General features: G+C 50.0%; 2 protein-coding genes across 3 annotated transcripts; both read left to right on the forward strand.

Moving 5' to 3' along the window:
- Positions 1-28580: 28580 nt before the first annotated feature.
- IFNLR1 (interferon lambda receptor 1) lies at positions 28581-38636 on the forward strand. Its single transcript, XM_024203636.1, has 7 exons — positions 28581-28657; positions 29700-29844; positions 32374-32552; positions 33868-34016; positions 34844-35003; positions 35799-35929; positions 37522-38636. The coding sequence occupies exons 1-7, from the start codon at positions 28600-28602 to the stop codon at positions 38449-38451; spliced, it is 1752 nt and encodes a 583-aa protein (XP_024059404.1). The 5' UTR covers positions 28581-28599; the 3' UTR covers positions 38452-38636.
- A 2489-nt stretch (positions 38637-41125) lies between these two features.
- Positions 41126-60316, forward strand: IL22RA1 (interleukin 22 receptor subunit alpha 1). 2 transcript variants are annotated; one of them, XM_024203635.1, is made up of 8 exons: positions 41126-41205; positions 44788-44977; positions 48106-48238; positions 50804-50985; positions 52224-52408; positions 53256-53391; positions 54311-54432; positions 58217-60316. In XM_024203635.1, exons 2-8 carry the CDS (start codon positions 44935-44937, stop codon positions 59243-59245), a joined length of 1830 nt encoding a protein of 609 aa, XP_024059403.1. In that variant the 5' UTR covers positions 41126-41205; positions 44788-44934; the 3' UTR covers positions 59246-60316. The 2 variants fall into 2 exon arrangements, with proteins under 2 accessions (XP_024059403.1, XP_024059401.1); XM_024203633.2 differs by lacking the exons at positions 41126-41205; positions 44788-44977 and having other exon boundaries at positions 47481-48238.
- The last annotated feature ends 9913 nt before the right edge of the window (positions 60317-70229 follow it).

Raw genomic sequence — 70229 nt, forward strand, 5'->3', positions numbered from 1 at the left:
AAGCATTAAATAAACCAAACCATGAATCAGTCCATAGACCTGTTTCTAACACACATGCCGACAGGCACAATGGCTTTCCTAGCATCATCAGTCTGAGCCCCGTTGGCTCTCATTCAATTCAGCAGCTGCTCTCAGAACACATTGTTGCAGGATTCCCAAGATAGCTAAAGTTACCCTCCACTCCAGTAAACACAAGCATCTTCCAATCCTCCTTGTCTTAAATGCTGAACCTCTCTTCCCCCCGCCGCCACGGTCTTGCAAATTCAGTGTCCTGCGTCGCTATTACAGTGGGATCTCACGTCCTTAGGACTCATCTCTTTGTCACAGTCCCGGAAGCAGCAATAATCAGGGACCAATGCAGCCAGCTCCACTCCTCAGCTTCAGTTCTTAACTCCAGCCACACAAATGCAGGGAGGCCAGGAGGCAGCTGGGAGTCAAATCACTAGATACCTTAATGTTTCGTTACATCTCACAATATCACCTTCCTTTAGGGGCAAGTTACTCCAGAAAAGCGCCCACTATGGGGTATCTTGCATCTCCCTGTTTAGCACCTGGGAACAGGAGACATGATACTTGCCTAGATGGATGGCAATTCCCATCTTCTTGAGAGAGCACCCACCTCATGGTACTTGCTGGAGCGTGGCATATTGGTGTGTGTATGGGGGAGTTTTTAGCCCTCGTGGCTGCAGGGAAAACTTGCAGACGTGACCCAAGGGCACCCAAAAGACTCAGGAACCATAAAGGCAAAACATAAAATAAAATAAAATTAGAGAACCCATATATTTTTGTTGTTGCTGTATTTTTCGTTTGTTTGTTTGTTTTTTCGAAGGATATGGATGGGAGGAGGATGGACGTTTCTAGCCCTTGTGGTTGGAGGGAAAAAACTTGAGAATCTCGTGGCTTTTAAGCCAATCTCGTGAGTTTTGGGGGCCTGACTCCTGATTTTTGCTCACTTGGGGCTGGCCACACTGGAGTGGGATTGAGGCTCAAATACAACAAAGCTGGTCAGAGAGCCAGCAAGATTTCCCCGGCGCGTGGCCAGAGTTCAGAAGTCGGGGTGGACTCGAGGGAGGTCAGCAGGGTTATGAAGGGCATGGTGAAAACGGAGGGGCTGCTCTCTTTTCCCGGGACGGCCTTGGACACAAGCCAAGCAAGCGGCTGCTTTGGGCTGCACTCTTCAGGGGAGGCCCTTTATTCCACCCCAGCAGTGTCTGGTGGGAAGCAGTTCAGTAGTAGACACAGCCACCCTTTTCGATGCGGGGATTGCAATGGGCCGATTCAATCCCCCTTCTCCCTTTTCCTGGCAGCATGGGGCCCCCTCTCCTGCTTAGAACCCCTGCAAATTCTAAGGCCACCCCTAAAACGCAAGCTTGATCCTGACTCCCAGTGAGTCAGCGGGAGCAGAGGGGGTCTCTGCGCCTTGCAGAGCCAGGCCTGATGAGAACAAGGGGGCCCGGAGTGACATTAAAGAGCAGCGCATGCACCACTCATAGAAGGAAACTCCGGCATGCCCAGCACATAACCAAGCTGGGGAATTCACAGCCGCGGGAGTGTCACAAAGGCAAACAACGTGGCTGGGTTTTTAAACGGGCTGGAAATTTTTATGACCACAAACAACATTTGCAGCTATATATGCTGAGAAAATAGGGGTAATGAAAGCTCTTGCTTCAGGGCATGAGCTTATGGGCCCCCGGGGACGAGGAAGGAATTCTTCTCCCGCGCACAGCGTTGCTCAAGAGGCTGTGTGCATGCTGAAGGGGTTTCACCTTCCCCAGAAATGCCAAGTATTGGCCACTGATGGAAGATAGATATTGGACCAGATGAGTCATCAGCCTGACCTGGTGGGTAAATCCGGGAATAACTCAACTGGAGTCAGTGTAGTTGCAGTGGGGGGGGTATAGAAGGGGCAGGAGAGGAAAAGCGGGTCCTTTGTTTCTCTAAGGGATCTGCAGTGAAGTCTTGCAAGAATTGAAGATAAATGAGAAGCTCAGGTCAGAAGCAACAAGAGGCTAAGCCACAGAATTTTGACCCTGAATTGGATCAGTGTTCAAGGGCCATTTCATACAGAGGCAGAGACCAGCTGACTGATTCAGCTCTGGGCCTGGCTTTAGAGTCCAAACCCCACCCAAGTGCAGGGAACAGTAGCTGGGGATTTGGGTTTGGCTTTGACCCATCTCCGACCAGGCTATCCAAGCAGAAGCCCTGTGGAAACCACTAAGGCATTGGGCAAATCTTTGAAGTTTGCTGGAAGTAGGCCAAAAAAAAGGTCACGGTGCAAAATTCTCGGTGGCTTTCGCGCTCTTTCATCATCTCAGTGATGCCGCTGTCACAAAGAGTCTGGAAATGTCACCGGGGGGTTTCAAAGAAGTCTAGCGGAGTCAGGAACCCAGCCTAGCCGACGGATCACTAGACTGGAACTCAGGCAATTCGTGACTCTGACGCTGGTTTGCTGGGTGATCTTGGGCAAGTCATGACATCGCTCTGGTCCTCTGTTTCCCCATCTATAAAATGGGAATGATACTGACCTCCCTTTGTAAAGTGCTTTGAAATCTATGGCCAAAAAGTGCTAGACAAGAGCTCGGGATTATTATTAGTACAAATCCCACTAAATCCCTAGCTCCCTTCGGGCTCTTTAAAAAATCCCGGACTTCAGTCCTACCTGCTGGTGAATGAGCAGCTGCTCTTCAAACTAACTGGATGGACTAGAAATAAGGTCAAGGAAGAGCAAATACATCACACTCATCCCAGCCTTTCATTAATCAGCAATCATCAGTAGCTGAGTGTGGGGAACCCTCAGGACGTCCCCTTATTGCCTAGCTGGGCAGATGCAACCAAAGAGAGTTTTATGATTTGAAAGAAACAGGGTGACTCACAAATGACTTCACCCAGCCCAGTGGCTGAGGCTGTGGAACGTAACCATTTGTTTTCATTTGCTGCTAATTTTTTTGAGATGGGGATTTGTAGTAATAATAATAATTCCCAGCTCTTTTCATCCATAGACTTCAAAGCACTTTGCCAAGGAGGTCAGTGTCATTATCCCCATTTTACAGATGGGAAAATTGAGGCAGGCGACACAAGTTGATTGCACAATGAGAAGATGGTGCTGTCATGTTAACGCGAGCAGTGATGTCCTTTAATGGGGATCATAACACTGAGCCAGGGTGACATGAGGCTGAATTCAGTAACGTTCTGGAGATAAGTTGAGCTCCTAGGGTGTAAAGGTGCCACAGAGGGGCAAAGCCTTCTCTTATTTATTTCTTTCCCCAGGCACAGTAACATTTGGTGCATTATTGTTTTGCAATGGCAGCATTGCTACAATTAACCCGCACCACCACTGTGCTGCTCTGAATAGCACATGGAAGAAAATACTAGGAGAATGAATGGAGTTTAGAAGTTAGAGCACAGGATTGAGAATCAGGACTCCTGGCTTCTATTCCCAGCCCAGGGAGGAAGTGGGGACTATAAGTCAAGGCAGTGGGACTGTGTCAGAACTCTCAGCTCTGCTACTGACTCACTGGGTGTCCTTGGGCAAGTCACTTTGCCTCACCCTGCCTCAGTTTCCCCTTCTGCCTCATGAGAATGAGTGTGTCCCGACAGAACCTCACTTTTATAAGGTCTCAGAAGACCCCAACACACACAGTATACCTGCAGGGAAGTCACTTTCCTTACCTTGGAAGGATGAAGGGCTGAGCCAGCCCTGCTGGGATCGAACGTGAGCTTCCAAGCTAGCTGGTTACAGGCCCAGGTGTAATCTCCCCACCAGCACCCTGCAACAACTAGCTTAAAAATTCAGATGGCAGGACTCAAGTGCTAGCAAATGGGCATGAAAGGATCTCCTCTCCTGTAACACTTTCAACAGCTCAGACGGTGCTCAGATACAAAGGGATTAGTGCCTTTATAGGAGCAAAGCTTGGCAGACTTCCCTCAGGCTGCCCCCCTTTCCCTTTCCCCCCCCCCCCCCCACCCCCGTCTCTGCTCTGTCGGTCACCATTCCTGTCGGGCTAGTTCAGACGGTCTCGGCCTTTACTCTCAGCGGATTAGGAGGTGCGGGGGTTCTCCTGCTTTGTCGCTGTGAGTAGGGCTTGCAGACGGGAACGGATTACATCAGATAAACACATTAAACTGTCATTGTGAGAGTCAGTTGGAAACCCTCCTCCGCCAGGAAAATAACCCAAAGAGCAAGAATGGGAGAAACGGACACAAAAGAAGTCCCCGGCATTGTTCATATTTAGGGCTCAACCTGGATTTTGTTTGGCTTTAAATCAGGGCCGGGCCATAATAACCAGCTCTCTCTAACACACCCAGAGGATGCCATTGCAATCATGGTAAATTCACCAAGCAAAGGGACTGGGCTAGTCCCTGATCCTTGCAAGGTGCGGGGCACCCTTACTTTCCAGGGACTTCCTTGGGAGAGCTGATGCACCACAGGTAGCAGAGAGGAAGGATGGTGCAGTGGTTAGGCTACCACTTTGGGACTCTGGAGATGCAGGTTCAAGCCCCTGCCCTGTAACAGGTTTCCTGGGGCAAGTCATGTAGGCCTGGTCTACACCTAAGGCTAAGATCAACCTAGCTAGGTTGCTCAGGGCTGTGAAAAATCCATACCCCCCTGCAAGATGTAGTTAAACCAACCTAAGCCCTGGTATAGACACCACTAGGTCTATGGCAGAATTCTTCCATTGACCTATCTACTGCCTCTTGGGGGAGCAAGAGTCAGCAAAACCCCTCCCCATTGCTGTAGCAAGCGTCTGCACTATGGTGCTGTAGTGTAGAAAAATAGATCAACTCAGCGACATTGCTACAAGGGGTCTGGGTGAGTGATGTAGTTAAGCAGACTTAAGGCCCCATGTAGATAGCACTATCTTGACAGAAGAATTCTTCTGTTGATTTAGAGACCACCCACAAAGTGCCAGGGAGTGCTCGACCCCAAGGCCCCACCCATACCCTGCCTCTTCCCACCCAGCTCCTGCATGTCACAGAAGGTGCAGGGAGGGGGAGGTGCTGATCAGGAGGCACTGGGGGGGTGGTGGGGGGCTGCTGGTGGCTGCTCTGCACCCCCCATTTTTTCCCCATGGGTGCTCCATTCCTGGAGCACCCAAGGAGTCGTCGCCTATGATACCACCACTCGGGGAGGTGGATTTACCATACCAACAGGAGAACTCCTCCTATCACTGTAGTAAGGGTCTACACAGAAGCACAGCAGCTGTGCTACTGTGATGTTTTAAGTGTAGACACAGCCTCGGTCTCTGTGTGACTCAGTTCCCCATCTGTACAGTGGGGATAATAGGGAAGTGCTACTTCAAAGGGGTGTTGAAGAATAAGGTTAATACATTACAAATGATGAGATGTTCAGATACGATGTTAAAGGGGATCAGATAAATACCATAGCATGAGACCCCAGGTGTGACATATGCAGCTGCATAACTGCTATTGTTTGTGTCTTGTCTACTGCAAGCTGAGAGTCTTAGGAGTCTGGCAACTGCTGGAGGGAGCGGCCATTGTGTTCAATTCAGCTGCAGCCTGTTCAAGAAGAGATGCACACTCCATGCTCTCCCTTGGCATGTAGCTTTTGTTCTCACTCTTAATCTAAAATTTATCTTAATGTAAACTTAATCTAAACTAAACTGAACCCTCCACCTGAGCCATTTAGCAAATTCCATTGAAACAAACCTTATTAAAAACGCATCGGGAACTAGGTTCTCAGACAAATGGAGACTATGTAACTGCTCGGAGTACGGAAAAATGTTACACTAAGAATGGGGAATAGACTAAACATCATTCAAAGGCTCATTTTTATGCCCCTTGTAATTGACAACATTAAAAAGGTTATGAGAATAGCTCAGTGGTTTGAGCATTAGCCTGCTAAACCCAGGGTTGTGAGTTCAGTCCTTGAGGGGGGCATTTAGGGATCTGGGGCAAAAATCTGTCTGGGGATTGGTCCTGCTTTGAGCAGGGGGTTGGACTAGATACCTCCTGAGGTCCCTTCCAACCCAGATATTCTATGATTTGACATTTTGGGGGTAAGTGTCAATGACAACTACTGCAGAACATTTTGTGGACATTTTGAGATTTGCATGACTCGTTTATGTTAACAATCTGGTGACCCAGCTCCGTCCATCCCATTTATTTAAAAATGTTAAAACTACGTCTTCATTTATCTGCACAAAATAAAGCATATCCGATACTGAAATAACCTAGCAAGTTACAAAATTCCATTTAAAAAACCTTATTAAAAACACATCCTGGATGAGGTTCTCAGCTAATATTAATCAGCATAGCTCCACTGACTTAAATGGAGCTAAGACAAATTACACTAGCAGAGGATCTGCTTCACAGTTGCATACTGACAGCCATGTCAGTATCTGTCCTATCATTTACAAATCGCAAAACGCTTCTAAGCAAGGAAATGAATTACTAACTACATCATTAACCTTACACTGTTCACATCACAAACACATTCTTCTTATCAAGTAATAGCTATTTCATCACAACACAACCAACTTACAGTCACTTACAGGAAAAAAAATAACCCTATTCTTTTATTTGTAATGTCAAAATATAAATGCAAAGCCCTTCTAGATGAGAAATATAAAAATATATATAATATAAAACATACAAATTAGAATACCTCGCTAGCTTTTATCTAGCGCTTTTCATCAGTAGATCTCAAAACACTTTACAGAGGAGGTCACATTCATTAACACCATACTACAGATGGGGAAACTGAGGCACGAAACACTGACATGACTTGCCCAAAGTCACCCAGCAGGCCCGCAGCAGAGCCAGGAATAGAACCTCGGTCTCTAGTTTAGTGCTCTATCCACAACCTTACTGACACACGTTACTTAGGGCTTGTCTACACTTAAAACACTGCAGCACGTTTCAGTGAAGACACTGCCTATGCTGATGGGAGTGGTTCTCCTGTTGGCATAGGTCATCTACCTCTCCGAGAGGCAGTAGCAAGGTCAAAGGGAGCATTCGCCCATCGACCGAGGACTGTCTACACCGGGGATTGGTCAGTTTAACTGTGTCGCTCAGGGGTGTGGATTTTTCACACCCAAGCGACACAGTTATACTGACCTAATTTCCTAGTGTAGACCAAGCCTTAAATTGTAAGCTCTTTGGTGCAGGAGTTGTCTTTTTGTTCTGTGTTTGTACAACACCTAGCACCATGGGGTCTTGGGCCATGACGGGGGCTCCTTCGTTCTACCACAGAACAAATAATATTAATAATAAATATTATTATTACTATACCAATAGCCACAAGTCTCAAATGCAAGTCTACATGCCATCCAGAAGTTTGCCATAAACCAATAACATTATATATGTTTTCCTATTAAACTACAGAAGTGATATTATTTTCAAGAGACAACAGTTATCAAAACTCCACCAAAATATTTAAGTGTGAGTTGGTAAATGTAATGATTCATCATTTTTCCTCCATTTAGCAGTAGCCCTTAAAAGAAAAAAAAATTATATATAGATACTGAAATCAAGAGTACAAAAATAATTGATAAGATGACCAGTAACGCATGGGTCAGAGTTAAGGTTACTGTGTTGCATTAAAATATGCACTTTTTATATTGTAGAAAAAAATGGGTGAAAATCTTGGCCTCATTAGGTCAGTCTACACAGCGAAGAAAAACCCACAGCACCACGTTTCAGGGGCCGGGTGAATTGACTCGGGCTCACAAACTTGGGTTGTGGGGCTAAAAATAGCAGTGTAGACGCTTGGGCTAGGACTGTAACCTGGGCTCCTAGACACTCCCCCGCTTGTTGGGTTTTAGAGCCCGGGTTCCAGCCCGAGCAGGAATGTCTACACTGCAATTTGTAGCCCTGCAGCCTGAGTCCCGTGAACCCGAGTCAATTGATTCAGGCTCTGAGATTTGGTGCCACGGGTTTTTCTGGACAATGTAGACAGATCCATTGAAACCAATCACAAAATTCCCACGGTCTTCAATGGGGCCAGGATTTCGCCCAGCGAGTGTAAGATGTGGTCAGTGAAGATATCCTTAACCAGTCATTTCCTTGCTGTGAAGCGCTCGAGAGCTGTAGATGATCTATGTGGGTACATTGTTGTGACTTAGCAAACTTCACTGGGTTTTTTTTAATGAAGATTTTGGAAGATGAGCCAACAAAGTGCGTGTGTAGAGCAATAAACAAACCTCATGATCTCCTGCTGTTGTAATCCTCCTCCTTCCCTGCCCTCCCTTTTGTTTACTGCCATTCTTGTGTCACTTCACATTTAGATTGTCAGATCCACAGGGCAAGGACAGGTAAACATCCATAGTTAATTCAATGGGAGTTTTGCCCCAGTCAAGACTGAGTCAGAATGGCGGGATCGGGCTCAAATATTTATATAGGTGTGTAAATCTTGCTCTCCCCCACCCCCCCTTGCAAAAAAGCCTGTCACTGAGATATGGGAAAACTTGGCTACAACTCAGAACAGATGCTATCTTCCCAGCTGAGATCAGAGTCTACTGTTGTGCAATCCCAGCTTAACTCACAGTATCAGTCGCTAGGCGAAAGACCGTGTTTCGTAGAGAGGCGCGGTCTTGCAAGGGATTGCAACAAATACAGACCCTGCTTTTCCTCCCATGAAGATCCAACAGACCCAGCTAAAGGGGCGCCCAGTTGTTCAGGCTTCAAAGGCCTGATTCTGCAGATGCTGGGGATGTCCTAAAAGGTGCTGATCTTAATTCTTAAATCCCAGTCAAATGAATGGGAACTGAAGGATTTCAGCAAGGTGGTCAGAACTAGGTGACGTTCTGGCCTTAAAACCTATGAAGCTTCCCAAGGATCAGGCCCTAAAACAGAAACCAAAAAAAAGTTAAAGCATTTTTTTTTTAAAGTTCTTTCCCACAGGAAATTTCCATTATTGTTGTCTTTTGCCTAAGGTGAATTCTGTTATCTGTCATTAAAAATTACTGCTGTCAGCCGTAATGCATCAGAGAAAACCAGAGGGGTTGGGCCGTGGTGGTCTGAAAGGGGATTTAAGCCGTAGGTTGTTTTTATCCATCACCTCACCCTCAACTCAAGCGAAAACGCTTATTGTGCAACAAGACCAATTTAGTGTGGAACAGAGATGATGTCAGGGAGAAATTTTCTCTACGCTGTTTTCACGAGCAGATGCCTTGATGCTGATTCCTAATCATAATAGCCAAAGGCTGGAAGATACATATTTCATTCACAGATACTTTAGGACTGAGCTAGTGTGCCAAGGTGTAGGTGGTGTGGCTAACTGGAGGAATCTAATTAGAAGGGTAATGTAGCTTAATATGAACAGGGCACTCGAATGAGAGTCAGGACTGCCGGGTTTAAAGCCTACCTCTGCCACCGACTTACTGTATGACTTTGGTCAAGCCACTTTGCCTCTTTGTGCCTCGGTTTCCCCACATGCAATAAGGGGATAATAATGTTCACCCATCTTCGAAAGCTACAGATGAAGGTGCTAGGCATCATTCCATCTCACGTAGCAAAGCTGTCTGCTTTGTATGCCTCTGTGAATCTGACCTGTTAAGTCAGTCAGTGTTTTATCTAAATTTTATGATACGTCCATAATGTTTTAACTAGACACAGAGCAATGGCTGAAAATTCTGGCGCAGGGTAAAAAATTTTAAAGCACCCAAGAAACTTAGGCACCTGAGTCCTATTTTCAAAACTGACTTAGGGGGTTTAGGACCTAAAATACCATTAATGTTCAATAAGACTTAGGCCAGGTCTACACTACCGCGGTAGTTCGACGGCTGGCAATCGAACTTCCGGGTTCGATTTATCGCATCTGGTCTGGACGCGATAAGTCGAACCAGAAAGTGCTCGCCGTCGACTGCAGTACTCCACCTCAGCGAGAGGAGTACCGCGGAGTCGACGGGGGAGCCTGCCTGCCGCGTGTGGACCGCGTCTGAACCGCGGTAAATTCGAACTAAGGTATGTCGACTTCAGCTACGTTATTCACGTAGCTGAAGTTGCGTACCTTAGATCGAATTGGGGTGTTAGTGTAGACCAGGCCTTAGACTCCCAAGTGCCTATGAAAATGGGTCTTGGACTCCTATGGCTTTTAAGCAGTTTTGACAATTTGACCCAATATTCTTTGCTCGAATTGCAACATCCCCTTCTATCCTAGGCCCTGATTCAGCAAAGCACGTGCTTTATGCCTCAGCGAGCACAAGAGCCAGCCCTGGGAAAGGCCTCCCCTGCAGGGGACAATAAAGCCTTGCAAAATTACATCAGCAAAAGGAAGACTGTTGAAAAGCCAAAATGTGCAGTTTTGCGCTTCATGATCCTCTCAGCTAGTCCACCTATTTACAGCTTGCAAGACTTTTCAACCCGGGCAGCGAGAAAGACGTTATTCATGACTCCTTGTTCGCACAGAGCTTGGAAGAGATTTATATGGCGCTAATACACTGGTAAGGGTTGTGCTATTAACTCTCATGAGGAGTAGTTATAGAAACCGCTCCCCACATGCCTCCTCTGTTATATGTAAAGATCACAGGGACAGACACCATTGCTTCACTGTGTGTTTACAACCTAAAGCCTCTTTCACATTAAAGAGCCACTACAAGCCAATGGCTATTTTCCCACCCAGTCCTGCCTCTCTCGCTCTGCCAAGCTTCCCTTTCCCAGCTGCATCTGAGGCATGTGTCCAAAGCGCAGGTGCTCTCTGGAGAAGTGACTGTAAAAACGCCGCCATTACAGGGGGGTTTCATGGGTATTGACGCCGCGATTTCTGTATCTCGCTTTACACAGGGAAAAAAGATGATTTTTTTTTTTAGTTCCCAGCCCTGCAAACATATGTTGGAACCTTAAAGACAGGTGACTCTTTCTCCAGCTTGTGCGTCATCATTGTAATAAAGGCTCTGGGGGCCTCCCCAGATGCACTGCCCCTGTGGTGGCCTCCTCCATGACATCTCTGCAACCTCGCTGGCTTTCATAATCTTCCCTCGGTGGCACCTGTGCAACCACATGGCTGCCAAGGCATAAGCATGCCGCAGATGATTCTGCTGATACACCAGAAGGAATGGACTCTGGCTCTCACGCTCTTTGCCTTGATGCCTCTGCAGGGCTAGGTGGAGCGGGGTCGCTGGCATGAGAAGGTGCACTCATTACACCGTTTTCTGGAGCAGACAGTTGCCGCACTAAATAGAGCCTGGTCCCTTTCCAGCCATGTGTTTGTAAAGAGTCTTTCACTGAGCATTTGAAAACCAGAGATTTGCTGGTTGTCAGCATCCACGAAAGTGCTGAAGGAACCGAGCACAGCTGAAGGCCCCGTCCTGCACTCCTTACGCAGGCAAAATTCCCCCTGGCTTCAGGCTAGCACCAAGAAGGGGAGCAGCGACACTGGCGGGTGCATCTCTGATGATGGGCAACAGGAGGAATGTTGGTGTGAGCTGGAGACGGGCAAACGGATCCATAACTATGCAGGATTCAATGACCCTGACCCCTGTTTACATGGGACCGAGGGGCTTCAGCCCCTACTGCAGGCCATAGACCAGTGGTTCTCAAACTTTTGTACTGGTGACCCCTTTCACACAGCAAGCCTCTGAGTGCCACCCCCTTATACATTAAAAACACTTTGTATATATTTAACACCATTATAAATGCTGGAGGCAAAGCGGGGTTTGGGGTGGAGGCTGACAGCTCGCGACCCCCCCATGTAATAACCTCGCGACCCCCAGTTTGAGAACTCCTGCCATAGACGGTAGCAGCAGCTTGGCAGGCCATAAACTGCAGACGTAGCAACCGCTTGGCAGGGTGCACCACGCATCTCCACTCTCCAGCTTGAGAGCTGGGATCTTCCACTCTCCCTTCCGTGCCCTTGGAAAGGCAGAGTAACTGGATTTACGCAGGTGAAGTGAATTTCACCCCCAGTGAGAAATGCAATGGAGAGAGCTCTCTCCCTAGCAGGCATTCGTCGCAGAGCCTGGGTGCAGCTCCTGGGCAGGTCTGTTTGTCTATTCAGAGCCGTTGCAACAAACAAGAACAGAAATTTAACTATTGTATCATTAAGCACGCCCACGCTTCCCCAAAACGCTAGTGTGGCCTCCTTTCTGCTTAACGAACTGGGATTAATTAGGAGCAGGTAATGGGCTTCTGAAAGCTGCATCGTCATGGCTGTTTGTTGATTCAGCCAGGCATTGTGTAATCCCTAGCTGTGTTTTGCAGTAACTATAAGAAGCAGGTACAAATAACACCTAGTGCACACATAATACCGTACAAGTTCAAAGCGCTGCACAGACTCCTTGGAAGAGACTGTCTGTGTTTCTGCGTCTTGTACAGAGACACGCACATCATCAGCACACAACAGGTAATTCTGGACTGGGAGTCAGGAGACATGGGTACTATTCCTGGCTCTGCCACTGGCCTGCCGAGTGACCCTGGGCAAGTCACATCACTTATCCGTGCCTCAGTTTCCCCATGATACTGATCTCCTTTGTAAAGTACTTTGAGATGTCCGCATGAGCATACCACAGAGTGGAGGCTGCCTCTGCCCTGCCCAAAGCCAAGTTTGGGAAGAGGGTTGGGCTTCGGTTAAGGCCCTGCACCGTGGCCTCATGAGATCTGGGCTGATTCCTGGCTCTGCCACAGATTTCCTGCGTGACCGTGGCAAACCACTTACTATGCAGAAAATGGGAATGATACTTCCTTTCTCCTAGTCTGTGTATGTCTTGTCTAGCTAGACTGTAAGTTCTTTGGGGAAGGGACCATCTTTTGGTTCTGTGTTAGTACAGCATCTAGCGCAGTGGGCGCGTGGCCTGTGACTGGCGCTCCCTGGTGCTACTACAGTAATACAAACAACAATAATAATAATTAATTTGGCCCTCTAGCTGCTATTGCAATAATAATTAACCACAACAAACAGTGCTGGCTTGATGAGACTGAAGTCCTTATCCATAGAATAGGGATCTGCAGCTCCCAAGCCAGCGCGGTTCATCCAGGTTAAAGAAAACGTTGTAAATTCTCTTTCTCGGAGGTCACACCTCGTCCCCCTGCTCTGACCGCACCCCCTGCCCCCGGGAGCCAGGGGCTGGTGCAGTTTGAGGCATGTGGTGCAACCCCTCCACAGGGGCTGCTACCAGTGGCTTGGCCTGCCATTTCAGACACTGAACAGGCTGCCTGGATCAGCTGATGCACAGAGGTCCTTCCTGAACTAGCCTAAAAGATATAAGGACTCTCCCTGCTTTGTCAAACCTGCTGGCACCAGACCCCTCTCTGCCGTGGCGCCGCAGACTTCAATGTAGCTTCAGTGAGGAGAAACCGGCCCCTTTCCTAACAGACACGAACCGACGCTTTATTATTGTGAAATTAGCTTCCCACAAAGCCTCAAATAGCACCAGAGAAGCCCCCTCCTCTCCTCTCCTCTCTGCTCTTCTCCAGAAAAGCTGGAGGCTATGGGCCAGATCTCACATGAATCCAGAGCACCCTGGTGGAGTCACTCCGGATTCATACTGCTGTAACACTCTGTAACAGAGCCTCAATGTAACTCAACTCCAGTTCTGCCCCCAACCCACCAAAGCTTATTGCAGAGTAACGTAAGGAGCAAGTGCTGCACTAACTCCCCTGCAGCGTGCAACCCGCTGTTGTGTTTATGGCAAAACAAACCACCCCTTAGGCACAAACACAGGGCTAAACTCTCCTGTCCTTCCCCCGCCCCCCCAGCACTGGGTCCCCCGTTCAGCTCCATTCATTGTGCTTCCATTGTTGTCAATGGGAGCATGCTTAGGGAGCATGGGAAAATGAAGCTTTGCCTCCCTCTAGAAGCTTTCACCCGAGGGGTGTAACATGCTTTACAAACATTAATTCACTGTGCCCCACTAAGAGAATGGCGGAACACCACTGGACAGATGGGGAAACTGAGGCACCGAGCGATGACATGACTTGCCCTACACACACAAGCAGTCAGTAGCAGAGCCAGGGACAGATCACAGATCTGACTCCCAGCTTCGTGCGCTACCCACTCTCTCTCGCTTTAAAACAGTGTTCTGAGCTGCTCATCATTTAACCAGCTGCGATAGAGGCAGTTATTAAGGAGCTCCTAATTTCTGTGTCATTTCAAAAAAGGAAGTTTCTAGCCCTCCTGGTTTCAGAGAAAAGCTTGAAAGCAGGACCAAGGTGCCCCCTGAAGGTGCGAAAGCAGAAAGCAAAGAGAAAGAATCCAGAATGTAATATTTTTTTAAATCTCATAATTTTTAGGCTGGTCTCTTGATTTTTGATATCTGGGGTTAGCAATAGATTGCATATATATCATCTGTCTCTATCGCCTGTATTATAGGCTTTGAATACCAACCGCTACAACCAAGATGTTCTTCAGTGCTGTGCACAGTCCATCTAATGATCAGGGCAAAAAAACTGGGAATCAGGACTCCTGGGTTCTACGCCTGGGCCTGTTGCTAACTCACTGTGTGGCCTCAGGAAAGTCACTTCCACTCTTTCCCGTCTGTAAAATGGTGCTAATGCAGCTGCCCCATCTCACAGGAGGATTCTGAGGGTGAGCTAATATTGTAAATTGCTGTCTGTTATGAAAACCCAAAGCGGTACATGAAGGATACCCTCAACAAGGCAACCCATGGGCCTGGCAGATCTCAAAGGGGAGGGGTGCGTAGTTCACCCACGCAGAGCCAAGCCCTCCATGGGTGGGGCTTCTATTGATATGTCTAGCTAGACATTAAAGTGGATCCTATAAAATCTGGGAGCTGGATTTGCTACGTGACTGCTGTGCACTCAGGCTGGGAGTAGGACTGTGAGGACAGGCAGAAAACATACAGGGAGCTGACACACTTACCAGGAAGCAGAGAAGGGCCTACAGAAATCAGAATCAAACTGACCCCCTAAGGGCTGCAGCTGGTGGGCTCTCCCAGATTTAAAGGGTCAGCAATCAGGAGAGCAGGCTGGGAAAGGCATAGATAAAAGGGCAAACCACCAAATAAAACAGAGTGGTGATAACCAGGAAGGGGAGCCTAAGTGCTTATCTTCCTGGGGAGTTGTGCCAAGAACAGTTGAGACTCTGGAGTTTAGCATGGCAGGGCGGTGTGTTTTTATTGCTATTACTATTAATTGTTTGCATTACATTAGAGCACAGAGGCCCTACCAGAAACCAGGACCCTATTGTGCTATATGATGCATGAGAAACGTAAGAGGCTATCCCTGAGAACTTATAATTTTAGCAGACGAAAGATGGGAGGGGAAACTGAGCTGTAGAGAGGTGAAGTGACTTCCTCAAGGTCATATAGTAGGCCAGTGGCAGAGCCAGGGACAGAATCCCGTTCTTCTGATTTGCTGTCTGATGTCCTATCCGCTAGGCAACACTGCCTTTCTCTTATGTGACATTAAGGTAAATCTCTCAGTCCTTATGGGTCTCAGTGGCTTCCTTTGCTTGAGGTTTATTGTTTCCATGCCTTTGGGGGTCCGCTATCAATGCCTGTAATCATTTCCCCAGCCAAGTCATGAAGCACTATACTGAGCCTGAATCACCTGGTAGTTATTCTTTGGAAGCTGCCTGCTCTGTCCCAGCAAAGAAAACTCTCGGTAAAAAATACATTAATTTTTAACGTGAATGTGGCCGTACAAATTCCTAACAGCACCAAAGCTCCTGCCTAGAACGCCTGCCTCTTCTCTTCTGGATGCCTGCACATCACTCCCATTAGCACTAATGAGAGTTAACACTGATGAAAGCGAGAGCCTGGGAAGTTCCTGGCCCTTTGCCTGGGTGGGGGTTTGTCACGGCGGTGAGTCTTCAGAAAAGATTTCAGTTACATTTCGGGGGGAAGGGTTAGATCCTCCCATTTCAAATCACTGACACTTTAAACTTGCAGCTTAAGTACAAAGCCGGTAGCTGTTGAAAAACGCCTGAGAAAATGAAGCCAACGTCCTGAGCTAAATAACTAATGAAGGAGCCAAAAAGGCATGCAGTTTGCCCTCTCCCTGCCTGACAATGCTGTCCTAGCAATCAGCTCCGCTACCTGACCATCTGTCGCCAGTGACTGCTTATGATCTCAAGACTTTCTCTCTCAGCTTCTCAGATAGAGCTGGAAGGAAACCCCAGATGCATACTGCTGTATCACATGAGATGCTGTAATGGGCTTTGACCAGCTGGAATTACCAACTTGGCTGGTGTGTGTTAAACATCTATGAGGTGTCTGTCTCCAGTAGATGCACCTGCTCTGGAATGACCCCTGCTGAGAAGGGGAAGTGTGACTGAGAAATAAATTGAGTTCCATGCTATGGTATACTAGTACGTGGCACTCCTCGAGCGCCTTTCATAGGAGGATCTCCGAGCACTTTATTGCTAAGTCTCATGATACCCCAGCGAGGTAGCTAAGGGGTGCACAGGGATCACTTCACCCACCACTAAAATGCATCTCACTCTGGTCTGACTTTCTAGAGGAACGAACCTCTGTACCAGGGCTATGACTGGAGAAATCTCAACTAGCCGGGGATGAGGAGTTTGGGGTGCAGCAGGCAGGCTGCCCTGGGGCTGGGGGCCAGAGAGGAGGACTCCCCCCCAGCGAGCTCTGGGAGAGGAGGGCCCCCTCCCCGGTTCCCCCAGCACAACACTCACCCAAGCCCCCTCAGGCTGCTGCTCAGGAGGTCCAGCCAGGATAAGCACCCCCAGCAGCCACCTCAGCCTACCCCTGGCACCGATCCCTTGTAGCCTGCAGCGGTCAGTGAGGGAGCGCAGTGCGGAGCTGCAGGGGGCAGCTGCCCCCCGGCCCAGGGCAGGCAGGGACACTCGGGGGTGACAGGCAGGGCCAGGGGATGCTCCGGGTGAGGCGCGCGGGAGCAGTAGGCGAGGTCGGGGGCAAGACCTGGCCCCGAACATTGGTGGAGCCAGGCCCCCCGGGCCTTGAATTTGCTGGAGCCCGGGCACCATGGGCCCATATAACTCGCTGCCCCTGCCTCTCTGGAGATGCAGCATGGGCTCCCTCCGAAGTCAGACCTCCCGCCAAGGTGTCCTGCCCCCACCTTTGGGGCACGAGGTTGTGAGGCCACAATGTGACTCCTCCTTGCACCAGCATCCTCGCTGCCCCCTGCCCAGATGCGCAGTAGGGTGGGGAGACGCCCTGGTCCCAGGGAAGCCTGGACCTGTAGGTGCTCCATGGGGAGGGTGGGAGGGTGGGGGGTGGGTTGCAGTGGGACGACTCAACTGAAGTCTGGAAGGAGCTGTAAAAGCTGGGTATTAAAGTTTGTCCTAAATGCTCATGGAGACCTTATCTGCTTCTATCTCTTCCCATAACAATAAACACCCATTAGCTGCCTGGCTTCAAAGTCTCAGCAGTGGTGGGAAAGGCTTCTGCATGGCTGGGGGACATTTTCCCCAGTGCATATACATCACTAGAGGCTCCCACTTCCAACTTTTCCCATGCCTCTCTTTCATTAATACTCCTGTCATTCAGATGAGCTCTTCCTCTCCTGATGGCAAAGGGGCCAGAGACAACTCCTGCCTCCTTCGAGACTTTCCTCCCGGCAAGGGGGCGGGAGGGAGCTGTTCAGACAGGAGCTTGGGCCTCTAAATTAATTCTTGTCAGCTGAAGAATGGGCGTGGTGGTGGGAAGCACATTCCACCCAGCATTCTGGGAACATCCCACTGCTAAGGCTAAGGGCCAGATCCTCAGTCGATGTAAATCTGTGTCGCTCCATTAGAGCCCGTGGACTGATCTCCATGATAATCTCACCCAACCCAACGGGCTAATGACATGTGCCCCTCGCTTCCCAGCCTCTGCCCAGCCCCAGGTGTGACTTGCATCATCTTTGGAAAGTCAGCGCACAGGCTCTGTTGGATCAAGGGAGTAAGTGAGCGCCAGAGACATGGCACATTCGCTGCAAGGGCCCAGCTACCCCCCTTTCTAACTGGGGGGCTGTTAGCATGGTGCATTTCCAAGTGCTCACCACCCACAATTGGGGTGATGTCAGGATCATGCCTGGGACATAGGGGGGTCAGCCCTAAGGGTGAGAGCCATGGGGTTGGCCAGGCCTGGAGATGAGAGCTGAGCCAGAATCAGGGCCATGGGGATGTATCCAAGAGCAGAGCTGAGGGCCAGAGCCAGAGATCAGAAGCCAAATGCCAGGGCGAGAGGCTGAGAAGCAGAGCTGGGGGTCCGGGCATGGGGAAGGGCAGGAACTGGAACAGGCACAAGAGCGGGCTGGATGGGAGCAGGAGCAGGCCCAGGAAGCAGGATCAAGCGCAGCTGGGGCGTGGAGTGAATGCGCTGGGCAGCCAGTGAGCCCTGGCCACTGCTGGGTCAAGTAGTAGTTTAGCTCTGCTGCTCCACCAGTCAGGAAGTGCAGCCCATTGGGCAGCCCCTGCCAGGGTGTTGCTAGGAGACTGGCTCCCTGACACGCCAGAATTTCAAAGGTGCTCAGCCCTCAACGTGGTGAGCAACTTTAAACACCTGGCCCCTTGCGTTGGTGCCTAGATCATAGAATATCAGGGTTGGAAGGGACCTCAGGAGGTATCTAGTCCAACCCCCTGCTCAAAGCAGGACCAATCCTCTTTCTTTAAAAAAGATGCAACAGCAAAGGAGAACATTCACCCGGGGCCAAGTCCATCAGTGGTGTCAGGTACAACTCCATTCATGTCAGCAGCTTCTCCTCCTGACACACCAGGGTACATCTGGCCCCAGGTGATTTGCAGTTGGTGGATGGAGAGTAGACGTATTAAGCTGAGGTTCAACCAGGGCAGTAATTATTTGGCACTAGGGTCTAACCATTCAGGAGAGCCCAGATAGCTCAGGGGTTTGAGCATTGGCCTGCTAAACCCAGGGTTGTGCGTTCAATCCTTGAGGGGGCCATGTAGGGATCTGGGGCAAAAATCTGATCTGTTTGGGGATTAGTCCTGCTTTGAGCAGCTGGTTGGACTAGATGACCTCCCGAGGTCCCTTCCAGCCCTGATATTCTATGATTAGAGAGGTGTTGGGGTGACAGCCCTGAAGAGTGGTGGCCTCTGTTTGCCCAGGCTTCCCCCACACAAATGTCCCATCCCTCAGCAGGCAGGACCCCCTGGCAAGCTGGGGTGGGTGCGTGGCCAGTCTCCATAACCCACTCCCAGCAAGAGGCTCGGGGCTGGTCTAGACTACCAAGTTTTATCAGCAACACTTGCCTTCTGTTGGTACAGCTTTGTACGCCCCACACGTGATTTTGGAGGCTCGGTGGCAAACTCCCGAACTTTTGTCGGTTAAGTTAAAGCAGTTCCCTGCGCGACGTAAGCCCTCCACCAGCCCCGTGCCTGTGTGGATGCGGATGTACAACCATTCCTTCAGAAACTAGCCCACAATGCATCTGTCCTCACAGCACTGACCCCTGGGGTGGAAATGTTGAGCTCTGCTGACGTCCACGCTGGTTGCGCTGGAGCTGTCTGTGACAGGGACACTTCTTCACTAGAAACTTGGGACCCCACCAAAGGCATTCCATGTTGGTCATCGAACAGTTAATCACTTATTTCACTGGTGAGTAAGCCTGGATTTACCTTTACCGTTGTGTGTTCCTTCTTCCCTTCCCTGGCTTGCAAGTCAGCAACAATAGAAGTGAGAGGTATTTAATTAGTTAGCGGGCTAATTAACTTTGGTAGCACCTATTACCTTGCCAGCCAACCTCTACAATGCAAAACATTGCCAGCACTCGGATGCCACTCTCGCCCCAACAGGGAGTAAAAACGGCCATTGATGCTTGCAAGAGGATCCGATACCACACTGCCTTCATGTGGGCTCTTGAAACTACAGCTGGCACTAGCCGGCGCTCTCACCCTGGCTTCGACTCGTGTCCACCTGTGCGGCTGACTCCCCTTCCCGTGATGTTGTTTCAGTGTAAGGTACATGAGATATTTGGCTTCCCTCCCGCTCAGCTATAGTGTTATCTCCACCTTAGAGTGACTGCTGTTGAGCTGAACACAGCCAGCACTCAACGCATTTCCGATTTGGAGCAAGGTCTTAAAAGTTCTTTTGAACCCTCTGCCAAGCAAAGGGTTTGGTCTTTTCTCAGTGCCGTCCACTCTGTGTTCATTTAGATGGACTCTATGGGCCCAAAGAGTTGTCGCTGATAACATCCCCATGAAACTGTCCAACGTTAAACAGTTTTAAACAAGGTTCAGGGGTTGGAATACAGAGACCTCAGCCTGCTTAGGCCCTCGGCAAACACACCATTAAAAACCTTTGAACCTTTTATTAAAGATATGGACAAGAAGGGATAACAGTTAAAGCCTTTGAAACATATAGTGTGAAGTAGGGCTTTCATTTTAGTTACAATACTTGTTCCCTTTCCGTTTTGCTGGGGGAGTTTTTAGAAGGGAAAAAACCCTTGTCTGACTGTCTCTTAGAGGATATTAAAGATGGTAATTTTGGCCTTTTTGGGGAAAAGAGAAGTTAGTTGAGATGGGCTGGTGGTTGTTGTTGCTGTCATTGTTAAGGTCCGATCCTGGTTCCTAAGAAGATAAAACAAGACAAACACAAAAGGGGAAAGAAAAGAACAGCAAAGATGGAAAACACAACTTCTGTTTCTGGTGTTGACTCTCACTTGCTACCTCACTGGTGGAAAAACACAGGCCTGGCAAGGTGTAATCAGCCCTTCTGAGACATGACAAACATGTGCCGGGGTTGGATTGTTTAGGGCATTGCTTTTCTCTAGTCATGGGCTTACAGCAGTGTTGTAAAATATACAGTCTTGGCCAACTGAGCCAGATTTGTCTTGGGTGAGGTGCGGCTTCTCAGTGACTGATTGCATCTTGCACTTCCCAGGAGTGGCAGGTTCTCTTTGCTGAGGTGAGGAAGTCAGGTAAAAATCTCTGCCTATTTCCATCTCCCAGATCAAACAGCAATGGGTGCCCATGCAGGCAATTCTCTGCTGCCACAGACAGCTCATTGGTTTACACAGGGGTGGTCCTTTCCCCTTACAGTAACGTGTCTCACCAACACCGTCACCCAGGAGAGAGGTTAAAGTGGCACCTAAGGGGATCTGTGCATGCAGGAGTCCCACTAGGGCTGGAGTTGGTCCATACAATGCCCTGCAAAGAGCCTGGAACTTCCATTAGCATGGAATGCAGCCACTTGGCCTTCGTTTGGGATGAGAGGTGATCAGAGAACCATAGCAATGTAAAGGGACTTCAAGAGGTCATCTAGTCCAGCCCTTCACAGTGGGGCAGGATTAAGTATCCCTAGACCATTCCTGACAGGTGTTTGTCCAACCTGTTCTTAAAACCTCAGACAACAAGGAGGTTATGGAATCTCCAGGTAACCTCGTCCAGTGCTTAACTGTCCTTACAGATACAACGGTTTTTCTAATCGCCCTTGTAGCAAATTAAGCCCATTACTTCTCGTCCTATCCTTGGTGGACACGGAGAACAAGTGATCCTCTTTATGACAACCTTTGACATATCCGAAGACTGTTATCATGTCCCTCCTCTGCTCTTCTCTTCTCCTTTGCCTTCATGAATTCTTTGCAAGACTTTGCAGAGCGACTAGGAACCAAGATACTGGAGACAGTGGAAGCCAGAATACTCAAATTCCACAGTGCCGGGGCAATATAAGAACCTAGACAGCCAGAGAGCGAATATACCATACTAAGTCACAAAAGACCCAGTCCCACAGGCTACAGGTTAAACACTCCACTGCAAGCTCTTTCAGGAGAACCACCCCAGGACTTCCCAGTAATAGGGTGGGAAAGTTCAAGCTCCTCCAGCCGGGGAACCAAGGACAAGTCCACTTGCCGCATCACAGAGTGCCAGGATCAGACTCGGGGCTCTGCGTGAAGCTGTTACAGCACGTTTGACCCATGAGCACCTCAGAGGTTTCAGTCTGTGCTTGTCACTTTGATTGATCTGCTTCTCTTGGAGTACGTGTCTTCCCCAAGAGGTCAAAGCAACGGGAACGGATGCTCCCTAGGGTGATCACTGCTTATGAAATGCACTGCTATTCCTGGACCTTAACGTGCAAGGGCCGTATGGTATGGTGCCCATGGCTGTTCCCTTTATCGTGTGACTCATCCCACAGAAGGTGACTGCACTGTACAAACCGGTATGTGGGAGGAAGGAGGCTGCTGTGGAAGTGGAAATGGAGCCAAACATGGTTGGAATCAGAGAGGGATCTTCCCAGCCCAACTCCAGGGCGCCCTTCCACCCAGCATCACACACATGGGGAGAGGCTCGGAAGGTTGCAAAGGAAGTGAGATCAGAGCTGCTGGCCAGAAACCAGGGTGGCCTTGAAAAATTATGTGTTTCCATGTGAAAAATGTTGTTTTAGTGAAATTTGTCTATGGGAAATTTTGACGTGAAACCATTTTGAATTGCCTTTTTCATTTAATTTTGGTTTTTGAAATTCAAAATGAATATCTTCTATTCAAACCAAAACCAGACTGATTTTTTTTCATTAAATTTCTAATTTTCCCATGAAAATTTTTGAAGGAAAAATCTCAAATGGAACACCCGTGTCCCATCCCAGTTTTTCAACCAGCTCCAGCTAAGACACTTCAGGGGCTGCAGGCTCAGAGAGGCGGTTAGGGCACTAGCTGAGGATTTGGGAGAGCTGGGTTCAATTCCCTGCTCTGCCACAGTCTTTCCATGTGACCTTGGGCCAGTCCCTTAGCCATTATGTGCCTCAGTTTCCCTTCTGTACAATGGGGATAGTAGCACTACCCTCCCTCACAGGGCATAAATACACTGTGAGGCTCTTAGATACGACAGCAAGGGGGGGTCATGAAGTGCCTTAGATCAGACCCAAAATTGCATTGTGATAAGACATTGGGAGTGATGAGAATCCCACTCATACTGAGGCTGGTTCCTTTTGCTTAGATGCTCCGGGGTGAGGAGGATAGGAGCTGCTAGCCTCGCCCCGGAAATATGTGTCGTGCTTAACAGAGAAATTAGTGGGACCCGTCCCTGCCCCGAGGATCTTACAATCTAGGTTAGAGGACCTAGGGCACGGGCGAGATGACAAGAGGTTGGGGAGGGCTTCACATTGTCAGGTCAGGGGGTTGCTCGCCACGCATGATAGGCTAGTTAATTGGGTGCACAGGTGGGGTTGGCTCTGAGGAAACATCTGAAGGAGGAGAGAGAGGCTGCAAAACATCTGCCATCCAGGCAGTCGTTCCGAGCAAGGGAGAAAGCATTGAGTGCTGGAGAGGGATAGAGGGGCCACGGAGGGAAGCACAGAGGGGTGCGAGCGGGGACTAGCAGGAGAGAAGATGTCAGCAGCACAGTCTATGTGGAGCCTGGAAGTCGAGGACGAGGTCACATCGGATGTGGAATTGAAGAGAAGCCGCCAGAGGGACCCAGTGTTGCCCGACTCTCATGCTTTGATCCCAAGTCTCATGATATTTGGTGGCTTTCTTAAAGCCCCAGCTGCAGGAGTCAGGTGAGCAGGTGGGAATCGCAGCTTTCCAAGTTTCTAGCTCTCATGCTTCTGGAGAAAAGCCTGAAAATGTGACCTAGGTCTGACCCGAAGGGCTCAGAACCCAGCAGGCAACAAGGAAGAACCCACGACTTTGACACCAATCCCCTGATGTTGTGGGTGGGGGAGGGGGGCTGACCCATGATTTTTGAATGCTGGAGAAACTGGGCACCCACGAAGGGAGGTCAGCTGTTTAGAGAGGAGGAGGTCTGCCGCTGCAGTTTGAACAGACTGACGGAGAGCAATGCAAGAGCCAGGGGGGCCCTGAAAGCAGAGGAGTGCAGCGGCCTGAGGGATGGAGAGAAAGAAGTGCACTTTAGAGAGAAGCTACAGGAGGAAACACTGGGGGGTAAAGATACAGGGGCAGGGATTGTCTCTTACTCTGCGTACGTACAGCCCCTAGCGCAATGGGGCCTCTATATCTCAGCTGGGGTGATTACTCGGTAAAGATATCCTGCTGGATCGGGCCCTTTGGTAAATTGCAAAAGTAAACAAACAGCCCAAATGGCAAAGAGCCACTGGGATGTTTAAATGGCTTTCCGTTTGAATAACCAAAGGGCTTGGAGTCAATCATTAACCTAAGCTTTTAGGGCTAGAGGTAAGATATGTTTTTAAACATGATTTTTACTGGACAGCATCCCTTTAAGAACATTGTCAAAACATCCAGTGAGAGCTACCAGGAAGTCTCACTGCGTTTGACTAAAGGCTGGGCAACACTGGAAATTTACATCAGCATAGTTGGGTCTCTCAGGGGTGTGAAAAATCCACACCCCCTGGCAAACTAATGCCTGGTGTAGACAGTGCTAGGTCAATGGAAGAATTCTTCCGTCAACATAGCTACCACCTCTTGGGGAGGCGGATTACCCAGTACCGGATTTACAATGCACCAATGGTGCCGTCGCACCAGGCCCAGGCTTGGAAGGGGGCCATGATGACTACATGGAGGCCCACAAAAGGTTACAACTGCCCTGGGATTACCTATGCTGGCAGGCGAACCCCTCCCATCAGCATGGGTTGCGTCTGTGCGGACGCACGGTACCACTGTAGCATTTCAAGTGTAGACAAGCTCCACGTTTTTCAATGTCTGGTGTATGTGAGACAGCTTGGTCACTCGACACCCCCTGCCTGAGATATTCTTCAATCCAGCGTGACGTTATCCTACCCCAGGTAATGAGAGCCAATAGGAAAATGGGAGATAAGGGCAAGGCAGGGATTCCAAGAAATTTTGAAAGAAACAAACAAAAAAATCTTCAAAAAATGTTTTCCACTGAAGTTTTCCAGTGCTTTGACAGAAAACGGAAAACTTTTTGGTCGTCTAAGCTCAAAATTTTGTCCATGTTTCACTGAAAAAAACGTGGGAAATTTAGGGGAGAAAAACCCCAAAATCAATTGCAAAAAATGTCTTGGCAAAAAATGTCTTGACAAAAAACCGCCATTTTCAATAAAAAAAAGTGTTCCTAATGAAAAATGTCAGTGATCTGTAAATGAGCAACAAAAATAAAAAGACATTACCAGCTGGAATGACTCTGGTAGAGACCAACATCAGCCTTTATTATTATTCATTAGTCTTGCTTGTGAAAATCACAATTTTCCGTTGTCTAAGCAGGAAGAGTTCATTAAACCGGTGCTGTCCCCACCCTGCCCCAGTGCATAGCGGGTGCTACCATCCATCATTCACAGGTGCTCTCAATTGCTCTTGATCCCCTGCAGATAGAGGCGGGCGTGGTCATAGTGGCAGGCTCTGACTGCCCCAGCCAGCTCATCTCTGCTTCCTTTCAGCTTAGCTACCTCTGGTGCTGGATGCTTGACCTGGCATTTGTTTCCAGGTAATTAGCAGTTAAGGTAGCTTTGAGAAGCAAAGCGTCCAAGCTGGAATGTCAGACTCAGACCCATCAGCCCATCCCTAATCCCACAGGGAAGTGCCTCCTTTGTGTGTGTTTGTAGGTTGGAGGGTTCTTATTCTTCCTCGCTTTTCCCTGCACCCAAATTCTGGCCCAGAGGTCACCTGGCTTTCGCCTTTATTCCATGACCCAGGAGCATGGAAATGGCTCTGGTCCCCATGGCGACGCTCATACCAGAAATCCCCGCTGTCTGTCAGCGAGGGTCCCCAGCTGGCAGGGCACTGGGATCATGTGGGATCCTCCAGGCTCGGCTGTGAAGATGACTCCTGCACTGACTGGGCCAAAGCCCCTGGTCGTCACTCAGTATCACTCAAGCAGGGGGCCCACTGGAACCAATGTGAGTTTGCCTGATCCTGCCCCCCACTTACTTTCGCTGCATTGCGCCTTCCTGACAGGGCTAATCCCATGGCTTTCAAGAGGACTGCTCATGTGAGGGAAGGGGTAGTCAAGTAAGGGCTGAATCACTGGTTGCACCTACAAAGTCAGAAGATGGTGAAACTTAGAGAGCCCCAGCTATTATTGTGATTACGGTAGTGCCTAAAGGCACCGGCTCAGATCAGAGCCCCATTGCGGTTGGTGCTATAAAACAGAGTGAGAGTCAGTCCCTGCCCCAAAGCGCTTACAATCTAGACAGACAAAACAGAGGGGAAAGAGACACAGATAGATCAAGGGCAGAGCTGGGAAAAGCACCCAGCTCTCCCGACTTCCAGGCCAGTGCCCTACATGCTGTACAATGCTGAGGGACAACCTGGATTTTACACGCTGTTTAAGATTCTGGCTCAGGCAATGCCCTGATCTGGACCCTGCCCAGCCCCACTGAACTCTGGGTATGCTGGCATGAGAGCAGAATTCGGCTGCAAGGGTCCCATGTTGGATGCCCAAAGTTAGTGGACACCTTTGAAAATCTGGGAGCAAGCCAATACAGAACAGGGCACTGGAGGATACCGGAGGTGAGGGAGTTTTAATAAAGCACATTTCAAGTTCCTAAGTGAGTATCAATCCCATCCCAGATCCGTGCCTGTCTCCTCCTGCACTCCATGTGCTAACTATCCCATGGGTTTTGCTTGCTAGACAGCACCACCTGGTGGTACTGACCTGCAATGTTAGCTTCTTTCTTTGCTGTGGTTTAGTTAGTTTTGGGGGGCTGAAACCTTGACCCTGTTGAAGTCAAAGGGAGTTTTGCCATTGACTTCCGTGAGGCCAGGAGTTCACCCCGATGTTCTACAGGGACACACAGGCATGGAGGTCGGGGTCTGCTAACTCTTGCTAAAAATGGCATGTTTTTGTTCTCTTTTATAATGACCTTCCTCCAGGGCTCTTAGGAAGACCTGAAGTGAGGTGTTTGCCCTAGATGCTGCTTCCCACTGTGCTGCACAGTGGGGGAAAGAGTCAGAAATTGCTACTCGCCTTCCTATGCAACCCCATTCCAGGTCTGGAAACTTCCTCTACCTCCCCCCTGGTGAGTCACCCAATGAACGCTCTCTGACCTCTGCCATGGATGGGGATATTAACCTGTTATAACCCTGAACCATGTCAGATGACTGGGGCCTAGGGATAAAGTTCACCTGGCTACCAACAACCCTGCGTGTCAGCCTTTCATTCCAGGCACATGCGTGCAGGCAGCCCTAGCACACATATGTGCATTTGCTGTCTCTGTGTGCACTGCTCACACCTCCTGTGTGCCTGTCTCTCCCCAGCTGTCCTGTTCACTACCACAGGGGAGCCTCGCAGACCTAGCCCCCACCCTCCAGCCTCATTAACAGTCACAGTAGATCCCTCACTGAGATCTGAGGCATCCGAAAGAGTTGTTGGTGCCCAGGATTTGAGCATCTCCGGAGAGTGGCCGGGAAAGTGCCCGGGAAAGGGGGATGAGGGGATGCCCCTGGGCCAATGACAGGAACAAAACAATGGCCGCCCATACCCTGCTCCCATGCTTTGGTTCTCCTGCAAGTGAAGGTTCCAGTGCGCAGTGCAGGCAGGCAGTGAGTGAACCAGCCTCTGGGCAGAGCTTGGTGGAGAAAGCTCATTCCCTTTTGAAGAGGATTTTGAGATTTCAACGTTTTTCTCGTCAGCTTAGGGCATCTGCACTAGCAGAGATGCTGGAGATGTGGAGATGCTGGGGTGAAAGTTTTGTTTATGTTCTGCATTGCCTTTTTTGTTAATCGATGAAACACTCCACAATCATCTATCAGGCCTGGTCTACACTAGGACTTTAATTCGGATTTAGCTGCGTTAATCCGAATTAACCCTTCACCCGTCCACACTACAGAGCCAGTTAATTCGAATTAAAGGGCACTTAAAATCGATTTCTGTACTCCACCTCGACGAGCGGAGTAGCGCCTAAATCGATTTTGTTAATTCGAATTAGGGTTAGTGTGGCCGCACACCACCGAATTACTGTGTTTAAGTTAATGGGGTAGTGTGGCCGCACACCACCGAATTAATGTGGTTAAAAACCGAATTAAGGTGCTTAGTGTGGCCGCGCGCAATCGAATTTATACAACCTGTTTCCCAAATTCGAATTATCTAAATTCGGATTAATCCTGTAGTGTAGACATACCCTCAGTCTGTCTGGACTTGTTGAAATGCTGGTGAGGGAAAAATCAAGTCAGGGCTCACCTGCAACACCACACCCACTGGCAAGGGGGCGCACTGGGTCAGCCTGGAGCATTAACAGTTCTCAATACACAAAGGAGAAACCTATGGTCTCTGTGAGAAAGCACCCAGGGGTGTGACTGGGTGTAGACCTGGAGTCTAGTCCCAGCTCTGCCACTGATTCAGTGTGACTTTGGCAGGTCACTTTCCACATCTCTGTGACTCCGTTTCCCCATCTGTAAAATGAGCATAATAATGTCTTCTAAAAATATGCTGAACCCAAAGATATAGGCTCAACACAGGAATGACTGGATGAAATGCTTTGGCCTGCTACTAGACACACAGGCTAGGTAATCATAATGATCTCTTTTGCCCCTAAAATCTATGGATGGATCTAAGAATACTTCCCGACATGAGAGGGCTATTTGGAAGCAGAAGTATTTGTAAAGCACTTTGGAAGGGAAGGCTAGAGCGTATTTATCATTAAAGATTGAGAGTTGTTTTCTTTTATTACAGCAGTCATTAAACCGGGAGCTCCGTGCCCTTACACACAGGTGTCCTATATTCAAACTATAGCTCTGCCTTTGGATTGCAGCTGATGTGTGAGGCTACCTTTATCTCAGGGAGTGGTTCCTGTGTTCTCCTGTGGGTGGCTGACTGGCAACGCAACTTATTACAGGAAACTGGATAATGAAAGTGGTTATAAGAAAAGAAACATTACAAGTCTCGGCTTCAGCATGTCTGCCGGGAGAATCGGAATCCTGGTAGCTCTGTCTTCCTTACAGCAGATTCTAGGTACAGTATGGAAATCTTTGTGCTGCTTTGCTCATGTTAAAGGCATAGTCCAAGCATAGCGAATGCTTTTTGCTTTGTCTTTGCCAAAGCACTCAAAGTCTCTGTGGGCGGGGCCTCGGCCATGTAAACAGGAGTGAAATGTAAGGCTCTGGGGTGGATAAATGTCAAATGAAAGGTTTTCCTCTCAGGTGTGCCCACATTTGAAATGAGAGGGGGGATTCCCTGTTCATGGAGATATACCGACACTAGCTGTGCTCGAGTAGTGCCTAAAACTAGCAGTGTGTCCGTGGGGGCCCAGGCCCGGGGGGTCAGGCAGGATTGTTCTCGGGATGGCTAGTCCGAGCCGCTGCCAGTGCTGCGGTGGACATGCTGCTATTTTTAGGCGCTAGCTCACGCAGAGCTAGTGCAGGTACATTTACATGAGCTGGGCATCACACCCCCACCTCAGATGTGGACCTACCCTGAAAAGCATCTTGCTGAAGGAGCAGGGATAGCTAGAAATTGGTTCTGTCCTGAAAACCCCAGGTGCCTGGCGTGCAGGGCTGGCAGGGCCGTGGCCTGCTTCGCACTCGGAAATCTGGAATTTTTGGAGCCATCTGTTTAAAAAAATTGGAGTTGAAACAGTTGTCTGAGGAATTGCCGTAGGAACTGAAGGCAGCACCATCAAACCACAGCATGTAAACTAAGAACTGATCCAGTCCTTTCCCCAGAGCTGGATCTGAACCCCAAGCTGCTTTTGGGGGTTGAGAAAAGCGTGGGCAGCCTACGACCTCACTGAGGCTGGACTCAGACGCACCGAGCTGGTTCTTGCGCTTGAAGGACAAAGCCTGAGGGGCAGGAAAATGGGCAAAATCACAACATGGTCCAAACACCCCCCAGGGCCGGAGTGAATCATGCCCATCGGGAGCGGTGCAGGAAGGCGTCAGAGAGCAGTAGGTCCTCACACGTGCTGTTCTCCCATGAGCGCCCAAACCCGTCCCAGCCCCAGAATCAAGCCTGGAGCATTCAAATAGCTTTTCCTTCCTATTTCCTTCCTTTCCAGGCTCTGTAGCTCTGAGGCAGCCCACCGTGCGACTGTCCCCCCCTCGCAACGTGACGCTGCTGTCGAAGGATTTCGGCATGGCTTTGACGTGGCTCCCCGGCGAGGGGTCCCCACCAGATGTGCTGTATACTGTGAGGTACCGAAGGTGGGTGTCCCGCAAGGGAAAGTGACTAAGAGTGCCTGGGGCTTGTTCCCATGACGGGTGGGGTGCGGGGAGAACTGTGGGTGGCAGTTCTATTAGCGGGGTCTGTTCATAGCTTTTTTTGCTGGATGGACCAGGCCTGCAAACAAACTGATGAGCTCCAGGGCCATTCCTTGTAGAGCTAGGATTGCCGGATGTCTGGTTTTCAACTGGAACACCCGGTCGAAAAGGGAACCTGGCGGCTCCGGTCAGCACCGCTGACCAAGCCATTAAAAGTCCCGATGGTGCGGGGCTGGTAGGCTCCCTACCTGGCTCCGTGCAGGTCTCCAGAAGCAGAGACATGTCCCTGCAGCCCCTAGGTGGAGGCGCTGCCAGGGGGGCTCTGTGTGTTGCCTGTGCCATGAGTGCGGGCTCTGCAGCTCCCATTGACTGGGAACTGCAGCCAATGGGAGCTGCGGAGGTGATGCCTGAGGGCGAGGCAGCGCACAGAGCCACCTGGCTGCGCCTCCACCTAGGAGCCAAGGAACATGCTGGCAGCTTCCCAGAAGCCACCTGAGGTAAGCGCCACCTGGAGCCAACACCCCGAACCCTCTCCCAGCTCCCACACCCCAACCCTCTGCCCCAGCCCTGAGCCCCCTCCTGCACCCAAACGCCCTCCTGGAGCCTGCATCTCCCACTCCCTCCCACACTCCAAACCCCTCAGCCCCAGCCCAGAGCCCCCTCATGCACCCCAAACCCCTCATCCCTGGCCCCAGCCCAGAGCCCACACCCCCAGCCAGAGCCCGTACCCCCTCCCACACCCCAACCCCCTGCCCCAGCCTGGTGAAAATGAGCAAGTGAGTGAGGGTGGGGAGAGAGGGCGGGGGAGAGAGAGGGAGGGGGGATGGAGTGAGCGGAGGGTGGGGTCTAAGAGAAGGGGCAGGGGTGGGGCCTCAGGGAACAGGTGGGGCAGGGGGTGGGGCCAGGGTGTTCTGTTTTGTGCGATTAGAAAGTTGGCAACCCTGCGTGGAGCACTGAGGGGAGCTGGGGTGCAGGCAGCTTAGAGCCTGGTTAAAAGGACTCTCTGGCGCTGCCCAGGCCAGCAGGGCCGTGTTTGCTCTCTGTGCTGTTATGGGGACCCTCCTACTGCACCCCACGCAGCCTGGCTGCTACAATTCCCTTTCTCCCCTGCCATTCTGAGCACATCCCTGTGGTCCCTGTCCAGCTTCCTGTCTCTTACCACTGCAGTTTCAAGTTCCTTAATCTCACTTGCCCCAACCTCTGCCTTCCTCTTTCACCTCTCGCTCCCTTCAGCTGGTCCCTGCTTCCGGCTTTGCCTCCCTCTCCAGATGGTGCCGTCCACATGGGCCTGGTTCCTTTGGGGCCTGAGCCAAGTCCATTGATGACTGTATAACTGGAGACATGGCGTTTCACCAGCAGGAAGCTGGTGCAGCGGAGTGGAGAATCTGGCCCCTTGTTCTCATCTACCAAGCACAATCTCTCTCTTCCTTATCTCTCCTTAAAACCCACTGCTTCAAACCTCCCCTTCCTTTGATCCTCCACCAGCCTTCCCTCCCCTGGGCTGCCTCTCCTCCTGCGCTGTGTTGGCCTCTCCTTCCCCAGGGCCTGCTTGTGCAGCCCACAATGGGAGGACTTGCAGATCCTGATCCATCCCACAGGGATGTCAATGGGAGCCTTTCCACTGGCCTCCACGGGCCTGGAGCAGGCCCAATCAGCTTAAGCTAAGAGTTTCAAAAGTGACTTGCGGGCCCCAGTGTGAGACACTTTCAAGGGGCTTGATCCTCAGGAGTTGCAGAGGACCATCCCCCTGGAAATCAGGACCTTTTAAGGCAGCTCAACTAGGGCACCCAAAAAACCCCCACAGGTGCCTAAAATTCCAAGTCACATTTGAAAATCTTGGCCTGGCGTTGTAAAGCTTTTAAGGGAAGAGACTGAGTCTCATTCCTTCTACGTTAAGTACTTATATGGCCCCCATTGCTGTAATATATGAGTGCCTGACCGTGTTTAATGTGCTGCTCATCCTGACATCCCTGCAAGGCAGGGCAGTGCTATTATAAGGAAACTGAGGCACGGACACTAAGGCTGTGTCTACGCTTACCGTGGTGTGTGGAGTACAGACATAGCACGCCCCCCAGCAAAGGAGTAAATAGCAGTATAGACAGTGAAGCACTGCTTAGTCCTGTAGAGACATGCCATGTGTGATTTTCCCAAGGTCACCCGGGAAGTCTGAGTCAGAAAAGGGGATTTGATCCATGGTTGCCCGAGTTCCAGGTTTGCACCCTAACCACTGGGCAATCCTTCCTTTCATTCTGTTGCTGTAAAGCAGAATGTAAATCTTTGGGGCCATATAAATAATTAGAATTTGGGCTCTGTCCCTTTACCAGGGCCAATCCCTGGGAAGAGGCAAATGTGGGGAGAGCTCTGCCGTAAGCCCGCAGCCACGTTTGGTGCCAGTTCTGCAAAACGCCACCCCTGCTAGCCCGAAGAAGCACTAGATGTTCAACACTGTGTTGGTTTTGTTTCTTCTTTCAGATGGAATCAGGTAAAACAGTGGGAAAAGGTCCAACACTGCAGAAACATTTCCCAAACCACCTGCAATCTGACTTGTGTGTCAGACCCGTACAACAAATTCAGCGCCCGTGTCAAAGCCCTGTCGGCAGGGCGCCAGTCCCCCTGGGTGGAGTCGGGATTCATGGAATATCAGTTTGATGGTACGTTATTGTTAGTCTATACTATGGCTGAACGGCCTTTCCAGAGAATGTTCGTGTGATGCTCCCACAGCACTAGAAGAGTTTGGAGTTTCTCTCTCCTCTCCTCCACGCTTGTAAGATTTCGTAAGGTGCTCAGATACCATGGTGATGGGCACGGCATAAGAACCTGAATAGAACAGACCCACACTACAGCTGTAGGCCCTATGCAGAGAGCTGAGTCTCAACAACGTCCCCTGGGGGAAGGACAGTGCCAGTTGTGGAGTTTCTGATCCCGGGCTCTTTGTCCTTTGTTATCCAACGTGTTCACTGACATCGTGCCTTCCGCAGATCAAGTGGCTACCGCCAAGTCAGATGCTTAAAGCAACTGGCAGGCCCACTGACGGGGGTAAAGGGGGCAACTGTCCAGGGGCCGGGGCGATTTAAAAGGGCCTGGGGGCCGCCGCCGGCAGTGCAGCGGGGCTAAGGCAGGCTTCCTGCCCGCGCTCACTCCGCACTGCTCTGGAAGCAGCTGGCACGTCCCTGCGGCCTCTGGGGAGGGGGGTCTCCACGCGCTGCCCCCACCCCGAGTGCTGACTCCACAGCTCCCATTGGCTGGGAACTGTGGCCAGTGGGAGCTGCGGGGCAGTGCCTGTGGACAGCGGCGCGCGGAGACCCCCTAGGCCCCTCGCATAGGAGCCACTGCCAGAGGGGTGTGCCAGTCGCTTTCGGGAGCCGCCCAAGGTAAGCGCTGACCCCCGACCCGCTCCTGTACCCCAACCCCCTGCCCCAGCCTAGATCCCGCACCAAACTCCCTCCAAAAGCCCGCACCCCCTCCCGCGTCCAAACTCCCTCCCAGAGTCCGACCCCGCATCCCCTCCCACACCCAAATTCCCTCCCAGAGGAAGGGGCAGGAGTAGGGGGTGGGGCAAGGGTCTTTGGGTTTGCGCGATTAGCCAGTTGGCAACCCAACCGGGTGGGCATGTGAAAGCCCTGGCTGTGCCGGAAGAGCGCGCCCAGCAGCGCAGCCGGAAACTCACTGGCCACCAGCCAGCGCGGGCGCAGCACCGCCCAAATGTCAGGCAGACTGCGTCTGTGCAGGTTCAGCTTGTGCATACATGGGGGCCCATTGACTGTTCTGCCCTGGGACCCAGACATGCTGTCGGCGGGCCTGAGCACTGGCTTTGAACTCTTGGTATCCATCTAAGAAAGAGCCTGAGCTTCACAAAAACTTAGTGTCCCGGGTTACTTTGTATGTGGCCTGTTTGGGTGGCTGGCTTTTGGTTGCATACTGGGATCTATGCGAGTGCTGCTCTAACATCTGGGCACTCAATTACAGTGGAACTGGCTCCCCCGGCACTAGAAGTGAGCGTGTCGGAAAGTACAATCAACGTGAGTGCCGCTTTCCCCCTGGCTTCCTGTGTGGAGAGCACCTTTATCGATCTGAAGTATGACCTGGACTTCTGGGAAGCCGGAACTGAAGACAAGGTCAGAAGACCAGTGCTTCATTGGATTAGGCATAGATACGTACTGGAGATGCAAAGCTTGGATCTTGATCCAAATGTCTCTAAAGTTCTGGGGAGGGGAGTGGGTTGGATCTGGGTTTTTGGGAACTGGGAATCATGGGAATAGTTGTTTGACCCCCATATCCAAGATTCCAGTTCTTTCCACTATATATCCCACAATGCACAGAGACAAAAGTCCCAGGATACATAGAGTCCTGCAAAGAAGCAAAGCCTCATGGGATACCTGTCCAGAACGCTGCCTACGTCCTCCACACAAAGTCCAAAGCGTGAGACACGCTGATAGGTATTGAATCAGAGAACAGCTGATGTTGTGTACACAGTCAAAGCATGCCGTCTCACATGCACCAGTTAGTGTGCAAAACACTCAGTGCAAATTAGCCCCCCAGTCAGGAGCGCTGCCAGCTTTTCTGCTGCTGTAGGCGGCGGAAGGTCCCGCCCCGAAATGCCACCCCCCCATAGAGGCGGCGGAAGGTCCCGCCGCGGAAATACCACCGCGGTCACCACCCCCCAAATTGCAGCATCCTAGGCAACCGCCTAGGTCGCCTAATGGGTTGCGCCGGCCCTGCCCCCAGTGCAGCCAAGGCCTAGAAGACTGAAATAGTCAAATGAGAAATACCAGCGCCAGACCAGGTGTCTGTGGAGTAATACATGGTTCTTGCCTGGCTAACATCTACACTCACGGAAGAGGAGAGACATATCTCAAAGGTCCCTCCAGAGTCTAAACAGAGGATCCAGGTCTGAACAGAGAACCCCAACTGTCTCCAACCCTCCGTTTTCCTTGTGTCTCAGCAGATGCTGTACTACGACAACATGAAGTGGGACAAGGTAACAATCAACACTCGGGAGATCAGCGGCAATTACTGCCTGAGTGCCAGGGCTTCTTTCCAAGTAATCAAACTAAAACACAGCGAGTTCTCCAAGCCGATGTGCGTGCTGTTCAAGTCCAAAGGTACGGCCCTGCTGGGAGAGAGCAAGGGATCGGTGGGAAGGGGCAGGGCTGGGAGGAAATTTTTCCATCCAAATAGGTTTTTGACAGAGATTTGGGTCCAGGAAAGAGGCTGGTTTTGCAAAAAAGTGTCTCCTTTCTGTGAAAATTTTTGTCAAAAACCAAAATGTCCGAAAAACTGAAAGACTTTGGCCATAAACCAAAATATTTTAGCCAAAATAACTTGGTTTTTCAGCCCAGAATTTTTGGTATTTAAATTTCCCCTGAAAATGTAAATTATCCATGGAGAACTTAGATTAAAGGGGTTCCCCCCGCCATTTTCAGCAACGTTTTCTGTAAAAAAATCAATTAGGTTTTCACCAGCTCTAGACAGGATGCTGGTCTGGATGTGGGCAGACCTGAGTTCTGTTGCTGGCCAAATCACTCCCTTGTCTAGGCTGTTGTCAAATGAGGAGAATGACACTGAGGTTTGAGATCGACGGATGAGAAGTCCTCTGTAAGTAGGGTGACCAGATAGCAACTGTGAAAAAACGGGAAAGGGGGTGGGAGGTAATAGGCGCCTATGTAAGAAAAAGTCCCCAAAAACGGGACTGTCCCTATAAAAACAAGTATCAAAGGGGTAGCCGTGTTAGTCTGGATCTGAAAAAGCAGCAAACTGTCTGTTAGTCTATAAGGTGACACAGGACTCTTTGCGCCTATAAAAACAGGACATCTGGTCACCCTAGCTGTAAGAAGCTAGTAGTACTTGTAGAACATGTCCACACCAACAGAACTATTTCTTGGCTTTCTCTCTTGCAGCTGTGGACTGGAAGTTCCTAGTCACCATTGCAGTCCCATTGCTCGTCCTGCTTTTCCTTTGCGCTGCTGCTGCGTCCATCCTATGTCTGTGTAAACAAGCTGCCAAGAGAGTGAAGAGGCCTCAAGCTTTGGTATGGAAAGACTCCATTATTGGGCCAATCCTGGAAGCTGCTGTGTTCCTGCAACTCTTCCCGATTTCCCCCGCACTTCTCAGGATTGGGTCCAGAACTGAGATCAGATAACACATACTTCAGTGTATTTGTAGAGCAGTAGCACACAAGGCTTAGGAAAGGGATAGATAATAGGACAGAAAATATCATCTTGCCTCTATATAAATCCCTGGTATGGCCAGATCTTGAATACTGCGTGCAGATGTGGTCGCTTCATCTCAAAAAAGATATATTGGAATTGGAAATGGTTCAGAAAAGGGCAACAAAAATGATTAGAGGTATGGAAGGGACAGGAGCGGCTTCCAGCCGCAGGGGAGGAGGCGGGGGGAAGGGATGACCTGGCCTATGTCTTTGCAGAGCTCATCTCCTCTCCTCCCCCCACCCCCAGTGCGGCTGGAAGCAGCTTGTCCCTTTCTGCCTGCACAGTGTCAAAAGGCAGCTAACACCTCCAGGCTGCTGCTGGCCACCCACATAAGCCAGCCACCTCGGGCTATAGCGCAGGCAGGAAGGGGTTAAGCCCTAAGGCTGCATTGTGCACCAGGGCCCAGGGAACCTGCCTGCAGGGGCTTCAGTGAACCCGGCCAGAGAGGTGGCTCGGCAGGGGAGGATTCCTAGGGGATGGAGCAGCCCTGAGCTTCCTGGGGGCAAGACCCGGGGGTGGGGTGCTGAAGAAGGTGCTAAGCCTCTGCCCTGAGGGCTGCTGTGGAGCCTGCAGGTTTGGGCATGAACAGGCTGGAAATTGCTTCTCTCCCCCCCAGTCCCGCCACTTCAGAGCTTAGCTGAGGGGCGGAGAGGCTTCCCGTGCCAGCGCTGTTGGTGAGCTGAGCACTCCGACCAGGGGTTCTCCACACAGCGCTGGGAGCAGGACGCGACCGGTTGGGGGGTATATGAAGGGGGGGAAGGGGCAAAGCAGGGAGAGGACAGTGAGGGGGGAGCACGTAAAGGGCCGATGGGTGGGCAGCAGAGGCGACACGTAACTGGCCATCGCCTGGCGTCTGCCAGCATGCACCAGCCACTGCAGCGCGCAGCCAGCGCCAGCCAGAAACAGGACAGGGTGGCGGGGACCTGCTGGCCGAGAGCTGGCACACAGTAGGGGCTGCGCTGATGAACCATCGGGGGAGCGGCCAGCCCCACACGCTGTATCTTTGCCCCCCCCAGCAGCCTTGCACACCCACCCCCATCGTCCGCCACTGGACACCCACCCCTTCACCACTGGTGGGCGGGTGGCTGGCGAGCAGGGATCTGGCCAGCAGCAAGACCACCGTATTGATGCGGGGGAGACAGAAAATACGGGACAATTTGTCTGTTTTTAAGAAGAAGTCGGGACACCTGCAGGAGAGCTTAAATACGGGACTGTCCCTTTAAAAACGGGATGTCTGGTCACCCCAACTGAAGTCAGTTGGGACTGGGCCCCATTGTGCTGTACAGTCCCACAATAAGAGCCATTCTCCAGGCTCTCTGGCACTTCCCATGCCCACTACAATTGCTTTAAAAAGTATCTGTCAAAATGAAAACCCCCTTTAATCTGCCAATCTCATTTCCCTTCCTGCTAGGACTTCTCCCATTTCAGGGCTCCTCAGAAGATCCTTGAGAAGGAGCCCAGCGAAAAGGAGTTCTTTGAGGAAGACCTCCTAATCTGCATGGAGAAGCCAGAATTGGGAGGGAGAAGGAGTGGTCCTTCAGTGAGGAACAACGTATCACTAAATGCTTCTCTCCTCTCACTCTGGGAGGAAGAGGAGGAGGATGACAGCAGCAGTTTCAGACCCTACACTGAAATGCCTCGGTTCCTGAAGAGAGCTCCCAACTGCCAAGTAGCCAGCACGAGTCACCAAGGGACCCAATCGGGTTCTGAACTGAGTGGCTCCCACCTTGAGGGAGGATCTGTGTCTGACCTAGCAGGGTTAGGGTTCTCTCAGCTTGTTTGGAGAAGGGGCTCGGCCAAGGAGGACACCTCTGGGTTCCAAGACAGCGAGAAATCCTTCCTTTCTGAGAGTTCCTCCTTGGGAGACTTCTCTCTCATTGAAGCCCGATATCCAGCTACTAATGGACATGGGCAGCTTGTCTGCCAAGGAGACACCTTCCTTCAGATGACTGTGTTGACGGAGGGGCTGAATGGGAAGCCTCCTGCTTATGAGCAACGCCTGCAAATGAGACATCCCCATAACACCAACCATCAGCGGCATCCTTATCCTGACCCAATAGTGTGTGTCGCACTAGAAGTCAGCCAGGACTCCGACGGCTTCCCTCTCGAGGGGCAGCTTGTTTGCTTTCAGACTTTAAAGCTCGCAGAGGATGAGGGCATCGCAAGCGACAGCGACAGCCTCACTGTGTGCTCGGAAGAAGACCCACCATCCCTGGCCTCGCTAGTAAGCGAGACTTTTGAAGCTGAGACACGGGGGAAAGGTGGCAGCTTGCAGCAAGAGCGCGATCCAATCTTTAAATTCCAGGGATATCAGCATATGCGTTATATGCCAAGGAACTGACTGGGATAGCAGCCCTGTGGCTGGCCTGGATCTAGGGAGCTCCATCCAGGAGGAAAACAAGGACAAGTGTTTGTCAGACCCAAGATTTATGCTGCTTTCTGCTACTGTTTGTCCTGCCTAGGGCTAGGTCTTCACTCACAGAAAGAGGTGGGTTCTTATCATGGGGTATCTAATGCACGTTAGCTATCCCGCTGGAAAAACAAGGCACTGTAGTTTTACCATGAGGTAAGCAAAGTGAGGTCGACCCCAGGAAGGGTTATGGTGCTAGTCTTGCCTAGCTACCTCATGGTAACACTACAAGTGCCTTGTCTCCACTTAGAATTTTACAGTGAGATAAGGATCTCGGGTTAGTTATTGTTCAGGCTGCATGACCTCTGTCATGGAGGTCGGGGAAGTCATGGATTCAATGACTTTCCGGGACTTCTGCAGTAGCCGGTGTGGCTGACCTGAGGGCCATCCAAGCAGCAGGCCCCAGGAGCCTCAGCAATGGCTGGCCAGGTGCAGTCAGCCCCCGCTGCCAAGCAGAGGCAGCCGTCGGCCCCCAAGGTTCCCCCAGAGCAATGGTGCCCGGGGGCCACGGGAGCTGCTAAGATTTAGTCAGGGGTCTTTATAGTAAAAGTCATGGACATGCCATGAGCAATAAACAAATATTCATGACCTGTGACCTGTCCATGACTTTTACTATAAAGACCCCTGACTCAATCTTAGCCTTAGTTATTGTACTGTAAAAGACGCACACCTTTCTGTCAGTGAAGACACAGCCAAGGGCTGTGTAAAACTGCCAGCAAAACGCTGGCAACATGGCATGTTCCAATTGTGTGTGGATTTCAACCCAGGCCAGCACACTTCCATTTCCCAGCTGTCATTGTGCAGTTGCTTCCCTTGCTGGGTGGGACAATCTAGGGTGGACATTTGCCTCCCACATAGACATTTGGACACATCTGCTTTTTGTGGGTAAAGGGAGCTTTCCCGTCAGCCTGCAGAGCTCACCCTTCGTGTTTGAACAGAGAGAACAAAAATCGAAGCCGGCAATGGGAGATGTTTCTTTTGGTTATTTATTTTGATTTATATAAAAACACACCTGTCGGTGCTGAAATTCACCCTGCTGAGCAGAGTGGCTCAAAGCTGCTGTGTACTGAAGCAATAATGTTCTGGGGGGTGGGGGGTGCACGTGTGTGTGTGTTTGCATTTCCCCACCACAGCACACGGCCGCCTCTGCTCACCTGAGAAAGCCCACGCTATTTGCCAGAGTGGAATCCCTTCCAGCCCCTCCCATCATCACTTGGTCGGAGTGAAATTCTAAGCAATTCATCGTGCACACTGCTTCATTTGTGCCAGGGCTGAGTCTGGCACTGCTAGGCTTGGCAGTTCAGAGCCCTGGCACCACTGGGCTGGTTGCATTCATTATGAATGTAAAATAATTGCTTGAGGCCTGGCACATAATTGCTTGAGCCTCTTTCATTACAAATTAAGCACTGATCGTACATCTCTCCTCCAAGAATACTATTTGCTGTTGTAGGCTGCAGTTCCCTTGCTGCTTACCCATCTCTGAGTGAAGAGTCAAAGCTCCACTACCACCCCAAACTACCCCACAAAGGGGTGCTAGACAGAGGTGGGATCTGTGCCCGTCTCTAGGGGCTGATGGTGTTTTACTTGTGGAGTTTCCGGCTGAAATGAACTTGATGTGCAGGTTTTATTCCAGAAAAGGAAATCAAGAAAAGCAAACTGGTTAAAGGGGAAATGGTGAGCTGCCTTTGCTCAGAGCTCTCCATGCTCATGGAGACATACCTTAGACAGTTTATACAGGGAGAAAAAGGCAGGGGAGTATTAATGTGGGTCTTTAATGTTCACAGCCTTCAGGGGATGGGGAGACTGAGATCAAGCACCAGAAGCAGGGGAAGGGATCAGGTGATGGATAATGGCAACAATGCCTTTCACCATTATGGGTCACTCCCTATGTTTCAGATCAGATAATGACTAGAGACAGCAGCAAGCCGCAGGGTTCAGAACCAGATCTGGACTTCGGCGTATTATCATAGAATCATAGAAGATTAGTGTTGGAAGAGACCTCAGGAGGTCATCTAGTCCAACCCCCTGCTCAAAGCAGGACCAACACCATTGGTTCAGACCAGACTCGAGTAGTGACTGAAAGTTGTTACCATCTGACTGTTGTTCGACAGTCTGTGTGAAATGAGTTGATGGTCTCAGTCCAGTTCTCGGTGGACATGTGTCCACATCACAATTGCCTTTGCCCCCTTTGTATGGGGAATCGTAGACCCAGATACAGAACCAGATTCGCTTCCCTCTGCAGATCTGGGAGGAGAACGTAGGCTAAGAATTTGCTGCATGTGACAGGGATCCGATTTCTTTATTTGAGGGGAGTTTGCGGCTTGATTTGCAGAGGTGTTAAGCCCAGGCCCGCTGTGAGTAACGAAGGGGCTGTCCATCTCTGAAAACCAAACTTTAAGGTGAAAACACCCAGGGAAATGGGGACAAATGCTATGTGTCTAACCTGCCACCAGAGGGCAGTGGTTTAGAAAGTTTGGACTCTGGGGCTGCTGCTGTGATGTTAGAGCAGAGGTGGGCAAACTATGGCCCGCAGGACCGTCCTGCCCGGCCCTTGAGCTCCTGGCCGGGGAGGCTAGCCCGTGGCCCCTCCCCTGCTGTCTCCCTTTCCCCCGCAGCCATGCCACCACGTGTGCAGCGCGGCAGCCTCTGGCGGGGCTGCGAGCTCCTGCTGCTCTGAGCTGCATGGTAAGGGGGCGGGGGTTGGATAAGGGCCAGGAGTTCCCAGGGGGGCAGTGAGGGGACAGGGAGCAGGGGGCGGTTGGATAGGTGTGGGAGTCCCGGGGGGGCCTGTTGGGGAGTGTGTGTGTGGATAGGGTCAGAGCAGTCAGGGGACGGGTAACAGGGGGGTTGGATAGGAGGTGGGGTCCCAGGGGGCCTGTCAGGGGGTGGGGTGTGGATAGGGTCGGGGCGGTAGTCAGGGGACAGGGAGAAGGGGGGGTTGGGGTCCCGGGGGGGCGGTTTGGGGCATGGGGTCCCGGGAGGGGCGGTCAGGGAACAAGGAGCAGGCGGGGTTGGATGCGTCAGGGGTTCTGAGGGGGGCAGGAAGTGGGAGGGGCGGATAGGGGGCGGGGGCCAGGCTGTTTGGGGAGGCACAGCCTTCCCTACCCAGCCCTCCATACAGTTTCGAACCCTGATGAGGCCCTTGGGCCAAAAAGTTTGTCCGCCCCTGTGTTAGAGAGACAAGATGGGTGGGGTAATATCTCTTATTGGACCAACTTCTGTGGGTGAAAGAGACAAGCTTTTCAGCTACACAGAGCTCTTCTTCAGGCTGTTTGTATCCACCCAGCCAGCAGCAGTACTCTGGCAAGCTTTAGCAAAACTTCAGTGATTTGGGATTTAGTCTCACATAATGTCAGCACTGCTGATCTTGCTGTCAGTGAATGCAGGAGTTTAATCTAGTGCGTAGAACAATGCAGCTGGGTGCTCTTTGTTCAGAAATTATTGGGTCTAAGGCAGGCAGGGCCGGCTCTAGCTTTTTTGCCGCCCCAAGCGGCGGCAAAGGAAAAAAACAAAACAAAACAATTGAGCAGCTGCCGAAGTGCCGCCAAAGAGGAAACGAAGGACTGATGGACCCGCCGCCGAATTGCCTCCGCAGTCCCGGACGTGCCGCCTCAACGACGGACTGCCGCCCCTTTCTATTGGCCGCCCCAGGCACCTGCTTCCTTTGCTGGTGCCTGGAGCCGGCCCTGAAGGCAGGAATCCCTGGGTTGAACGCTCTGGCCTGTGTAACGCAGGAGGTCACACTAGATGATCCAATCATCGCTCTGGCCTTAAAATCTATTAACTGCAAGATCAGATAACAAGATTTCTCACCCTTTTCCCCCTGGTGCAAAGTTCCAAGCAGAGTTTCATGTTAAAGCTGTGTTATAAATGACACTCGTTCCAGTTCTGCCTCACTGGAGCTCACAGACCCCCACAAACTTGGGGAAGTTGGACTCCAACCCCATTTCTGAGCTTTACAGCTTGGTCCCCCTCTCTCTGAAGAAAAACAAATTCCAAGAGGCTGGTTCCATCCCTCTACAAATGAAGACAAACGAGCAAGGCCTTTGAATAATAATCTCAAAGCACCTTGGGTGATGCAACGCTCTTGAGGACCAAGGGAAGCACCCACACCATGGTCCTTACATAGGTCATCATGAGCTATAGCAAGTCCCTGTCAACATGGGGTTGTAAATAACACGAGTTCTGAGGAGAAGAAAACATGAGGACAGTTAACATTCTTCATCCACAGAGCTCCTTGATGGACAGGGCTGTGTGATTAGACACAAGCAGTGCTAATTGATAGGTGGGTTTTGCTTAATTAACTGGTTGGACTTCTACAGCTTGCCCAGGTGAGGTAGGAGGGATACATACACAAGCTTTTCTGTGAATTTGTGGCACACTCAGAGCATTCATCAGGGCTTATATCCTACTGGGATGGGTGCTAGAATAAATCTGAGGTAGAGAACTAGAGAATAATAGAGGATCAAGGCCAGGGAGTGGGTAGGCATCAGGTATGGTATTTTCCCAATACATGTTTGGCCTTCAGGACATCACAACCAGGTTATGGTGCACAGGGCTTTACTACTGTATTCGATGAGTGTTTGTAATTAATTTAAAGAGGTTGTAAGTTGGGCCCCAGGCTCATTTGGGATGGTTTGTCCTTGGGAGAAAAGCTTTGCACCTAAACCGAACTCCAAGGAAAAATGAAAGGGGAAACCAAGTATTTTGGATTTTTAAATTGGCTTTAAAGAGTACTAAGTTCCCACCCCAAAATGGGGCCGAGAGGTCAGCCCCCGCCTGTTCATAGCGCAGCTCTGTTACACACTCAGGGAATGCTTTGAGGGTGATCTCGTTGATCAGCCATTTGCTTGGGCCAAAGCTCTGGTGGTGTTAGCAGCTAGATGTCAGGGAGGGTGGCTGTTTTGCTTTGCCTCAGGTGAAATCCCGATGTATGTAGTAGGCCAGGATAGGCCTAGGCAACACTTGAGCCCCAGGATTTCACTCTGTTGTGAACAGTAAGATACTGAGCAATTGATAATACAAACCCCAGAAATATCCAAGCAAGAATCCATTCACTAGCTAGGAAGTTACTGTACCTTAGAGTCCAGGATCAGATAGCTTGCAGGGAGTGGGGGCTTTTCCATGGCTACGCACACACAATCAATGTGCCTGGGAACTCTTCCAAGCCAAGCAGAGAGTGTGCAGCAGTGCCAACTCTTATGACTTTATCGCCAGTCTCATGATACTTGGTTTGTTCTTAAAGCCCCAGCTCCTGGAGGCACGGGATTAGGTGAGAATCTCAGCCTTTTAAAAAGAAGTCTCTGTCCCTTGTGGTTGCGGAGAAAAGCCTGAAACTGTGACCTGAAGGTGCCCAAAAGGGGGAGGGATAGCTCAGTGGTTTGAGCATTGGCCTGCTAAACCCAGGGTTGTGAGTTCAAACCTTAAAGGGGCCATTTAGGGATCTGGGGCAAAATCAGTACTTGGTCCTGCTAGTGAAGGTAGGGGGCTGGACTCAATGACCTTTCAAGGTCCCTTCTAGTTCTATGAGATAGGTATATCTCCATATATTAAAAGGCTCAAAGAACAAGAGCCCTGAATATAGATTAAATCTCATGATTTTTTTGAGGGGCTAAACCCATGATTTTTGGGGGGAACGTTATGTAACAAGCAGCCACATCTACAGTAGGATGGTTGTTCATGGGCTGGCTGTAGTGGTCACTTGGAACTTAACAGCTGTAATAGGGGATACAGCTTGGCTCCTCCGGCTCCAAAAGCCCAGGCCCTTACTGCTTGAGCTATAGGAAAATCTCCATAGCTAGCTAATGATGTAGGGACTATGACACACAGTTGATCAATTCAGATTCCATTCCATAGAGGGCAGTGCTGCACATAAGCCAGTCGATTCTAATGCATATTAACTGCAACAGGCATAGAGCTCACTAACAAGTGAGGTGGGTGTTTCTGGAGTGAAGGAAGCAGCCACGAGGTGTTTCCAATGAAACTAGCTGCCTTGTTTGCAGAGGTTACGTAACCACAAACATGCCCCGACACCAGTTTTGCCTTTTAAAGTAACAGAGGTAAAGCCACCAGACCAGAAACGCCAGCCCCAGGATGGTAAGTCCCAGCTAGGGCTTTCAGGCAGGCAGTTCCTTATCAGAAAACAGGCCTTTGGCTCCAGTTCAGAAAGCGGGAAACTTTTCACTCCTTGTGCACCTTTGTACGACACAGTGCGTGCGTGGACTCCCATTCCCTCTTGCGCACGCACGGCTTCATGTGCTCCGACAGGAATGAAGGCAGGGCGGTAGCTCCGCAGTCTGTTCCTCGCCGGTGTCGCTTACATTCCCGAAGACAGGAAATTACTTCCCTTCAGAGGTGACTCACCTGGGCTTGGGAAACATCCCCATCTTCACATCCCAGCTCACAGAGTCATTCATGAAGGAGCCTCTGATATTTTGGGCTGTCTGTTCCCTGGTGGGTAAGTACCGGCTTTCATTTCCTTTCTATCGGGAGAACTACGGCCTTCAATGGTTTTACTGGTGCAGGGGCTGGTTCCCCCAGCAGGGGGTTGCTGTTATGTGGCTGCTCTAAAATGAGAACTAGAGCAGGGGTTCTCAACCTTTTTCTTTCTGAGGCCCCCACCAATGTGCTATAAAAACTCCATGGCCCACATGTGCCACAAGAACTGGTTTTCTGCATATAAAAGCCAGGGCTGGTGTTAGGGGGTAGCAAGCAGGGCAATTGCATGGGGCCCCATGCCAAGTCACATTGCTCAGGCATCAGCTTCAACCCCGGGTGATGGGATTCAGGGTCCCGGGCTTCAGTCCCAGGCGATGGGGCTTCAGCTTTCTGCCCTGGGTCCCACTGGCCCTGCTTGGCGGCCCCTCTGAAACATGCTCGCAGCTCCCCACGGGGCCCCGGACCCCTGGTTGAAACCCACTGACCTAGAGAATTCGCTTCTGCTCAGGTTAGTTTTTAAGCTCTCCGCCGGCATTGCTCTAATCTTAGTTGTTTTTGTAGCGCTGCTGGAGTGCACGGTGCTGTACAGACTAGCAAGGGAAGGACTAGGGGCTTGCCCTAGGCCCGATCCAAAGCCTGTCAAAATCACTGAAAGCCTCCCATTGACTTCACTGGGTTTTGGATCAGGCCCTCTCGGAATTAGCAGACCTTGGGGCTGGAGGAAGGTGCAATAGGAAACTGGCAGGGGAAGGAAGGTAGAGGGATCATAGAGGTCAGATCATTGGCTGGGTTTCTGCAGGAGGCAGCCCCAGAGCTGAGGCCAGTTACCGTCAGCAAATACACCAGGCGAAGAGCTGAGCTTAATGACTAAGGGGCTGTGTCACCCCCTTCAGCAGTGGGATCCTCAGGATAGGGGTGCGGGACAGGGGCAGGGTGAAGAGGGGTTCAGGTCTCTCCGCACCATGGATCCCCAAGATCTGTTTGAAGTGTGCCCCCGAATCCGTGGCAGATGGAGCCATCCACATGGAAAGCCCCTTTCTCCCCCCGTGTTCTGTTGGGCCCCCTCCTGCCAGTGGCTTGGTCCTCCTGGGAATGCTAAGTAGCAGCCATGGAGAGGACAGTGGGACCTATGGCTGCTCCCAGCTGGGTTAACTCGCTCCGGTGTCTGTGCAGAATTCCAGCAGGCTCTCCGGTGCCACGGACCACGGCCAGGCCCCTGCCCCCTCTCTCTCCTGCTCCCCCAAGCCCTGCAGAGCCCCTTCCAGGACACATCTGAGCAAAAGGGACTTCTGTGGGGAGCCATTGGGCTTGGGGTGTGTGGAGGTAGCACGCAAACAGCATTTGCCCCAACTCCCTCGTGGGCAGAGGAAGACTCAGAGCCAGGTGCTGACCCCCAGGGGGGCGCTCTGGGACAGTAGGGCAAGAGAAAAAGCAGCAGCAACCCTTTTATGCCGAGCAGCGCCAGGGGCTGTATCTTTCTGAGGCTGGCTATGTGAGCACAGGGGCCGCAGGGTCAGTCCTCAGACCTGGCTCCAGGAGCCCACAGAGGGCCTTTCACCCTGGGGCATACTTAGGGCCACGTCCTGCCCTCTTTCTGCCCCCACCAGCGCCCACGTTACTATCCGTGTGCACTGCCCTTGTGCCCAGAGGGAAGCTGTGCTGGGCCCTGCACGGACAGAGGTAGGCATGGCAGCTCGCACTCAGAATAGGGGCGTCCATCAGGGCAGAATCTGGCCAGCCCCTGTTTACTTATCGCCTGGTGCCAATACGTTTCCTTGTCGCTTCGGCTGCACCTAGTGACTTCTGAAAATGTAGGTCACTGGCTCCAGAGGGACAGCCGGGGCATGCTGTGTAAACACGGCCTCTTTGAGGGTTAGATGCTAAATATAAGAGCCTGGATCAGTTCCCTTGGCTGCATTCCAGACCAGCAGGTAGCACGAATAAGTCGTGGGAAAACCTTGCCTTGTGTATTTACGTGAGTAAGTGCTCTGAAGGGAGCCCAAAGCCCGAGCCCTGGTCCGTGGCTCACATCAGCTTCTTGCTGGGCTGATTGCTGGGGCAGAGTAGCTCTCTGGAGCACGTAGAGAAAGATCAAGTGATTTCCCTGCTCCCCAGAGCCAGGCTCCTGGGCCGAGCCTGGTGAAGCCAGATGGCACGTAGCTGGGGAGTTGTCTTTACCCTGACGCTCCCAGGCCAGAGTCCACTACCAGGCCCTTCAGCAATTCCTCTGAGTATTGCTCTCTGTACAATCATCCTGAATCCAACCCAACTAGCCGGCCGACTTCTCTTGGCAGGAGAGGTTCTTTGCCCTCACTCATGCAGGGTTCAGCAAGGTCAGCCAGGAAGTGACACCCTAAATGTTAGCGTAATGCTCCTCACTGCCCAGGGAAGAGGCAGGGAGGCATGGATTGTTCTTGGCAAGCTGCCTTTGGTACCCAGATCAGGGGAATCCTCAGGTGGTGTCAAGCCACTAGAGTGGCACTTATTATATATATTGCAGTAGCATCTAGGGGCCCCCCAACCAAGGAACAGGGCCTCTCTGTGCTAGGCACTGCACAGACATGCGGCAGAAAGATGGTCCTCGCCCCAAGAGCTTAGTCTCCACCCACCCTCCCCATAGCCAGGGTGGGCGTGGCCCAGGAAAGGGAGCATGGCCAGCACCCCTTTATATCTGGCTGATTCGGGACTGCCTGAATGACCCTTAGAGCTAATGGTGTAAATCAGAGCAGCCTTCAAGGAACCAGCTAGAGGCCTGGACAGCTCGAGGTCTACAGGAATGCAGAGATGGCATAAAGGCACTGTTGCCCCTTGCTACTCCCCATGAGCTGTGCTGAATGCTTGGGGGGTCCAGCTCAGGATCTGACCTGTCGCATGTGGCTTGTTGTGCTAAGTGCACTGCTGCAGAATTGCAGGCTGTCTCCAGCAACTGGCCTCAACCCCAGCCCCAGCCTAAGCTCAGTCCACATCCAAACACCAGGTCCTCAGCCCATCTCCAGCTGACTGTAATGGGCATAGTCTGTAGTCCTTGATCACTACCATAGGGATAACTAGCACCCCCGCAGCTGGCTGAGTGTTGTGGCAAAGCTGGAAATCCTGGTGTTATGACTTGGAAGGTGCCTTTCAATGCTAGCTCCCTCGTTCCTCTAGGCTGTTCGATCGCAGAGAGGTCACCGCTTCTGAAACATGCAGCCTTTTCTTCTACAAACTTTGAGAACATCTTCAAGTGGGAAAGCGAAGCAGATACTCCCCCGGGCACAGTGTATGAAGTCCAGTACAAACGGTATGTGGGCTTTGCCTTCTCCTTGGGGCCCTGCTTGAATGGGTGTTGAGTTCCTGGATTTCAGGGAGAAAGGCCTGGAGCAAGAAAGCAGGCTTAGCTGCCAGTGGCTGCTTCTTTGACTGCCATGGAAATGACTCTGCTTGGAACTGAGCTCCAGGGTCTCGGAGTTAATCTCAGCTGGAGAGTGATTGTCAGTTAAGAAGGAATAAATGGAAACTGAAAGCTCTTTGCCAAGTGGATAAGGACCCTGAGCTGGCGGTTGGGGTTCTAATCCCTGCTCTGCTACTGACCTACTGTGGGACCTTAGGCTGTTCTGTGCCTCAATTTCCCCATCTGTGAAATACAGCTACTAATACTGCTTGTACTTTGGTAAAGTGATTTGAGCTAAACAGATGTGCAAGACTATAGAAGAGCTTCAAATGATTGTTCCAGAACTAGGAATAGGTGGAAAACTTTTGGCAAAAACAAAATAAAATAAAAAACAAACTCAGTTCCATATTGTTGGTTCATTTTCCAGCCAGTTCAAGCAGCACATATTTTCTGCCCTGCAGAGCCCAGCCTCCTCTCTGTGGGAAGGGAGAGGTCAGGGTTATTTCTTGATACAGTCATGGGCGTTTGAGAGCTGGTTTAGAAACAGGCCACATAACATTTCCCAGGCTGCGCCCAGGGGGACTTCAGATAATTGGCCATTAGAATTTTCTTGCAATCCCACCGCACTCTGGCCCAGCTGGAGGGTCTTCTTCTCGGAAAGCTCACGGTTCTACCGCTCTCTAACCCCAGCCCAGCCATCCCTGTCCAAGCCTGCTGTGGGTCAGCGACAGTGATCACGTTGGATTAGCATAGTTAGCTAAGAGCCCCAAGGGAAAGTGCGGTCTAGACAAAGAGGCTCCTTTGTGGATCATCTGGTCCTACAGGCCATGAGGTCCCGGGCTGCATCTGTGGTGGTTCACGAGACACATGCAGGACCCAATTATGCAATCCTGTTCTTTTCCTGAGCTGCACTTACTCATGTGAGCTGCAGTGCGACTATAGCTGGGTAAATGCTGCTCAGCATAAAGGCTGCAGTATCAGGCCCAGGGTGAATCCAGCCACTAGCTGGGAGCCCCCGTCCATTGAACAAGTCTACTGTAGGGTCCTGGTCACCCAGGGCTTGATCACTGAATTCAGAGGAGCCTTTGGCGAAGACTGACCCCAACCCCTGTGCTCCGTTGGGTAGCTGCTCTAGCTGCCAAGCTACAGGGAGCTTCTGGCAGTGCTTAATTTGTGCCAGGGCTTGGCAGGGCTGAGCCCCGGCACATCTAGCCTGGGCAGTTCATAGCCCTGGCACCTCTGATCTTGCCGCATCAGTTATGAAAGTAAAAAAATTGCTTGAGCCCCAGCACCTCTTTCATTACAAATTAAGCACTGGCATCTGGGATCAGCTTCTCCTTACAGTTCCCCTGAGAGGAGGAGACACAATCTATGCAAGGAGCCTCTTCCAGCAGAGATGGCACAGCTGCTGCCTATGGGCCATGTGGATCCCAGATCAGCTGGGGTCCTGAGCAGGATGCACACACACAGTGAGACTGGCTGCTGCATGGAAGGCGCCATGTGTAAGAAAATTCTCCTCTAGGGTCCTGGTTACCAGCCGGTAAACACAGCAGTGGATTCCTGAACCCCTTCCAGAAAAGGCAGAGAGGGCGTGTGCTCCTTACATACCTACCTTATGATCCACAGCTCAGAATTGAAGCAGAGTTTCCTCTAGTCACCAGGGTCAAAATGTTCCATGTTGGGTGTCGACATGTGCCTAAATCCATATCTAGGAACCTAAATACAGAAAGTAGTTAGGTTCCCAGAGGTACTCATTGCCTGGCCGCTGGGTAGGTAGGTGCTCAGCCCTTCTAGAAATCAGGCCTCTTTAACTGTCTAGATAAAGGATAGAAGTATCTAACGTTAGGTACCCAATTCTGCAAATGTCACCTTTAATCTGTTCAAGGTCTTTGCCAGCTGCAGTGAATATGAGTTGTGTGTACTTCCTGGTCCCTTTTTGACGCTGATTCTGTTGTTCGTGTAAACAAGCCCCTTTTTCATAAAGAGATAGGACAAAAAGTTACCCGCTCACTGAAGAAATTCTCATCAATGGCTGAAAGAAAAGAATCTTTAAACGACCCAGTAATTGTATGTCCCAAATCTGTATACTGAGTCATTTATAGAGGGCTAAAAACCACTTTGGGTCTGGGAGCTATAAGACCTGGGTTCTATTACAGGATTGACTGTTCATTTTGGGTAAGTCACATCCCTGCTCTGTGCCTCAGTTTCCCTATCTGCAAAATGGGGGTGTGTGAAATGACACTTCACAAGAGCATTCTGAGGCTTAATTCAGTCATATTTGTAAAATGCTCTGAGATCCTGCTCCGAAAAGCACGCAAGAAGCAGAAAATAGTGGCATTGGTGTTGGTCATTACTTTGAAACTGCAGATCTCAAATATTTAGGGAGCGTGCATGCATGTGTGTCTATGATTGTGTAAAATATATTCTAGCAATTCGATAGGGCGGACTGAGAGCAGTCACTTTGTCTTCTCTTAGGTACGGGGATGAAGACTGGCTTCAGAAGAGCGAGTGCCAGAATATCACGCAGCCCTTCTGTAACCTCACGAACGAGACGGAAAACTTCAGAGAGCGCTACTATGCTCGAGTGAGGGCCATAGTCCAGAACTGCTGCTCCTCCGACTGGGTCTGCTCACAGAGATTCTACCCCAGAGAAGACAGTAAGGGATATGGCTGGAGTCTGTTAACACCACACCTGATTACTTTAGGCTCAGTCCTGTTCTCATTGAAGTTTATTGTGACATGTCCATTGGCTTCAGTGTTGCAGGACAAAGCCCACTATGGAAAGGGGCTTGTGGGTGTTTCCCCCTCTGAAAGAGACTGTGATGTCGGACAGGAAGGAGTTTGACTAGGGAGCTTTGGGATCCTGCTGACATTTGTGTCCAGAGTGGGTTGGAGGCGGAGAAGAGCTCCTGACCTCCCCTGGAAAGCCAGATATCTCTGACGGAGCAACTGCCCAGCTTAGCGCACTTGTGGGCTCTATTAAGGGATAGCGAGACCCAGCGGGACACTAAGGGGTATGATGGGAGCCTGTGAGCAGCCACAGACCTAGTCATAGAAGCTGTGAGATTGGAGCTGTAGAAGGTTAGGATAATCTGCCAGCCTTATGGATAATTAACATAATCTCACCTCCAAATCATCTCTGCCACTGATTGACAGTGTGGCCTGGGCAAGTCCCTTAGCCTCTTTCTGCCTCATTTTACCCTCTCTGTAAAATGGGGGTAATATTTACCATGCCTACTTCACAGGGACATTGTGAGACTTAGGGTATATCTATATCTAAATTCCACAGTGGTGCTTCCGTCAACCTAGGTGTGTCTATACCGGGGCTTAGGTTGGCTTAACTATATCTCTTATTTTTCACATCCCTGAGTGACGTAGCTAGGTCGACCTAGGTTTTAGGTTTAGGCCTCAGTGTTTCCAAAGCACTTTGACATCCTTGCATGAAACATGCTATAAAAGTGCCATGTAGTATCCCTAACTATTAGAAATTCACCTTTCTTTGGGGTGCATCTCAAGGTGGGACTATTGTACCCCACAGCCATTCTCTACAGTTTGATTTTTAAGGCTATGTGACCCTGACACACTACAGGCAGTCGCTTTTAACTCACAGCTGATCAAACGCTTTGCCTCCACCTGTAATCTTGTTTGATTTCTTTTGACACTTGCCCTTCAGTTTATTTGAGAATTCATCGTTCATAGTGACTCTTTCACAGCCTGCGATAAGGAATGATTGATGCCACATTTTATAAAGCTCCATAAAAGTTTAATAACTCTAGGCTGTCGGGCATATTGGGCTGAAGGGCACTGTACAATGTCAGAAGCAATAATTATACTCGCTAGTAATGTATCATCTTTCATCTAGTTAAATGACATTGCCCACTCTCCATCTTCTTAGCTACTATTGGAAAGCCGGAGGTGAAATACGTTCCTAGCGTTAGATCCATAAAGTTTTTCATCCAACCCCCCTACACCCCTCTGAGAGATGAGGATGGCTCCCAGCTAACTGTGGAAGACATCTACAGCAGATTTGATACCATCGATTACCACGTGATGCTATTCAGCCAAAAGACACACCAAGAGGTAACACACCTCCACAGACACACTAACCGTTGTCTTTCGTAAAACCCAGCCTTGTTTGTCTGAATAAAATGCGGGGGCAGGGCAGGCATAAAAGTGAATTCATGCTAGATGGGATTTCTGAAGAACAAGACAATTTTCAGTATCTTTGATATTCAGAAAAGCCCAATCCTACAACTGACTAGAAACTGACCAGACTCAAACGGGAACATGACCTATCTGGAAGGGTTGGTTGGAAAATGGATTTTCAATCTGTCCCATGAAAAATTTCAAGATTTTGAAACTTTTTTTCATTCTAAATGGGGACAAAAACCTCACAATTTCAAAAATGTTTATGAAACATTCATTTCGGGTCAGCTGAAACGTTTTGTTTCAATTTTAGCTCTCTTTTTATATGTACATTTCAAAATGAGAAGTTGTTTAAAAATGAAAAATCAAAACTCTTTGTTCTACAAATGTCAAAACTGGCTCTTTTGACACTTTTGAAAGTTTTTCCTCAATGTTTTCCTAAACAAAATTTCAGCAACATCGATGTGATTTTGTGGAAAAATTCAGTTTTGTCAAAATATCATTTTGTGATGGAAATATGTTGCAGTAAAAAATTATCCAACCAGCTGTACTATCTTCATTGTCTCAGGGAAGTGAAATACAAAAAGCAAACAACTAATGGTGGAAAACTAATCAGATATTTTGCTAATCTTGGGGGTTATTAGTAAGAGTCAGGTGAGGATTTTATTAGTTAATACAAGTTTTTTGTTGATTTTTTTCAATTGGAGTTGAAGTAATTAAATAATTTAACCTCTTTAAAATACAAATCTCTGCATTTGGGTTCTTTGTTTTGTTTTAACAGTGGGAAAAGAATGAGAACAACAAAGAATTTGAAGTTTCCAACTTGAACCCAGACACCGCATATAATGTCACAATATATCTCAAGCACTTAGAAAAAAGAAGCCAGCCTCGTGTATTTTGCGTTAGTACGTTACCAGGTGAGCCTGCTAAATCTGCACGTCTGAATTAGAGGCCCGTGTAGTTGGAAATGTGGAGGGGACATGGGCGGTGGGTGAACCCTGCCCCCCTTCAGGGAAGCTAGCACTGGCACTGCCCCTTCCACCCAAGGCCCCACCCCTCCACTCACTGAAGCTCCGAGCACTCCTCCCCTTTCTCCCTACCCCCATCCCCACGGCCAGAGGAGCCCCGGCCAGCCCGCCCCAGCCAGCACGGCTGGCTGTGCGGCCTGACCCACAAGCTGCCCAGGGCTGCTGGCTGGCCCAAGCCACCCCTGGCTGCCCCAGCCCCTGGCCACCAGACCGAGCCCCAAGCTCCAGGCCATTAACTGGAGCTGAGGCCCCGCTGGCTTTGGGGGACAGGGGGAGCGACGAGCGAGGGCAGGGTCTTGGGGCAGAGCATGGGTGGGACCACGGCCTGGGTTAGGGGAGGCTTAGCCTCCCCTGGCCTTCGATACCTGCTGCCCATGGGAGGGGAGGTGTCCATGTGACACTCTAATAAGAGGTGGGTCCATTCCATGAAAAGGCTTGAGAACCACTACATCAGGGAGCACAGTCCAGCAGCATGTTATTTCTCTATTTTAAGTTTCCACTACCCCAAGGCCTTTGTGTAATCAGACACAGCTAACCATGGGGAGAGCTGCCTAGGAGAGACAGTTTGCAATTACACTCAGAGTTATAAGAAGGAGTGGGATCAATTTATTCTCACCAGTCCATTAGGAATGGGAAAAAAAGTGATGATCTCAAACAGCAATAAGGAGCATGGTGGAAAACAGATGTGCTTAATGGCACAGTTAAGCCCTAAGAACTGAATGCTGGAGGATGGATTAGATGATCCAGTACATTATTTCCAACCCTATTCTGTGAGGCTAAATTGCATTTTTTTCCCCCCACTGAACAGACACCACCTGGCTCCTATACTGTGTTGGGGGAATTACATTTGCTACAGGATCGCTGTTTGTTGTGGTATGTTATGTGATCTATAAATACATCAAGCAACGCACAGCACGGCCGAAGTCTTTGGTAAGTGTCCTTAAGTCTTTACAGGAAATGTTTAATAGGGGAGAATGTAAATCCATCTGAATAGGATCATAGAATTATAGCAATGTAGGGCTGGAAGAGACCTTGAGAAGTCAAGTCCAACCCCCAGTGCTTGAGGCAGGACCAAGTAAACCTAGACCATCCCTGGCAGGTGTTTGTCTAACCCAGGGGTCGGCAACCTTTCAGAAGTGCTGTGCCGAGTCTTCTTTTATTCACTCTAATTTAAGGTTTCATGTGCCAGTAATACATTTTAATGATTTTAGAAGGTCTCTTTCTATAAATCTATAGTATCTAACTAAACTATTGTTGTATGTAAAATAAATAAGGTTTTTAAAATGTTTAAGAAGCTTAATTTAAAATTAAATTAAAATGCAGAGCCCCCCGGACCAGTGGCCAGGACCCGGGCAGTGTGAGTGCCACTGAAAATCAGCTCGCGTGCCGCCTTCGGCACGCGTGCCATAGGTTGCCTACCCCTGGTCTAACCTGTTCTTAAAACCCTTCAATGATGAGGATTCCACAAACTCACTTGGAAGCCTAGTGCAGAGCTTAACTACCCTTGGAGTTAGAAATTTTTTCCTAATATCTGACCTAAATCTCCTTTGCTGCAGATTTAAGCCCATTACTTCCTGTCTTGCCTTCAGTGGACCTGGAGAACAGTTGATCACTGTGCTCTCTATAACAGCCCTTAACATATTTTAAGACTGTTATCAGGTCCCCCTTCTATCTTCTTTTCTCAAGACTAAATATGCCCAGGTTTTTTTAACCTTTCCTGATAGGTCAGGTTTTCTAAACCTTTTATTATTTTTGCTGCTCTTCTCTGGACTCTCTCCAGTTTGTCCACATCTTTCCTAAAGTGTGGCGCTCAGAACGGGGTACAGTAGTCCAGCTGAGGCCTCACCAGTGCTGAGTAGAATGGGACAGTTACCTTCAGTGTCTTACATATAACATTCCTGTTAATACGCCCCAGAATATTAGTCCTTTTTGCAACTGCATCACATTGTTGAGTCTCATTGAATTTGTGATCCCCTCGAACCCCCAGATCCTTCTCAGCAGAACCACTACCAAGGCGTTCCCCATTTTGTAATTGTGCATTTGATTTTTCCTTCCTCAATGTGGTACTTTGCACTCCATTATCCAAGTTATTAATGAAAATATTTTAACAGTAATGGACACGGATTGACCCTCTCCGCTGTCCCAGTTTGACAGTACACCATTAATGACTCCTTTGAGTATCATCTTCCAACTAGTTGTGCACCTACTGTATAGTAATTTCATCTAGACTGCATTTCCCTAATTTGCTTATGAGACTGTCATGTGGGACTGTGTCAAAAGCCTCACTAAAATCAAGATATATCACATCTACTGCTTTCCCCCATCCACTAGGCCAGTAACCCTGTCAACAAAGGAAATTAGACTGGTTTGGCATGATTTGTTCTTAACAAATCCATGCTGGCTATTCCTTATAACACTATTATCCTCCAGTGCTTACAAATTGATTGATTGATAATTTGTTCCAGTATCTTTCTGGGTACTGAAGTTAGGCTGACTGATCTATAATTCCCCCGATCCTGTTTGTTCCCTTTTTTAAAGAGAAGTACTATGTTTGTGCTTCTCCATTCCTCTGGGACCTCGCCCGTCCTCCAGAAGTTCTCAAAGATAATTGCTAGCAGTTCTAAGATTGTTTCAACTTATTCCTTAAATATTCGAGGATGAATTTCATTAGATCCTGTTGACTTGAACACATCCAACTTATCTAAATATTCTTTAACCTGTTCTTTACCTAATTTGGCTTGTGTTCTTTCTGCCTTGTTAGTATTAATTGTGTTGAGTTATCTGGGCACCATTAATTTTATAGTAAAGCATGAAGCAAAATAGGCATTAAACACCTCAGCCTTCTTGATGTCATCAGTTATTAGCTCTCCTTCCCCACTAAATAGAGGACCTACATTTCCCTTCGTCTTTTTCTTGTGCCTAATGTATTTAAAGAACCTCTTCTTATTGCCATTTATGTCCCTTGCTAGGTTGTAACTCATTTTGTGCCTTAGCCGTTCTGATTTTGTCCCTACACGCTTGTGCTGTTCTATGGTAACTCCTCCTTAGCTATTCATCCATGTTTCCACTTTTTGTAAGATTCCTTTTTTGGTTTTCAGGTCATTAAAGTGCTCCTGATGGAGCCATATTGGCCTCTTACTATTCTTCCTGTCTTTCCTTTTCATTAGGATAGCTTGTAGTTATGCCTTTAATATTGTCTCCTTGAGAAACTGCCAGCTGTCCTGAAATCCTTTTTCCCTTAGATATTGTTTAAAGTTTGCTTTGAAGTCCATTGTCCTTGTTCTGCTGCTCTCACTCTCTCTGCTCCTTAGAGTCATGAAATCTATCATTTCACGATTGCTTTCTCCCACGTTGCCTTCCACCTTCAGATGCTCTACCAATTCCTCCCTCTTGGTCAGAATCAAATCTAACGTGGCTGTCCTTCTGGTTATTTCCTCCATTTTCCAAAACAAAAAGTTCTCCCATGTACAGTCCAAGACCATTTTAGAAATGTTGTGTTTTGCCATATTACTTTTCCAGCAGATGTCTGGGTAGTTAAAGTCCCCCATTACTACCAGGTCTTGTGTTTTGGATAGTTCTGTTATTTGTCCTAGAAATGCCTCATCCACCTCCTCTTTCTGATTTGATGGTCTAGAGTAGACACCTACCAGGACTTCATCCCTATTGTTTTACCCCTTTTGTCTTTACCCAGAGACTTTTCAATTGGTCTGTCTCTCACCTCCTTCTGGACCTCAGAACGAGTGCATATATTCTTGATGTTTCTCCTCCCTTTTTATCCTGCCTGCCCTTCCCGAACAATATACATCCCTCTATACCAATATTCCAGTCACGAGACTTATCCCATCAAAAATAGAATTCTAGCATGACTAGTTGTGGCAGATAACTGTACAGAAAAGGTAATTGCCAAAGGAGTGTTACACGTGCCTCACACAATGCAGCCTGGTCATTCTAACTCAGGGAAAGATTGTTATGGCGAGTTTCAGAGTAGGGCAACACAGGTGATGGCAGGTCTGAAGACTCTTTGTTATGAAAGGTTAAGGAAGCTGGGTTTATTCTCCTTGGAGAAGGGCTGACTTTGAGGTGATCTGCTGGAAGGTTTCAAAATTGTGAACCCCAAAAGCAACACTTTTATTCTTCTTTACAGCCTAAGTTTTCAAAAGTGACTAGTGATTCTGGGTGCCTCCAATCTTGGGTGCCCAGCTGGCAATAACTTAGAGGGACTTGATTTTTAGATGATGGATGCTCAGCACTTTCTGAAAATCAGCCCCCCATTAAGGTGCGTCAAGTTGGGCACCCAAAAATAGAGGCATCCAAAGTCACTAGTCACTTCTGAAAATCTTGGCCTACATGTTTATCCCTCCACGTGAATGGCCATTAACAGTATTGGGAGCTCTGCGTGCTAAGCTAAGGGCAATCCATTTCCATGCAGCAGGGTGTGAGCCAAATACAGCAGAGGGCAAGAAGGAGTTTGTTCCCTCATATGCAGGATTGCACAATTGGTCTGGTGCATGAGGAGGGGTGTTTGCCTTCCTTTGAAGGAACACTGGAAGACACAGGATCCCAGATCGTCTGGGCCAGTGGATCAGATCCAGTATGGCGGATTGCAAGCTCCTATGCACAGTTTCCCAAAGGGATTTTGCAATAATATAAAACAAACTTTGAAAACTCACAGCTTCATTGCTACTCACTAACGTTTGTCTTTCTACCACGACAGGACTTCAGAGGGATTTCAGCCTTCCAGCCCCTCATGCTAACAGTGGAGCATATTATAAGCCCCATTAATGATTTATCCAAAACTACTCTGTACACCCCAGATGTGCAGTTAATGCCAATTAATCTGCTGCAGCAGACGTCTTTATTCCATTTGCAAAAAACTTCCTATCAACAACAAGCCAATGTGTTGGCGTTTCAGCCCATCATTCAGCCAGTCAGCCAAGCGGATGGTTTTCCTTCAGCGTACGCTCCTCAAATAGCCCAGGAAAATCTACCATGCATGCTGAACAAGAAACCTCTGGCCTTGACATATGGAGTGTGCATCGAAAGCCCAAGATGCATCAACAGGAGGAATTCTCAGCCAGACCAGATGCTGCAGGATATTTCTCCTGAAAGGTTTGTCAGTGGCAAACTTAAAACCGAGACACCAGGCGAAAGGTACTGTGATGAGAACTACAAGGAGCAGAGGCCGAAGCTGGTAGAGAGAGGATTATGGGAAAGCCGTGACACTGACATGACAGGATCGGTGTTCTCCATGGGGCCAGCGCAGCAGCTGATGCTCCAGACAGACTGTGAGGAAGCTAAGCTGCACATGCCCCAGCAGTCACTGTCTCTGCTGAAGGAAGGAGGAAACTACAGATGGCAGATGGCAGGGTTGCTGCCATTGCTGTCCTCGCTGACAGTTGACACAAACTCTGTCTCAGAGGATGGGCTTCCTCCATCATCATCCTCCCCCTTACTAAAGTCAGTCTGTACCTGCGATGACCTCCCCGGGGAATGCAGCACAGGCCAGTTGATGTCATTAGATGCATTGTCATATCCTGAAAACAAACGGAAGCCTCCGGACTTTCAAACAACAGATGTGCTACCGGCAGCAAGGGAGCCGGGCTGCCTAGAACTAAACGCCATTGCACCCCATGCCTCTAGCTCCATCCAGAACACTGACATGCTTTTCACTATGCTGTTCAGAGACTTGGATTTAAAGGTACAGTGGGAGCATGGCCAGAATGAAAACACACTGATGTGTTAGCACAGCGTTGAATGATCTCTAAGGGCCGGATTCTGCCAACCTTTACTCACATTAATGAGTGCCCTACTGGGCAACCATCCTCATTGAAATAAATGGGATTACTCGCTGAGTAAGGTACTAATCAACATACGTAAGAGTGTTAGAATCTGGCCCTACATTTTCATGGGCACGGGTGCCTTTACTAACTGCATTGCTTCTAGGAAAGCTATGTTATCTTTGCACTTTAATAATACCTAGCTCTTTGTTTCTTGGATGTTGTGAAATGGATGACACCTAAAAGTTGGCCTATTTTAAAACCAGATTCAACCCCCATAAAATTTGGGTCAGTTTGGGGTGGGACCCAGATTTCGTAGCTGACACCTGTTTCTTTGCACCAAAATCTCAGATCTAAACTTTGGGAAAGTTCAGATCCGGATGAAGTCACAGCGGGAAACAAATCTCGTTCAGAGAGGCTCTCATGAATGGTCATTTCCCAGATGGTAATAGTATTTTTAAGCAGATTTTGTTTAGAGCATGGAGATTGCAGGCTGGGCCTGGAGTCTCATCGTGTGTTCGTCGGTCACTTATCACTCGTCAGCCGGAATCTATCAGAGGTTCTGAATCAAAGCTGATTGACAGGAGAGTCAGTTTGCAATGTCACTGGAAAACAAGGGTTAGTTCAAGTTACACTCTTTTTTTCTTTGGCTTTTGGCTAAGATCAACTGTAATACCAATACTGACTTGGACTCTTAATACATTCCATGGGTGGCGTACCCGAGCCCACTTATCCACTGACGCTTTAAAAACTCCCACACCCCAATCTGGATCTATGCTGGTTATGTGATATGTATGTACCTCGTGAACTTTGTAACGGATACTTGCAATCTCCCATAACCCAAGCCCGACCCCAGATGTACAGTACATTCCCTCTTAACTTGTGTAAATTTGATTTTAAACATTAACTTTAATAAATTTTTTATATCCACTGAATACCTGACACCTCCCCTCCTCCCCTGTGCTTATAGCAGGAATAACAGGTGTGTCTTTTCCATGTTTAATATCTCTGTCTTAAATGAGGAATGAATAAGGGCAACTAATAAAGAGATGAAGCATCATAACGAAGCCAATAGCTGCCAATTCACTGGCTTGTTGTAAGTGTTTCTATTGATGCTTCTAGGTAAATATTTATTTGGAAAAAAAACCTAATTGGATTTGTTCACGTACAATCCAATCCAAGGTCTTTATCACAGTTCCATCATTCAGTGGCTTTTTAATATTGTGTTCTCTTCCACTTCTTTATGACAGGGTCAGGCCAGATGGCTACAGGAGAGTGATCCTATTGGGATCCAGGAAGTGGGCGGGCTGCTAAAGGATCTCCCTCCAGCCTAAGGGGGGGTCCACAGGACCTGGAGACCAAAAAATTACGGGGGAGTGATCCTATTGGGATCCAGGAAGTGCTTCCCTGCTCCCCACTCGCCCTGCAGCCTCTGCACCGCCCCCCCCCGCCCCTGCAGCCTCTGAGACCCCTGCTCCCCACTCGCCCTGCAGCCCCTGCACCCCCCCACCCCTGCAGCTTCTGCGCCCCCTGCCTGCCCTCCTCCTCCTCACCCTGCAGCCCCTGCACTCCCCCGCCCCTGCAGCCTCTGTGACCCCTGCTCCCCACTCGCCCTGCAGCCCCTGCACCCCCCTGCCCCTGCAGCCTCTATGCCCCTGCCTGCCATGCTCCTCCTCACCCTGCAGCCCCTGCACCCCCCCGCCTCCCCTGCTCCCCCGCTCCCCCAGCAGCCTCTGCCTGGTGGGGGCTTCAGACGCTCAGCGGCGACCGGGGCGGCACGGGTCCCTGCAGCCCCGGCCACAGCTTCCTTCCTGCCGCCGCCGAGCACGTTCCCCGGCCTGTTGTCCCCGCCGGAAACAGCTCCCGCGGCGCCGGGTTCCGAGCCGCGCGGGGCAACAGGGCCACAGGAAGGGTCCCCCAGTGGCTGGGGGGTCCCCGCCCACGAGGGAAGCCCAAGGCCCCCCCCTCCCCGCCCGAGCTCGCTACAATGTAGCCGGGGCGGCTGGGCTGCGCTGCGGACCCGCGGATCGTGCTGGGGCCGGGCGGACCCTGGCTTATGCCTCCCTATTTCCCCGGACATGTCCGGCTTTGGGGAAATTCCCCCCGGATGGGGATTTGAGCACCAAAAAGCCGGACATGTCCGGGGAAATCCGGACGTATGGTAACCCTAGAGGGTGTGCTGCTGGAGGACTGAGGAGTACAAGTGTTATCAGACACCAGGAGGAAGGTCCTGTGGTGAGGATAAAGAAAGTGTTTGGAGGAGGCCATGGGGAAGTAGCCCAGGGAGTTGTAGCTGTCATGCAGCTGTTACAGGAGGCACTGTAGACAGCTGCAATCCACAGGGCCCTGGGCTGGAACCCAGAGTAGAGGGTGGGCCCGGGTTCCCCACAAACCTCCCAACTCCTGATTAGACTAGGGTGACCAGATCCCCTGCGGGACCCGAGCAGGACGGGGGGGCTGGGTCCTGCTGCCCCCACTCCGGGGCTGCCGCGGGATAGCACCAGCTGGGCAGCAGCTCAGACGCAACTGGCCAGGGGCTGGGTGCAGCGTGCGCGCTGCTGGGTCCCCGCAGCAGGCCCAGGCTCGGGGGGTTCGGGCCCGGGCGCCAGAGCCGCAGCCGCCGAGCTTGGCCATCGGCCGCTTCCTCCCCCCGCGGCAGTGGGAGCTGCAGCAGCGGCTGCTCCCGAGTCCCGCTGCCCAGGGGGGGAGAACAGCCGCCGCCTGGCCCCGCGGGCCACCCCCCTCCTCTCCCTACCGCCCGACTGAGTCCTGCCTGCGCTCGGGGCCAGGCCGGACTCTCACTCACCCTGGCCCCGCGCTTCCCCTGTGTCTCCCGGGCATCCCTCCACAAGCGCTGGAGGGAGGAGGAATGGCGAGCCTGGGGAAGAGGCGGGGATTCGGGGAGGGAGCCAATGGGGGAAGGAGGGGGCGGAGTCAGGGCAGGGCAGGGGCGCGAGCACTTCCGGGCTCCGGAGTATTTGCTTGTTTGTCCAGTGTCCCGACCTAACATTGGTCGGGACGCGGGACAAACAAGGAAATATCGGGACAGTCCCGATAAAATCGGGACGTCTGGTTACCGTACATTAGACACAGGAGGAGTTGACCCGGATGGTGGGTTCCACCAGAGGGGAAGATCTCTGAGGCGAGCAAATCCGCCAATAAGCACAGGACCCACCAAGGTAGAGGAGGAACTTTGTCACATCTTGCAGTGTGGGGCAATGGAGCCAGGGAACCTGTTAATAATTTTACGAACGAGTTGGTTATTTCCCCTGTATGTTGCAAACATTTTTCACGTGAGTTCAGGTTTCATCCCTCATTCTCTGTAGTAAGTGAATTATGACCATTAATTTTCATAGCAAGGCAAGGCCTTCCTTCCTCCGTTACATAAGCTAGCTGCTTATCTTCTACACCCAATAGTTACAGCGCTGAACTGCTAAGGAGGCAGCCTGAGTGCTCTAAGCCTCTGTTGGAAACTCTCTGCAACCACAGGTTCAAATCATGGCAGAGCGAACTTAACCTGTGTGCACTTTGGGGAACTAAATGGAGTTCCAGGCAGTGAACCTGCATTTGTGTCTTTAGCACGAGCCGTAGTTTTGCCTGCTTCGGGGGGAGACTCCAAGGACCCTTGGCACTTTTTGTGAGAGTCATTAGGGATATGCCCTGGTTTCCATAACTAAACATTTCTTCTCTCCCCACTGATGGGCAGTTTGCCCTGGGTGGGCTGGCTGGCTGCTTCCTTACACTCCAGAGGCAGCTGGTACTGTATGTTTTATGGTCAACTCCTGATGGCCCTACTCCATTTTTACACATCCCTTGGTCAGTCTAAACTCCCATCGGAGTCAATAAGAGTTTGGCCTGAGATAAAGTCTGAGTCAAGTCTTCAGACTCTGGCCCATTGTCTATACAGTGAGTTGGGAACTTTTGAATTAGAAGGTACCGACATACAAGGCTATTTATTCAAATTGATTACTTAGGCCCATGTCCTAACCCATTCACTTCCCGAGGCAGCTAAAGGTAAAATTCTCCAAGTGCACCCATGTGTCCTCAAAATCTATAAACATTCCTATTCCCGAGCCCTGTAAGGAAGGCTGTTGAGGCTCGGGAGTGATAGAATGGGGAGCACAAAGTAACCTAAAGCTTTTAAGGCACTGTGCGGCAAGAGAGACTCCCATGCTACTATGTGGGGTGAGGTGAGCTGAGAATCTGTCATTTAAAATGTTTGGTGTCATTCAACACTCTGTGAATGTTACAAGTGCGATGTCCCATTCTCTGACACTTTTATTAGCTTCTCTGAGTGTGACAGATTTTTCTTCCAGCCCAAATGGCAGGAAGTGATTTGTACTGACACCCCCCTCACCCTCCAAGCAGCCATTACGATCTAGTGACTCTGATTTGCTGCTGGTTCAAGATGAACACATGTCAGGCAGTGGGGTCATAGCCACAACTCTCAGGATCCAATTTCTCAGGGGCATTTCAATACACCTGCAGCCAATGCAGGGCAGACAGGGTGAAAACTGACCCTCTCACAGACAGGCTGCTTCTCAGGGCTTCCATGACAGGAGCTAGTGAGGGCTTTGCTAGGGTGTGACTTGGTATTCAGGGGGTGTGGTCCATTTGTTCTGACCCAGCCACATTCTCTCTATGCAGCTATCTGTGCAAAAATTAACCTGTTCTTACTAGTAATAGGTAGATGGTCGCAGGAAGTATACAGGCACCTAATGATGTGTGTGTGCCTGATGAGAGATCCATTACACCTGTTTCCAGGCCAATCTTCAGAATTTGGCAACTTTCTTTGGAACCTGCTACTTAAGCCAAACTCCTCTTTCTTACAGTTCTTCTGCCGGCCCATCAAATGCTTCCTGACTGTGAGATCGAGACAGAGTCATTTCCCTAGGGAAAGGGGAGTGAAAGCCCCATCATTTGAAGCTGGCATGGACAAAGTCCTAGGAGATATACTTCAGGGATCAGTAATATACAGGAGAAGCTAATTTTGGCTAGATTTTGCCATACAAAGCGCATTGCCCAAAGCTTTACAGACTTCAATAAATAAGAGTAGAGGGAAAGAGGATTTAGAGGCAAGGGAGAAAAGGGATATTTTCAGATTGGCTGAGCTGGGAAGCGGATGAGACAGTGAGAACCCTCATTGGCTGTGTGATGGGAGGCTGTGTGTATATTTCCTATAATAAAAGTTTCTTATCTCTGATTACTCTGATTCTCTCTTGAGTTGCATTGGGCCATGCACGCGATGGCATAGTGCCATCTCTGTAAAAGAATCAGCTAGCTACTCACTCTGCCTCTGAGTGCACGATCCCGACAAAGCCAGAGGCTGCTCCCTGGAATGGAATGTTTGCTTTGCTTTGCAGGTTCCTTACAGCCGCAAGTGAATTTATGGTCATAAGCTTCAGACATGGGCAATAAAGTGAAACCGAATTCCCCTTGGCCCACTGTGCTCTTCAGCGCCAGCAGGGCAATGAAACCGTCCTCCTTTGTCTTTTTTAATAGTTCAGCGTGGTCCCTGAGTGCTTGCTCAGTTTCCACTTGGTTCTTTTATTCCCTGGAGCCAACAGATTTTTTTCCCCCCTGAACAAGGACTGAGTGCCAATGGAGTCCCCACGCTATTCTCTGAGTGGGGATAGGGAAATTCAGCGGAGCCCAGCTGCAGAATGGAGAAGAGAGGGTAGGAGGAAGGCTGGGTCTGTGGTGTATATCCCTTGCCTTCAACGCCATGGGGAGGAGCCACCCTGGGGCCATGTCTACACTACAAAATTACGTCGATTTAACTTACATTGGCGTGCAATCAGTGCAATTATTACATCGCATGTGTGTGCGCACACTTAGCTCCTTATGGTGGCGGTGCGCGTCCTTACCGGGAGCACTTGTGTCGATCGCATTGACCGTGTGGGGCAGTGTGGGACGGCTCCTGAAAGCCAGTAACAGGCGATGTGAGTGACGCATCAGCGTCTACACTGATACTGCATCGACCTACTTACAGTGACGGTGACTTTGCGCCTCTCAGGGAGGCGGTGTTACTAAATCGGCGTACAGAGGCACTTACATCAGTGAAGAGACTTCCACAGCGAGGTCGACACAAGGCAGCTTACGGCAGCCTAACCCTGTAGTGTAGACCAGGCCTGGGTCGAGTGTAAGAGACATAGGCAGGGCAGGGAGGGGGAAGCGTATACTGTTGTACCTCTTCTATTGCTAAATAAAATCCGTCTTCAGGGACTTCTCTTCAGCATCTTTTCTCCAGCACTAACCTAAACTGAGGGGAAAATTCCTGTAGAGTAAAAATATGAGGCATTCTGCAGCTGATGCCCTGGATCTGTTCCTTTTCCAGCAGTAAACAGAGCAGCTGCTAATGCACGCACCATAGGACACAGGTGGGCTTTATTGTCCAAAGCACCAACCAAGTGGGTAATTATTTTGGAACGGGGAGAAGAGCAAGCTCGGCCTGTGATTTGGTACAGGTGTGGAGGAAAAGTCATTTGACGTGATGCTGTCAGTTTTAAGGGGGAAATGGGACGTTTCTGTAGGAATAAGCAAAGCCCTTCTCTGGGTGGTGTGGGGAGAGTTCAGTTGATGAGCGCTGTGGGGAGATGAACTATTCAAGACATGGGGGGGGGACAGTTTGACATGTTTTCTCACCCCAGAGGGCTATGAGGTCAAAGGTTACATTCCATTTGCCTTAGTGTGGTTTTGCAATTTGACTCTAACCCTAGAGTTTAGCTGTGGTTATGCTGGCAACAAGGGAATTGGGAAAAGGAGGGGTCCTACCTAGCATGAGCTCAAATGCAGTGAAATTCACATGTAGCGTGGAAGCCCCATGTTGGCACAAAGCATTGTAATAGGCAAATTGCAGTTCTGGTGATGGTGATGCGCTTCTTAAAGGGCCAGATCCTACAATCCTGAGGCAGAGGTCTGTCCTTAGTTCTCTCTCTGGCACACACATCACTGAATTCTATGGGAGTTCTGCCTGAGTAAAGGCTCCAGGATTTGCCCCAGAGCAAACTTCCTGTGTGGGGAAAAAGCTAACGTCCTCATCAGTGGTTTGTGCTCCACAGTCCATAGTGCAAGTGAACGATTTAAATGAGAAAAGCTAAGACTTGCCCAACTGGCCTGTGCTGCATCCAGAGGGAGGATCAGGGGCGGGAGGGGGAGTGAAGAGATTGGATAGCGGTGATTAGCGAGATTGGATAGCGGTGGAAACAAGAGATGGATTGAGTGTTTCTTTTACTAGCAGCACCAGCAAAGGTTCTCCCCCTACCCCGCCTGCACCCCAAAAATTTCTATTTGGATGGGAAGAAAGGTAGCAGTCCCGGCCCAGGGAGCTGGGGGCAGATGCAATAGCAGACGCAACAGTGTTGGGGTGCCTGGTGGGCCAGGCTATCGTTAAGGCTACGTTTTTTTAGGAGTTTGTCACTGGACGTGGGCAGGAACCGGATTTTCCATTTAGTGGAAATGGTCATAAAACCATTCAGACGAAAAACTATTGACCCTCTCTACTACTCACTTGAGAGGCGCATCACCCACCATGAGTCAGCCCCTGGGTCACCTGGCTCTAGAACTGCCCCTGGGCTAAGTGCTTTCGTCAGGAGCTTGTCTAGAAGTGCAGCAAAGGTGCAGATACTGTAGAAAACATTTCTATTGTGCTGCCTTTGCTGATGCCATTTGGCGCCATTGAGTTGATCTGGACGGTTGTTTCCATAATGACGCCGTTTGCACTGGTTCATGAATCATGTGCCTCTATGACGCCAGCAGAACATTCTCCCCTAGGAAATTACAGCTACAGATGTTGCAACAGGCCAGCTGCCTGTTAACATGTTGTTTCCAAAATAAAGGCTGGGTCGTAACATTCTGCGAAGCCGCTCCCCCACTGGCAAGGCTCCAGCTCAAGCCAGTGATATGGGCTTCTTGTTTCAGTGTTGTCGCCTGCAGGCTGGGTATCTCATGTCAGCAGCATTCCGGGCGATGCTACTCCGGGAATAATTAAATGCCACCGTGCTCTCATGTCATACTGGCCGGTGTTGTGAAACAAAACCCAAGACGCGGGATCAGCAGGGACAGCACAATGGGGGAGGGCAAGGCGTCTCGGCGACAGCTTTTAAAAGATGCTGTTGAGAAATACAGCCTGTGCACTTTATTTAACAGCCTTTTCCAGTCCCTCTGCTCTCTGCTGCAGGTATTTATCCTTGCCACACCCTCTGAGGCAGAGCTGTGCTATTAGCCCCATTGTACTGAGGGGGAATTAAGGCACAGAGAGACTTAGGGCCAGATTTTTAAAGCTATTTAGGTGCCTAGAGAGTCAGCTAGGTGCCTAGGGGGAGGTCACCCACTGAAAACTCCCACTGAGTTTGGATCAGGCCCTAAGTGACTTGGCAAAGGTCACATAGGAAGCTTGTGGCAGAGCTGGGCATGGACTCCAGGTCTATCAAGTCCCAGGCTTGCGCCCTGACCACTGTCCTATCCTTCTTTCCCTGTTGTATCCCTCGTGGCAGGGAAGAGACCAGAGTGAACTGTAATGCACATGGGCCTGATCAATGCCCATTGAGGTCAATGGAAAGAGTCTCTGGATCCGGCCCTATAAAAGGGATTCTTGATAGAGATATTCCCAGTCCCCTGCTCTGATCACAGCTTGCCCAGGACATGATCATGTATGTCCTTTGGGCCCTGAAATACTAAACCAGCAGGAGATACCATGCTTGTCTGGTGAGTCACCTTATGAACTGAATGAAGGGGAAGTGTCTTCTCTCTGAAACTATTCTCCTGGGGTGGGAGGGGCGGGGCAGTTACACCTGTCTAATTTTACTAAAGCTGTGTTGTTTCCACCATCCCCTCTACGCACTGACCTTCACCACGCTTCTTTTTGCTTCTCTCTGAAAACAATCTATAGCCCCCGTTGTTATAAAATCCAGCATGGAAAAACAGCTGTGGTAATAGCCTAATGATCTGAGTCTGCTCTTTTCCATTCCATGGAAGGACAGCTCTAGATAAACAGCCTGGTTTCAACATCGCTTCAAAGGCCATTTCATGCTAGCCAGCTATACCTCACTAACTGGAGATCATTTCGCATTTACCTTGGCTTTGGGGGATAAGAGGGTTTAGGCGTCAGAAGACAATAAAAGCTGGAGTTGCCTTGCAACAAAGGCCTCGCTTATTCTCCGCCAGATGTCATGTTAGTGACAGATGAGCCTTGTCGTGCCAGTTGTCTTAGTGATATCAGCATGGCAGGTGCCATCTGTAACCCTACAGAAAGGCATTACACTCTCAGCTATATCTAGAGAGCTGTCACATAGCCACTCCCTGTGCCAGCCACCCTGGGCATAGCTTACAATGGATTGTCACCAATGCAGCCTGAAATGTGTCCCTATAGCAGGAGAGGAAGCATTGGGTGCTTCTCTCTTGCGTGCTCTTTGTTTGCTTAATCTTTTCAAGGGGTCATGTTTGAAGAGAAGTAAAATGGAGACATTTTCAACTCAGGTTTATTTAAGCAGCTGCACCTTGGGAAAGATTAACTAAAACAACAGCTGGAAAGCTCCAAACTTTGGGAATGCAGGCCGAGTGATATGGCCCAGAGGAAAACACTGTGATTTGCCATCTCTGCAGGCATAGGAGATCCAGTAAAATAGGCTTAATGATCTTAATCCTGGCCTCCCTGTATGGAGGTGTTTACTCAGAAGGGGCCAAGAGTGGGTTGCTTCAGGGCAGCTCAGATGGGTGCAGTGGGAGAACTACATGAGAGAACTTGAAAGGCATCTGCAATTTGGTGCGGGGCAGGGCTATTCACCTCCGTGGGATCAGAACATTTCCGCTGCTCATGCACGTTAGTGTCTTTGCAAATTAAAAGAGTCAAAGCATGACTTCCAGCTGAGCCAAGATCTGAATGGCTGGCACTGGCCTGGCCTCTGAAGAGCACCAGCATTCACTGAGCTTACCTAAAATTGTTGTGAAATGCAGAAAGCTCTAGGCTCACGTTAAGAATCCGAAGAAACTCCTATAACCAATCTCGCTTTGAGAGGCTCTACTCAAAATATGTGCCCGTAGCGCCATTCTCTGGATGTACAGTGCACAAGCTCAGCTGGCGAATGCTGCGGCAGTACATGGCAGCGCTTCGCCAATTCACAACTCTGGCTGCTTTGAGCAGTGCTACACGGATGCAATTGGATTCAGCTGGGACGCGCTTGATTGACAATCTGCTCCTGCAGCCCCCTAAGCCAGCCACTCTCAGAGCTGCACCTTTTTTTTTTTTTTTTTGTAGCAGGATCTGAGACCACAGAACACATTGCCAATCCCTCGCATGGGTGGCAGCAGTTGGTCCTTATTGCAACACAGGCAGACTTTTAAGTAAAAGCAATCGTTTCTGCTATGGCTCTGCTACTCTGCACAAGACTCTCAGATACCACGATGACTGGCATTCAATGGATGGAAAGACTGATCCACTTGAATGAGGCAGGCCTCGATTTTCCAGTAACTGTAAAAGTATCAGACAAAATAGCTATGTAATATATTCCACAAATGGAGACAGCTGTAAGCCAATCAAAACACCGATTTGCCATCCGCTCCTGATCCAATTAGATTTTGATGCAAATTGGCTGGAACTGGCATTCACTAAAGAGATGTCAAAGTAACTGAGTTTCACTCTGTTATTCAGCAGCTGTCCACTAACACATGGGGGATCCCAGAGGGGAGATTAAAGTGTTCTCAATTCATTTCAGAGGCTTTGTGAAATTCTGCCCAATGTAAATCCGCAACGGGTAATGCTATGCTCCCATGCCCTTAGACCGGCAGCATCTGCCCCCACTTGTACCGTTTTAACAATAGCATTAATTTGCCTGACTAGAAAAGGTTTTGCAAGTAGCTGCCAGTGCTGCGACCTGTTCAAACATTGTAAACCATGGATAGTTTCCCCCATTGTCATTGCAATGCTATGGCACGATGCTATATTTAAGACTC

This window comes from Terrapene carolina, unplaced genomic scaffold (assembly GCF_002925995.2).
Source record: "Terrapene carolina triunguis isolate 2854851 unplaced genomic scaffold, T_m_triunguis-2.0 Scaffold236, whole genome shotgun sequence".
NCBI lineage: Eukaryota > Metazoa > Chordata > Testudines > Emydidae > Terrapene > Terrapene triunguis.

Coding starts and splice junctions, on each gene's coding strand:
- IL22RA1 (XM_024203633.2), top strand. CDS start 48,060: ATGACTTGGAAGGTGCCTTTCAATGCTAGCTCCCTCGTTCCTCTAGGC. Junction 48,239..50,803: donor TATGAAGTCCAGTACAAACG/GTATGTGGGCTT, acceptor GTCTTCTCTTAG/GTACGGGGATGAAGACTGGC. Junction 54,433..58,216: donor CAGCACGGCCGAAGTCTTTG/GTAAGTGTCCTT, acceptor CTACCACGACAG/GACTTCAGAGGGATTTCAGC.
- IFNLR1 (XM_024203636.1), top strand. CDS start 28,600: ATGTCTGCCGGGAGAATCGGAATCCTGGTAGCTCTGTCTTCCTTACAG. Junction 28,658..29,699: donor TTCCTTACAGCAGATTCTAG/GTACAGTATGGA, acceptor CTTCCTTTCCAG/GCTCTGTAGCTCTGAGGCAG. Junction 32,553..33,867: donor CATGGAATATCAGTTTGATG/GTACGTTATTGT, acceptor ACTCAATTACAG/TGGAACTGGCTCCCCCGGCA.